General features: G+C 44.5%; 3 protein-coding genes across 5 annotated transcripts; 1 reads left to right on the top strand and 2 right to left on the bottom strand.

Annotated features, from left to right (window-relative positions):
- Positions 1-25,213: 25,213 nt before the first annotated feature.
- On the bottom strand, positions 25,214-34,651 carry LOC146693111 (cyclin-dependent kinase 5 activator 1-like). 2 transcript variants are annotated; one of them, XM_085433477.1, is made up of 4 exons: positions 34,418-34,649; positions 33,909-34,311; positions 33,203-33,340; positions 25,214-28,672 (listed from the first exon to the last, which is right to left on the bottom strand). In XM_085433477.1, the coding sequence occupies exons 2-4, from the start codon at positions 34,281-34,283 to the stop codon at positions 28,175-28,177; spliced, it is 1,011 nt and encodes a 336-aa protein (XP_085289603.1). In that variant the 5' UTR covers positions 34,284-34,311; positions 34,418-34,649; the 3' UTR covers positions 25,214-28,174. The 2 variants fall into 2 exon arrangements, with proteins under 2 accessions (XP_085289603.1, XP_085289602.1); XM_085433476.1 differs by having other exon boundaries at positions 33,909-34,651.
- A 1,482-nt stretch (positions 34,652-36,133) lies between these two features.
- On the top strand, positions 36,134-53,443 carry LOC146693110 (formin-like protein 2). 2 transcript variants are annotated; one of them, XM_085433473.1, is made up of 28 exons: positions 36,134-36,710; positions 37,888-37,971; positions 39,631-39,711; positions 39,846-39,922; positions 40,011-40,094; positions 40,269-40,412; positions 40,484-40,610; positions 40,739-40,815; positions 41,075-41,168; positions 41,752-41,826; positions 42,000-42,110; positions 42,253-42,402; positions 42,527-42,628; positions 42,863-43,083; positions 43,177-43,280; positions 44,207-44,392; positions 46,166-46,186; positions 46,738-46,862; positions 46,949-47,151; positions 47,772-48,006; positions 48,086-48,154; positions 48,261-48,341; positions 49,542-49,671; positions 49,752-49,912; positions 50,742-50,843; positions 50,942-51,040; positions 51,793-51,916; positions 52,001-53,443. In XM_085433473.1, the coding sequence occupies exons 1-28, from the start codon at positions 36,594-36,596 to the stop codon at positions 52,087-52,089; spliced, it is 3,273 nt and encodes a 1,090-aa protein (XP_085289599.1). In that variant the 5' UTR covers positions 36,134-36,593; the 3' UTR covers positions 52,090-53,443. The 2 variants fall into 2 exon arrangements, with proteins under 2 accessions (XP_085289599.1, XP_085289600.1); XM_085433474.1 differs by lacking the exon at positions 46,166-46,186.
- A 40-nt stretch (positions 53,444-53,483) lies between these two features.
- On the bottom strand, positions 53,484-67,232 carry rgn (regucalcin). Its single transcript, XM_085433475.1, has 8 exons — positions 67,163-67,232; positions 59,954-60,143; positions 59,694-59,876; positions 59,524-59,618; positions 58,307-58,421; positions 58,100-58,231; positions 57,830-57,984; positions 53,484-53,719 (listed from the first exon to the last, which is right to left on the bottom strand). The coding sequence occupies exons 2-8, from the start codon at positions 60,114-60,116 to the stop codon at positions 53,669-53,671; spliced, it is 894 nt and encodes a 297-aa protein (XP_085289601.1). The 5' UTR covers positions 60,117-60,143; positions 67,163-67,232; the 3' UTR covers positions 53,484-53,668.
- Positions 67,233-70,975: the final 3,743 nt, after the last annotated feature.

Raw genomic sequence — 70,975 nt, 5'->3', positions numbered from 1 at the left:
TATTCCACTTTTGTCCCATCCTCTCCTGGCTTTTTCCCCATAACCTATCCTATCATTTAAGCCTCATCATACCTGCCGTGGGCCACTGGAGGGAGACAAATCACCATGCACTAAAATTCAAATTTTGCACTGCAAACCTCACAGTGTCTGTGTCTGTGTGTGTGTGTGTGTGTGCGCGCTTTGGTGTGTGTGTGTGTGTGTGTGTGTGTGCGCGCTTTGGTGTGTGTGCTTTGGTGTGTGTGTGTGTGTGTGTGTGTGTGACAGAGAGAGAGAGAGAGAGAGTGACACTTGCTGTGTATTTAAGAAACAAACGCTCAAAGAAACCAAACAGAATGACACAGGCAGAAAGACACTGTTTTATTTTGGTAACCAATGATGCATTTCTTATCCCCTTGTACAGGGCCTTTTATGACAGGAACAGGAACCACAGAGCGTCAGCCGCACACATCGAAGCTGCACAGGGCACACGCGGCACCACGCAGAATAAATGACGTTCCTGGGCCAAGGCCGAAGCCCAGCCACCCGCTGCCTCCTCGCCGCCTCCTCCCGGGACCTTCAAGGACCACCCACCAGCCACTGGTACACATTCCAATCTTACACAATGGCCCCAGCATCACAGGGCATCTCCTGACATTAAAATCTATCCTGATTTCTGTTGTTTTTCCCTCATCTCTGAGCCGCTGAGTGTGAGTGTGTGTGTGTGTGTGTGTGTGTGTGTGTGTGTGTGTGTCTCTCTCTTTTACACAAAAAACACATGTCAGTTGTTAAGGAAAATGTTATAAAACACTTCTTCAGTAAAGACTCAGAGAAGAGAAACACACAGAACTTCTTGCTAGCAAGGGCAGCCTCCACTCTAAGAGACTCCAGTGAGAGAACTGCCCCGGTCTTTATTTTATACTCCATTGAGCGTGTGTGTGTGCGTGTGTGTGTGTGTGTGTGTGTTGACAGAGAGAGAGAGAGAGAGACAGAGAGAGAGAGAGAGAGGGAGAGATACAAAGGAATGTAATTCAAATTTTGCACTTCAGACCTTACAGTGTGTGTGTGTGTGTGTGTGTGTGTGTGTGTGTGTGTGTGTGTGTGTGTGTGTGTTGACAGAGAGAGAGAGAGAGAGAGAGAGAGACAGAGAGAGAGAGAGAGAGAGAGAGAGGGAGAGATACAAAGGAATGTAATTCAAATTTTGCACTTCAGACCTTACAGTGTGTGTGTGTGTGTGTGTGTGTGTGTGTCTGTCTTTTACACAAAAAATGCACTTGCAACAACTTTAATATGGAATGTACTGGACTTCCCAGCTAGGCGCCCTCCTGTGGATGACAGGTGCAATTGATTGTCAAAAGCAGATATCTAACAGCTTCTGACACTTTGTACCGCATTGAGCCAGCAGAGGGAGCCCCCCTGGTTCAATCCCAGTTGCACAGCAGTTGTGACCAGCTTCTGTCTGTGTGCTTTGGTGTGTGTGAGTGTGTGTGTGTGTGTGTGTGTGTTGACAGAGAGAGAGAGAGAGAGACAGAGAGAGAGAGAGAGAGAGAGAGGGAGAGATACAAAGGAATGTAATTCAAATTTTGCACTTCAGACCTTACTGTGTGTGTGTGTGTGTGTGTGTGTGTGTGTGTGTCTGTCTTTTACACAAAAAATGCACTTGCAACAACTTTAATATGGAATGTACTGGACTTCCCAGCTAGGCGCCCTCCTGTGGACGACAGGTGCAATCCCAGTTGCACAGCACTTGACCAGCTTCTGTGTGTGTGTGTGTGTGTGTGACAGACAGACAGACAGACAGACAGAGAGGGAGATTCAAAGCATCAGGACCAGGAGATGACACAGTGCTCCAAAGGCCTGGTTCTGCTGCCTCCTCCTCCACCCACCTGCTGCAGACGCTTCTGTGAAGGGAAACTGCTACATGTTATGTCACCGATCCCTGCCATGCTGCGTGTCTAACGACCCGGCAGGGCCTGCTGAGTACAGTGGTGGTGGAATCGGCCCGATCGGACACTCCTATCTGCCACTTTGACCTTTTTATTCCGTCAAATTTGGACCCATTTACACCAAGTCCAGAACCGTTGGTGCTATCGACATGGGGTCTTCACCAGGGTGTCCGGAGCACCCCGAAACCCCCCCGTAGACACCACTTTCATCCCTCTACGACACTTACTTTCCCAGTTATTCCATTTTATTCCGTCAAGCTCTGGCTATTACCCCCTAACCTAACCAACCCTCATCATACCTGCATTTGTCCACTGGAGGGAGACAAAAACACCAAGCTCTGAGATTCAAATTTTGAACTGCAGACCTCACAGTGTCTGTGTGTGTGTGTGTGACAGAGAGAGAGAGAGAGTGACACTTGCTGTGTATTTAAGAAACAAACGCTCAAAGAAACCAAACAGAATGACACAGGCAGAAAGACACTGTTTTATTTTGGTAACCAATGATGCATTTCTTCTCCCCTTGTACAGTACACCCTGAAGCCGTGTGTGGACCAGGAGATCAGCAGAACAGGAACCACAGAGCGTCAGCGGCAGACATCCAAGCTGCACAGGGCACACGCAGCACCAGGCAGAATTAATGACGTCCCTGATCCACAGCTCAAGCCCAGCCACCCGCTGCCTCCTCGCCGCCTCCTCCCGGGACCTTCAAGGACCACCCACCAGCCACTGGTACACATTCCAATCTTACACAATGGCCCCAGCATCACAGGGCATCTCCTGACATTAAAATCTATCCTGATTTCTGTTGTTTTTCCCTCATCTCTGAGCCTGTGAGTGTGAGTGTGTGTGTGTGTGTGTGTGTGTGTGTGTGTGTGTGTCTCTCTCTCTTTTACACAAAAAACACATGTCAGTTGTTAAGGAAAATGTTATAAAACACTTCTTCAGTAAAGACTCAGAGAAGAGAAACACACAGAACTTCTTGCTAGCAAGGGCAGCCTCCACTCTAAGAGACTCCAGTGAGAGAACTGCCCCGGTCTTTATTTTATACTCCATTGTGTGTGTGTGTGTGTGTGTGTGTGTGTGTGTGTGTGTGTGTGTGTGTGTGTTGACAGAGAGAGAGAGAGAGAGAGAGAGACAGAGAGAGAGAGAGAGAGAGGGAGAGATACAAAGGAATGTAATTCAAATTTTGCACTTCAGACCTTACAGTGTGTGTGTGTGTGTGTGTGTGTGTGTGTGTGTGTGTGTGTGTGTCTGTCTTTTACACAAAAAATGCACTTGCAACAACTTTAATATGGAATGTACTGGACTTCCCAGCTAGGCGCCCTCCTGTGGATGACAGGTGCAATTGATTGTCAAAAGCAGATATCTAACAGCTTCTGACACTTTGTACCGCATTGAGCCAGCAGAGGGAGCCCCCCTGGTTCAATCCCAGTTGCACAGCAGTTGTGACCAGCTTCTGTCTGTGTGCTTTGGTGTGTGTGTGTGTGTGTGTGTGTGTGTGTGTGTTGACAGAGAGAGAGAGAGAGAGACAGAGAGAGAGAGAGAGAGAGAGAGAGAGAGGGAGAGATACAAAGGAATGTAATTCAAATTTTGCACTTCAGACCTTACTGTGTGTGTGTGTGTGTGTGTGTGTGTGTCTGTCTTTTACACAAAAAATGCACTTGCAACAACTTTAATATGGAATGTACTGGACTTCCCAGCTAGGCGCCCTCCTGTGGACGACAGGTGCAATCCCAGTTGCACAGCACTTGACCAGCTTCTGTGTGTGTGTGTGTGTGTGTGTGTGTGTGTGTGTGTGTGTGTGTGTGACAGACAGACAGACAGACAGACAGACAGAGAGGGAGATTCAAAGCATCAGGACCAGGAGATGACACAGTGCTCCAAAGGCCTGGTTCTGCTGCCTCCTCCTCCACCCACCTGCTGCAGACGCTTCTGTGAAGGGAAACTGCTACATGTTATGTCACCGATCCCTGCCATGCTGCGTGTCGAACGACCCGGCAGGGCCTGCTGAGTACAGTGGTGGTGGACCCAGGCCCTCTGCACCTTCCTTTCTCCGACTGGGACCGTTTTGTCCCATCCTTTTTGGTCCGATTCGCCATATCTCCAGAACCGAAGAAGCCATCGGCGTGGCCTCTTCGCCACAGCGTCCGGCACCCACCAAAACCCCCACCTAGACACCAACATCAGCCCTCTACACCTCTTACTTTTTCAGTTATTCCACTTTTGTCCCATCCTCTCCTGGCTTTTTCCCCATAACCTAACCCTAACCCTAACCCTAACCCCCTAACCCTAACCCTAACCCCTAACCCTAACCCTAACCCTAACCCTAACCCCTAACCCTAACCCTAACCCTAACCCTAACCCTAACCCTAACCCTAACCCCCTAACCCTAACCCTAACCCTAACCCTAACCCTAACCCCCCCTAACCCTAACCCTAACCCTAACCCTAACCCTAACCCTAACCCTAACCCTAACCCTAACCCTAACCCCCTAACCCTAACCCTAACCCCTAACCCCCTAACCCCCTAACCCCTAACCCTAACCCCCTAACCCTAACCCTAACCCTAACCCTAGCCCTCATCTTATCTTCCCCTAACCCTAACCCTAACCCTGCCCCTGCCCATTGCCTCTCTCCCTCATTGTGGGGAGCCCCCCACCCACTACCCTGTCCTTACCCTAACCCCATTGCCCCCCTCCCCCCTCCCCTTCTAGCCCTAACCCTAAGGGACACTTAAAAGCCTAAATAAAGAGAACATAAGACAAGAAAGTCAGAAAAAACAGTACACAAGGAAAGGATTTACAGGAAGGGGGTGCCATAACAGAAAAATACAGAACACAGGACGGGATGTCTAAAAGGAAGGGGGTGCCATTTAAAGAAATAAGAATAAAGAAAAGAACATCAGAAAAATAAAGAGAAAGAATAAAGAGCAAGAAAAAGAATAAAGAACAAGAGAAAAACTAAAGAACAACAGAAATACAAAGAGAAAGATAAAGAAAAACAGAAAGAATAAAGAACAAAAGAAAGAATAAAGCACAAACAGAAATACAAAGAGAAAGATAAAGAAAAACAGAAAGAATAAAGAACAAAAGAAAGAATAAAGCACAAACAGAAATACAAAGAGAAAGATAAAGAAAAACAGAAAGAACAAAGAACAGAAAAAGTTTGAAAAAGGGAGAGCTAAAGCAGAAAAAACTGAGAGTAAAGAAAAAACTAAGAAACAGAAAAAGTTAAGAAAAACAGAAAGGAAAAAGAAAAGTATAAAAGGCCAAGAGTGGCGAAACAGAACACAAAAGCGGGTGGGCCAGCCTGAGGAAGGCTCAAGAGAAGCCGAAACGTCGCGAATGGCCCACCACAGTGCACTACACCCGCTTAGGGTAATTTTTTGATCAGGGGGCACCAATACCAGTCCCATGGATGGACCGTGCACCTAGGTTCCGGCATAGCCGGGCCTATTCTTTCCCCACACCCTAACCAGCCTGTGCCTCCTGGGATTGGTGGTGCCCCTGCCCATTGCCTCTCTCCCTCATTGTGGGGAGCCCCCCACCCACTACCCTGTCCTTACCCTAACCCCATTGCCCCCCTCCCCCCTCCCCTTCTAGCCCTAACCCTAAGGGACACTTAAAAGCCTAAATAAAGAGAACATAAGACAAGAAAGTCAGAAAAAACAGTACACAAGGAAAGGATTTACAGGAAGGGGGTGCCATAACAGAAAAATACAGAACACAGGACGGGATGTCTAAAAGGAAGGGGGTGCCATTTAAAGAAATAAGAATAAAGAAAAGAACATCAGAAAAATAAAGAGAAAGAATAAAGAGCAAGAAAAAGAATAAAGAACAAGAGAAAAACTAAAGAACAACAGAAATACAAAGAGAAAGATAAAGAAAAACAGAAAGAATAAAGAACAAAAGAAAGAATAAAGCACAAACAGAAATACAAAGAGAAAGATAAAGAAAAACAGAAAGAATAAAGAACAAAAGAAAGAATAAAGCACAAACAGAAATACAAAGAGAAAGATAAAGAAAAACAGAAAGAACAAAGAACAGAAAAAGTTTGAAAAAGGGAGAGCTAAAGCAGAAAAAACTGAGAGTAAAGAAAAAACTAAGAAACAGAAAAAGTTAAGAAAAACAGAAAGGAAAAAGAAAAGTATAAAAGGCCAAGAGTGGCGAAACAGAACACAAAAGCGGGTGGGCCAGCCTGAGGAAGGCTCAAGAGAAGCCGAAACGTCGCGAATGGCCCACCACAGTGCACTACACCCGCTTAGGGTAATTTTTTGATCAGGGGGCACCAATACCAGTACTGGACCTCACGCAGGGGGAATCCACCCCCACCAGATCCCAGAAGGGCGGAGGAACAGCGCCCGAACCTCCAACGGCTTCACACTCCAGCCAGCCACGCACTATTCCGGACAGGCTGAAATCCAGCGTACAGACCCGCCTACAGACGAGGAGAATCGAAGAATCCTCTTTATCTCCCCCCTCCTCACCATCTTCACCGGGACAACAGGTGCAGGCTCCAACGAGACACCACAACACGCACAGAAAACTGCAAGAGTGGAGTCTGCACATCAGGGAAATGACCCTGATCATGGGAGATTCAAATGTGTCCACATTCCCATCCTTTTCAGCAGATCACGTACAAATTGACAGTTTTCCTGGGGCAAAATGGTACCATGCACAGACTATACTGGAAAAAGCAACCTGTGAGGTAGATGTGGAAACCTTGGTGTTATCCTTTGGCTTAAACAATAGGTCACAAAGGGACAAGAACACGCCAATCATAGAACTGAAAAAAGCATTGAAGACAGCCGAGGAGAAATTTCCTGAGGCGGACATTTACATCCCAGTTGTTAACTTTTCCCCAGCTCTGCCCCAGAATGAACAGGAAACGCTGCTGTGCTTAAACACTTTCATTGCAGGCCTGGACAATCACATCCCTGCTCTTTCTGCCTCAATGTTTGATACAGAAAGGGACAATATCCATTGGACTGATAAAACAGCAATGTGTATGTTGAACCACTGGGGTGACTATGTAAATGTGACGTCCCCATGAGCCCAGCGACAAGGGAGGGGGTGAGTAATGGTGTCGTTAATTTGTCCAAACACTTTCAGCCTTCCACTGCTCAGAGGACCCTGTTAAACAGAGGCCTAAATTTTATTCCCACAAAAGGTTACAATAAAAACTTCTTGTTGCAATGTAAATATGACATACAACAATACCACAGAAGGGTAAAATTGGCCATATATTATGGGGAGAAATCTGATACAGAACCTCAGCCTTTCACTCCCAAATCTGACTGGTCTCCTTCCATGGGCCAGCTTCCACCTGAGGTATCCGCCTTGGTGAAGGCTGACTATGAATACTTTCAAAATCATTTTCATATTGATCGTATAAAACCCAATTTAATGGGGGAAGAAACCAAAGCCCTAAAAGAACTGAGAGAAAACAAACAAATAATTATAAAGCCAGCGGATAAAGGGAGTGCTGTAGTCATCCTGGACAGAGATCAGTATTTACAGGAGGGCTACAGACAACTAAATGACACAACATACTATTCAAAATTAAAAAAACCCATCTATTTGGAAACATTGCCCATTGTGGAGAAGATAATTTATAGTCTATATCAAAAGAAATTTATTAACATGAAACAAAAAAACTATTTATTGGGCTCCTCTGAACCAAGAGGAAGGCTGTTTTATCTGTTGCCCAAAATCCATAAAGACCCAGAAAAGTGGTCCGTACCATTTGAGGTACCGCCCGGTCGTCCCATCGTGTCTGACTGTGAAAGTGAAACCTACCGCACAGCAGAATATTTGGATTTCTTCTTAAACCCCTTATCCACAAAACATGATAGCTACATTAAAGATACTTATGACTTTGTGGAAAAAGTGAAACAGATTGAAGTACCCGCTGAATCATTTCTCTTCTCCCTTGATATTGACAGTCTTTACACCAACATAGATATTAAGGAAGGAATTAACTCAATTAGGAATATTTTCCGTAAATATCCAGATAAGAAAAGACCTGAAAAAGAACTATTACAATTATTGGACATCAATCTCATGAGAAATGATTTTGAATTCAACGGGGACTTCTTTTTGCAGATAAAAGGGACAGCCATGGGCAAGAAATTTGCCCCAGCATATGCCAATATATTTATGGCTGAATGGGAAACTGTAGCCCTGGCAAAATGTGTTAAAAGACCACTTTATTACTATCGGTTTCTTGATGACATCTGGGGAGTATGGCAGCACTCTGAACAGGATTTTGAAACATTTCTAACCACCCTGAACGAGCATAATGACTCAATTAAACTAAAATCCACAATTAGTAAAACCACAATTGATTTCTTGGACACAACCACTTTCAAAGGCCCAAATTTTTCACAGACCCACAAATTGGACATTAAAGTATTTTTCAAACCTACGGACACACATGCTTTGTTGTTTAAGACAAGCTTTCATCCAAAACATACGTTTGCTGGTTTAATTAAATCCCAATTATTAAGATTTCATAGAATCTGCACCCAGCAGACTGACTTCAAAGCAGCAACCAAAATCCTATTCTCAGCTCTAACCACTAGGGGGTATTCTCGCTCTTTCCTCAGAAAATGCTTGAAATCATTCCTAGAAATCAAACCCATTGATCTAACCCCTATTTTGCCGGTGGTTGTGACATATGCCCCGTCAACATGCAAATTGATCAGAGTGGTTAAGAACAATTTTCAAAATCTGGTCCAGAAAACCCAATTACTGGGAGATTACAAGGTGATTGCTGCCTTCCGGAGGAATAGAAACTTAAGAGATTTCCTCATTAGGGCAAAAGTTTCACCTCTCTCTGACCCCAAACTCAGAGACCAAGGACAATTTTTTAAGCACCTAAAATGGTTGCGTGGTTTTTCCAATGGAAATGTATTTCACTCAAAGTGTAAGGGTACTCCACGTTCCAAGAACTGTGTGTATTTGATTACCTGTAGCAAATGTGGAATTCAATATGTTGGTGAAACAGGTAACACACTCCTGACCAGATTCACCCAGCACAGATACAATGTGTTAAGGAAAAAGAACACACACACGTATTTGGTACAACATTTCTTGTCACATGGCTGGGAATCTGTCAGGGCCACAGTGACAGAGGCAAATCCCAGATGGACAACTCAGCAGAGGAGGAAGGCTGAGAGACTCTGGATTGCCAAATTAGACACTGTACACCCTAAAGGGTTAAATGAGAAACATTTTTAATGGACATAAAGCCCATATAATGTACATAGTTGTCTCTTCTCACTATTTCATTGTTACTGTGGAGGTCATTATTGTTATCATCATCATTGTCATCGTGATTATGCCTGTCTGTATATATTTGAAGTAGCATCCTGTCCCTGAGGTTCATCCTTAACCTAACCACTTTTAACCCTGGGCTGGACTTAGCCTCATTCATGAAGCCCAACCCTGAAACAAATCCTAAACCTAACCGCCTGTAACCCTATGCTGGGATGACCCTAGGCCTCAAACTCAACACCCTCTCTTTCTTCCCCTCTCCTGCTCTCTCGCTCTCCCTCTCTCTCGCTCTCCCTCTCTCTCTCTCTCTCTCTCTCTCCCTCTCTCTCGCTCTCCCTCTCTCTCTCCCTCTCTCTCGCTCTCCCTCTCTCTCTCTCTCTCTCTCTCTCTCTCCCTCTCTCTCTCTCTCTCTCCCTCTCTCTCTCTCTCTCTCTCTCTCTCCCTCTCTCTCGCTCTCCCTCTCTCTCTCTCTCTCTCTCCCTCTCTCTCGCTCTCCCTCTCTCTCTCTCTCTCTCTCGCTCTCCCTCTCTCTCGCTCTCCCTCTCTCCCTCTCTCTCGCTCTCCCTCTCTCTCGCTCTCCCTCTCTCTCTCTCTCTCTCTCTCTCTCTTCCTTGCTCTCTCGCTCTCCCTCTCGCTCCCTCTCTCCTTTGCTGGTCCTCCTTCTATCCCCCCTCCTCTCCTCCCCCCTCCCTCTCTTCCCCATCTCCCCCTCCCTCCCTCATCTGGAGACCTCACACTCAGGATGCTATAATATCCCCCCTTTCCGGGGCTTCACGTGAAGGACATGGTTCCTTGAGCCAGGAGCAAGGAAGGCCAGTGCATTGGTGCCCGATTGCCTTCGGCAATCGGTCCCCCATTTTGCTTTTTCCCTACCCTAACCTTAACCAAGCCCCATGACTAATGCCCTATCTTTAGTCCCATCCCCAGCCTAAGCCCTGACCTTAACCCCAACCCCAATACTGACCCCTTTGTGCAGGTACCCCAATTCCATCCCCAGTTGCGGATGATGATACCCCAAGAGAGGGAAAATAGAAACCCAAGAGAGGGAAAATTAGAAAACATCCCCAGTTGCGGATGATGATACCCCAAGAGAGGGAAAATTATAGATGGGCCACAGAGTCACAGAAATAAAGCCAAAGCAAAGACAAATATAGGCCAGAAAACAGGGACTGTCAAGGGAAAGTCAATGGAGGGGAGAAGAGTAAGGAGGGACTTTAAGGCAAAAGGAAGGGATTCAGGGAGTAGGAGACAAAGGGAAGAAGGCAAAGAAAAGGTAGGAAAGGAGAGAAGGAAAGAATTAAGTAAAAGCAAGCAGCAAGAAAAAAGAAAAAGGAAAAATCAGAAAAAGAAAAAGAGAAAAACACAAAAACAGAAAAAAGCAAAGTGACGTACATCCGGTACTTTCAGCGGCTGCTGGAGGGAGGAGCCACAGCACATATAAAAGGAGGGGCAGAGAAGAGTCTCTTCATTTTAATTTGGCCAGCGACGCATGTGCACAGCCTGAAGAAGGCACAATCCAGCCGAAACGTAGCTACAGCCATGCGTCAGCACTAAAAAGTGTTTTTGTTTGTTGTTTTAGTTTGTTATTTTAGTTTGTTATTTTCGGGGGGGATTTCTTTTGATGTTTTTTCATTTAAATATTGATTTACTGGCCTACAAATTGAATCCTAAAAATTGGAACATCCTAAATTTATAACCTAAACATTGGATAATTTATGGATAAAAGAAGTTTAAAAACCTAAAAATTGGAAATAAAAACGACACAGAGACTAAATTCATTGAGCAAAGACAAATTTTATTAAAAAACAGTTAAAAACCTAAAGAACAGGACAAATAAAACACAAATTTGGCAAAATTAAATATAATTTGGTACTTACCTGAACCTAAAAAAGAAAAGGACGGTACTTACCTCAATTCGGACCTGGGGACTGCCGGATACGGTAGATGGGGTGGCGACAACGTAACGGGTCTCGGGAAGGGTCATGGTGCGGAGCGTGCACATACTCCTGCCCTCTTAAACGAGGGAGGAGTTTCAATTTCCCCTAACCTAACCCCTACCCCCTAACCCTAATCCTAGCCCCATCCATGGTGCAGCCCTAACCTTAACCTCAAGGAACAGAACCCCAAGTAAAATTCAAAATGAAGGCCAAGAGACAAAGAAATAAACAAAAATAACGGCCATGTAGGAAATTAGGAAAGGAGGGTATGTAAACCAAAGGAAAGGAAGCAGGAATTAGGAGTAAAAGGAAACAGAAGGCAAAGCAAGGGTAGGAAAGGAGAAAGGAAAGGAAAAGGATAGGGTTAAGCCAAAGAAAGTAGAGTAAGAAAACTAAACAGAAAACCAAAAAAGGAAAAACACAAAGCACCGTAGGGAGGAGTCAAAAAAGCCTATAAAAGGAGGGGCAGAGAGAAGTCTCCTTTATTTGAATTTGGCCACGGATGCATGAGCACAGCCTGAAGAAGGCACAACATTGCCGAAAGCTAGCGCAAGCCATGCATCACAAATAAAAATGTTTTGTTTGTTATTTTAGTTTGTTATTTTAGTTTGTTATTTTTGGGGGAGGTTTATTTAAATTTTATTCATTTTCATGTTTACTTATGGCCTAAAAAACTAATTTGAAACCTAAAAATTGGAATTCATGAAAAACAACACGGAGACTGAAATTCATTGGAAAAACATAAATTTTATTAAAAGCACAATTAAAAACCAGTTGATTGAAAACTAAAAGCAAGGTAAAAACAATTAAAAACCTGTAAGAAAAGCTAAATTAATACAATTGGATTTAAAACAACAATAATATAAATATACGGTACTTACCTGGAAGCCTAAATTAGGAAGGTACTTACCTGAATTTGGACCTGGAGAGTGACGGACACGGAAGACGGGGTGGCGATAACGTGGTGGGCCGCGGGAAGGGTCACGGTATGGCCCGTGCACCACTCCTGCCCTCCTCGTGCAGGGAGGAGTTTCATTCCTCTTACCTAACCGGCCAGTGCCTGCCATGTACCCGCTGGTTTTCCAGATTGACCGAGGCCTACTGCCGAAGCCACCTACGGGCCCTGCTTGGTTGCCCCCCACCCTCTATTACCTCTGACCCCAAATCTGGACCCAAAATTTAACCCCTATGCCAATTCGGCCCTAATTACACTATCCCCACCCCAGGATCCTATCCTAACCCTAACCAGCCACAATCCTGGCCCTAATCCTAGCCCCATCCATGGTGCAGCCCTAACCTTAACCTCAAGGAACAGAACCCCAAGTAAAATTCAAAATGAAGGCCAAGAGACAAAGAAATAAACAAAAATAACGGCCATGTAGGAAATTAGGAAAGGAGGGTATGTAAACCAAAGGAAAGGAAGCAGGAATTAGGAGTAAAAGGAAACAGAAGGCAAAGCAAGGGTAGGAAAGGAGAAAGGAAAGGAAAAGGATAGGGTTAAGCCAAAGAAAGTAGAGTAAGAAAACTAAACAGAAAACCAAAAAAGGAAAAACACAAAGCACCGTAGGGAGGAGTCAAAAAAGCCTATAAAAGGAGGGGCAGAGAGAAGTCTCCTTTATTTGAATTTGGCCACGGATGCATGAGCACAGCCTGAAGAAGGCACAACATTGCCGAAAGCTAGCGCAAGCCATGCATCACAAATAAAAATGTTTTGTTTGTTATTTTAGTTTGTTATTTTAGTTTGTTATTTTTGGGGGAGGTTTATTTAAATTTTATTCATTTTCATGTTTACTTATGGCCTAAAAAACTAATTTGAAACCTAAAAATTGGAATTCATGAAAAACAACACGGAGACTGAAATTCATTGGAAAAACATAAATTTTATTAAAAGCACAATTAAAAACCAGTTGATTGAAAACTAAAAGCAAGGTAAAAACAATTAAAAACCTGTAAGAAAAGCAAAATTAATACAATTGGATTTAAAACAACAATAATATAAATATACGGTACTTACCTGGAAGCCTAAATTAGGAAGGTACTTACCTGAATTTGGACCTGGAGAGTGACGGACACGGAAGACGGGGTGGCGATAACGTGGTGGGCCGCGGGAAGGGTCACGGTATGGCCCGTGCACCACTCCTGCCCTCCTCGTGCAGGGAGGAGTTTCATTCCCCTTACCTAACCCTAAAAAACTAATTTGAAACCTAAAATTTGGAATTCATGAAAAACAACACGGAGACTGAAATTCATTGGAAAAACATAAATTTTATTAAAAGCACAATTAAAAACCAGTTGATTGAAAACTAAAAGCAAGGTAAAAACAATTAAAAACCTGTAAGAAAAGCAAAATTAATACAATTGGATTTAAAACAACAATAATAAAAATACGGTACTTACCTGGAAGCCTAAATTAGGAAGGTACTTACCTGAATTTGGACCTGGAGAGTGACGGACACGGAAGACGGGGTGGCGATAACGTGGTGGGCCGCGGGAAGGGTCACGGTATGGCCCGTGCACCACTCCTGCCCTCCTCGTGCAGGGAGGAGTTTCATTCCCCTTCCCTAAACCTAACCACTTGCCACCCTGTTTGGACACGAGGGTTGGTCATCCCCCACCCCTTGAGTGGACCCTAAACCTAACCTCTACACCCCTCCTCCCCCCACCTCTCGAACCGCATCTATGAAATTCCATTTAGAACTCCACTGGGGGGGTCCTGGATGCCTGAGATGGGAGCAGGTATGGTCTGTGCTCCCAACTTTGATTTCCCCTAACCGGCCCGTGCCGCCTGACCACCCGCTTGGGTTATTCTGGGACCCCTCACTGTGATGCTCTGTTACAAAAAAAGAAAAAAGACACATGTGACTGTATCACCTCAAATATGGACCATTACATCGCCTTGTACCAATTGTACACTGTATATATTACTTGTGACATTTCACTGTACTGGATGGACTGTACTGGATGGACTGTTGGGAGCCCCTTCGGGGCCGTGCTCCCAACTTTTATTTCCCCTCAACCCCAGTGAAAGGAACCCCAAGTTAACGGCCAAAGACACAAAGAAATAAACAAAAATGAAGGCCAGGTGTATAATTAGGAAAGGAGGGTATGTAAGCCAAAGGAAAGGAAGCAGGAATTAGGAGCAAAAGGAAACAGAAGGCAAAGCAAGGGTAGGAAAGGAGAAAGGAAAGGAAAAGGATAGGGTTAAGCCAAAGAAAGTAGAGTAAAAAAAACTAAAAAGAAAACCCAAAAAGGAAAAACACAAAGCACCGTAGGGAGGAGTCAAAAAAGCCTATAAAAGGAGGGGCAGAGAGGACTCTCCTTTATTTGAATTTGGCCACCGATGCATGAGCATAGCCTGAAGAAGGCACAATATCGCCGAAAGCTAGCGCAAGCCATGCATCATTAATAAAAATGTTTTGTTTGTTGTTTTAGTTTGTTATTTTAGTTTGTTATTTTTGGGGGAGGTTTATTTGCTGTTTTTTCATTTTCTTGTTTATGTACGGCCTAAAAAACTAATTTGAAACCTAAAATTTGGAATTCATGAAAAACAACACGGAGACTGAAATTCATTGGAAAAATATAAATTTTATTAAAAGCACAATTAAAAACCAGTTGATTGAAAACTAAAAGCAAGGTAAAAACAATTTAAAAACCTGTAAGAAAAGCATATTAATACAATTGGATTAAAAACAACAATAATAAAAATACGGTACTTACCTGGAAGCCTAAATGAGGAAGGTACTTACCTGATCTGGAACCGGAGAGTAACGGACACGGAAGACGGAGTGGTGTTCACGTAGTGGGTCTTGGGAAGGGTCAGTAAAGTATGGCCCGTGCACCGCTCCTGCCCTCCTCGTGCAGGGAGGAGCTTCATTTTCCCTAACCCCAATCATAGTATTTGTACTAAATGATAGTACTTCTGCCAAATCATAGTATTTCTGCCAAAGCATCGTATTTGTATGGAGTCATAGTATTTCTTCTAAATCCTAGTATTTCAAGCAAATCTCAGTAGTTGTTGTTAAAACGCAGTATTATTGCCAAATCATAGTATTTGTACCCAATCATAGTATTTCTGCTAAATCATAGCATTTGTGCCAAATCATGGTATTTGTGCAAAAACATAGTATGTCTGCAAAACCATAGTATATCTCTTATGTTATAGTATTACTACTAAGGCATAGTATTTCTGCCAAATCATAGTATTTGTACTAAATCATAGTACTTGTGCCAAATCATAGTATTTGTTGCACATTATAGCATTGGAACCAAAACATAGTATTTGTCCCAAAGCATCGTATTTGTATGGAGTAATAGTATTTCTTCTAAATCATAGTATTTCAATCAAATCTCAATAGTTGTGTTAAAATGCAGTATTATTGCCAAATCATAGTATTTGTACCCAATCATAGTATTTTTGCCAAATCGTGGTATTTGTGCCCAATTAATAATTCTGTTATGTTATAGTATTACTACTAAGTCGTAGAATATCTGTTATGTTATAGTGTATCTGCGGAATATAGTATGTGTGCCAAATCGTAGTATTTATACCAAATCACAGTATTTGTGCTAAAACATAGTATTTCTGCCATATTGTGGTATTTGTGCAAGAACATTGAACTGTTATGTTATAGTATTACTACTAAGTCATAGTATTTCTGCGTTGTTATAGTATTTGTGCTAAAACGTAGTATCTCTGCCAAGTCATAGAATTACTGCAATTTCATATTTTTTTTAGGAAATCTGTTATGTTATAGTATTACTACTAAGTCATAGTATTTCTGCCAAATCATAGTCAGTAAGGGGCTGACTGTTTACTAATCGCATCAGTGTAAATAGGTCATCTCTTGTGTTGGAGTGCCCTCTTGTGGCGCCTTCTGGGTAGTGACTTAGTAAACGTGAACCCTGTAAGAAGTGGTATCAGACTGATTTGTAGTGGAGGAATTTGTTGCCAGTTTTCTTAATCTTTAATCTGTATGCATGTTGTAATGCATACCCTGTTCTTAATCATAGAAACCACACCATATCACCTCTCCACATCCTGTACCATCCATCTGACCGCCAATAAACTCCACCTGTGGTAATCTAATCCCTGGATGTCAGCCGAGGATAGTTACTATTGCAGCACCACCCAGCATTAAACTGACGTACACCATTCTGTACAATAGTATTTGTGCTAAAAAGTAGTATTTCTGCCAAATCATAGTATTACTGCTATTTCATACTATTTTTAAGCGAAATTACAGTGTTTCTGCAAAAACATGTTTGAGGGGTGGAAATATGTCCTCTCATTTTTCAAACTCTGAAAATGAAGCCGTTTCTTCTCTCGTCATATCTCCGCGACGGAGGTACAAAGAGCTATGTAAATCGCAGTCAAAGTACACCAAAGTCCACTGATTCACCCAGTGCAAGAATTATGCTTCTATCCCACCTAGTTTTTGAGTTACACGACGCTTTGTAACTCCAAAAAACGGCGTTTTTCACCTCTCACCGCGATCAAATTCTGACTGCTGATCACGCTGCTTTTTAAGGCGCCCCGCCCCCTTTCCGGGTGGCGCGATTGGTAAAGACACGGCTCTTCAGACCAAAGGTCGTGGGTTCGATTCCACCTTGGCCCACATGTTTTTTTTAACTACAAATTTATACACTATCACAGACTGGTAATACATATTGATAATTTATTATAATTCTGCAAAGTTTTATGATTTTAGCAGCTTTTCTAATATGGACCTCAGATTCTTGTTAACAGTCTATGGCAGAAATACATACAAGTACACAGCCTGATGAAGCAGACAGAAGCACTACATCTTATTGGTTCAGCAATTTCACCTCTTATCAGCACAAATCTCAGCCTCTTCTGCTGTTTTCATTAGAATTTTAAGCTTTTCCACCTTTTTTCAGTTACGTGAGAACCAGTTTGGCTCAATGAGTAGCTGAAAAATATCAGCCTCTTCTGCTGTTTTAGCAGGATTTCAGAGTTCAGCTTTTTCACTTGTTTTAAGCACAAATTTCAGTTTCTTTATCTCATTTCACAACAAAGTTCTTCCTCTTCACCTCTATTCTGCTAATTTGAGCTTCTGCTCCACAGTGCACATTTTCCCTCTCATCATATCTTTGCTTGTGACCAGAACTCATTTGGCTCAGAGGGTAGGGCAGCTGCCGTGAGACCTGGTGGCAGAGGTTCGAATCCTACCTGTGACAGTTGCTATACATGTTCCCTGCTTGCATGCGCTCTGCTTTCTTGACACTCTCCAGTGTGTCATTACACATACAGCCATCTTCAGCAAGCACTTCTGCTTATACACTTCTTTTCAGCTCATCTTTTTGCTTCTTTAACTCTTTTCAGCAGAAATTCTTCTGATTCACCTCTTTTCTGCCAAATATTTAGCCTTTTCACCTCTTATCAGCACAATTCTAAGCAGCTTCTGCTAATTTCACCAGAATTGTCAGTCTCTCCACCTCTTCTTTGTGCGAATGAGTTTGGTGCAGTGAAAATTGAGCAAGTAGCAAGAAGTTGTTCAGACATGAAGAGAAGACTGCAAAACCTTCAGTGGCACACTGGAAGCCAAGTGCATAGCAACCATAACAACGCATGTATTTTGTGAAAAATCACAATTTTGCAACTGAAAACTTTAAAAGGCATAAAAGTAAAACGGTAAAAGATTTGAAAAAGCTGATTTATACCTGAATAGCCCAATAATTTGAGAACATTTTAAAGTTTGAATGGTTGTTCTACGTGAAAATATGAGGAAGTAGTTAAGTTTCAAAAACAAGCAAATTTTAGCAGAATTGCAGAAGTTTCCCATTCATTTCAATGGGACAAATTAAGCTTAATATTTTAAAAAGTATAATAGTGAAAAATACCAAAAGACATAGCCATCATGAGCAGAAATAGCAGAATAGTTTACAATTTGAACGGTGAAAATCGGCTGAAAATTGTGGAAGTAGTGTAGTTAAGTGCCAAAAAGTGTACGGAAGTCCCAAGAGGAACTCAATAGTGTGGATGCTTAAAGCATCCACACAATAAAGAGAAACAGGATCTCAATAGTGTGGATGCCCTTGAGGGCATCCACACAATAATAATAATAAATCCGAACAATAGTAATAAGTGTGCCTTTTGGCATAGGCACACTTAACAAGCAGAAAATGAAGAAAAGTAGAAAGACAAGAAAAAAAAAAGACAAAGAGGTCACAAAAGAAAACAAGTCACGAAAGACGAGAAAGTCAAGAAAAACAAACAAAACGAAAAGTAGTAAACAAATAAAGACAAATAGATCACAAGTAAGGGAAAAGAAGTAAAGACAAGAAAGTCATGCAAAGAGAAAAACACAAACAAAAGAACAAAAGTAGGAAAGAATTTTTAAGAAAAACAAGTTGAAAAAACAAGAGTGGGAGGAGCAAAGAAAAAGTGTTAAAGCCAAGAGAGGGACAGAAAAGACAGAAGTCAAACAGACACTGTTTGACACTTCGTAAATTAGGGTGGAAAATAAGTATTTGGTCACCTCAAACAAGGAAAATCTCTGGCTCTCACAGACCTGTAACGTCTTCTGTAAGAAGCTTTTCTGTCCCCCACTCGTTACCTGTATGAATGGCACCTGTTTGAACTCATCATCTGTATAAAAGACACCTTTCCACAGCCTCAAACAGTCAGACTCCAAACTCCGCCATGGCCAAGACCAAAGAGAAGTTTGTCCTTCGAACAAAGGACAAACTTCTGTGTCCTTTGTTCAGAAGTTGTTCTGTGTCCTGTGTCCAGGAAAAGTATTGTAGACCTGCACCAGACTGGGAAGAGTGAATCTACAATAGGCAAGCAGCTTGGTGTGAAAAAAATCAACTGTGGGAGCAATCATCAGAAAATGGAAGACATACAAGACCACTGATAATCTCCCTCGATCTGGGGCTCCACGCAAGATCTCATCACGTGGGATCAAAATGATCATGAGAACGGTGAGCAAAGATCCCAGAACCACACGGGGGGACCTGGTGAATGACCTGCAGAGAGCTGGGACCAAAGTAACAAAGGTCACCATCAGTAACACACTACAACGGCAGGGAATCAAATCCCGCAGTGCCAGACGTGTTCCGCTGCTGAAGCCAGTGCATGTCCAGGCCCGTCTGAAGTTTGCCAGAGAGCACATGAATGATACAGCAGAGGATTGGGAGAATGTCATGTGGTCAGATGAAACCAAAGTAGAACTTTTTGGTATAAACTCAACTCGTCGTGTTTGGAGGAAGAAGAATACTGAGTTGCATCCCAAGAACACCATACCTACTGTGAAGCATGGGGGTGGAAACATCATGCTATGGGGCTGTTTTTCTGCCAAGGGGACAGGACGACTGATCCGTGTTAAGGACAGAATGAATGGGGCCATGTATCGTGGGATTTTGAACCAAAACCTCCTTCCATCAGTGAGCACTTTGAAGATGAAACGAGGCTGGGTCTTCCAACATGACAATGATCCAAAACACACCGCCTGGGCAACAAAGGAGTGGCTCCGTAAGAAGCATTTGAAAGTCCTGGAGTGGCCTAGCCAGTCTCCAGACCTCAACCCCATAGAAAATCTGTGGCGGGAGTTGAAAGTCCGTGTTGCTCGGCGACAGCCCCAAAACATCACTGCTCTCGAGAAGATCTGCATGGAGGAATGGGCCAAAATACCAGCTACTGTGTGTGCAAACCTGGTAAAGACCTATAGTAAACGTTTGACCTCTGTTATTGCCAGCAAAGGTTATGTTACAAAGTATTGAGTTGTATTTTTGTTATTGACCAAATACTTATTTTCCACCCTGATTTACCAATAAATTCTTTACAAATCCTAACATGTGGATTCATGGATTATTTTTTCACATTCTGTCTCTCACAGTTGAAGTGTACCTCTGGTGCAAATTACTGACCTCTGCCATCATTTTAGGTGGGGGAACTTGCACAATCGGTGGCTGACTAAATACTTTTTTGCCCCACTGTATGTGTCAGTGGATCTCCAACTTCCTAACTGGCAGACCACGGGCAGTAAGGATGGGCGGACATGTCTCAGCCTCCACCACTCTCAGCACTGGAGCCCCCCAGGGGTGTGTTCTGAGCCCCCTACTGTACTCTCTGTACACATATGACTGTGTGGCCACTACCAGCTCCACCACCATCATCAAGTTTGCTGACGACACCGTCGTGGTGGGCCTGATCTCTGATAACAATGAGACGGCCAACCTGAAGGAGATTAGGAATCTGGAGAACTGGTGCCAGAGGAACAACCTCGTTCTAAACGTCAGTAAGACAAAGGAGCTGATAGTGGACTTCAGCACTAAGCAGGAGAGGAACTACCAGACCCCTGTCATCAACGAGTGCCCAGTGGAGAGAGTGGACAGCTTCAAATACCTCGGAATTCACATCACGCAGGACCTGTCATGGTCCTGTCACATCAACACCGTGGTGAAAAAGGCCCGTCAGCGTCTCTACCACCTCAGACGCTTGAGAGACTTCCAACTGCCCTCCAAGGTGCTCAGGAACTTTTACTCGTGCACCATAGAGAGCATCCTGACGGGAAACATCTTAACCTGGTTCGGGAACAGCACCATGCAAGACAGATGAGCTCTACAGAGGGTTGTGCGGTCAGCTGAGCGCACCATCCGCTCCGAGCTCCCTGACCTGCACTCAATCTACAGCAGGCGGTGCTGGACCAAGGCCAGGAAGATCGTGAAGGACCTCAGCCATCCCAACAACAGACTGTTCTCTCTGTTGAGGTCAGGAAAGCGATTCCGCTCCCTGAAGACCAACACAGAGAGACTGAGGAGGAGCTTCTTCCCGCAGGCGATACGGTCTCTCAATCACACCACCACACAGTACTGACCCACACATATAGTTCTTACACACACACTGGACATTCTGGACATTGTTTTCACTTCATCACTAAAATCACTTTAAGCATATTTGCACTGCACAAGACATAATGTGGATTGCACAACACTGGACATTATATTCTTCATTTCCAGTTAATACTTGTACAGCTGCTGTTATTGTGTATATATTTATTTATTTATTTATTTATTTATTTATATTTCTTCATACTTCTTATATAGTTCTATACTGTGTATTGTGTATTTTGTTGTACAGTTATTTTATTTTCAACTTTAATTTATATATTTTATCTTATTCTTTCCCAGTTAAATTTACCCTTCATTCTAATTTGTGTTGTACAGTTATTTCATTTTTAACCTTAATTTTTTATATTTTATTCCTTCCTAGTTAAATTTACACTTTTTAATTTTTTTAAATTTATTTCCTATCTTATTCATAGCCTTTTCCTTTTTTGTCTTTAGGTCACAAGCAGTTGTCTAAGCATTTCACTGCATATCGTACTGTGTATGACTGTGTACGTGACAAATAAAAATTTGAATTTTGAATTTGAATTTGATATTGGTCTGATTTAGTCATCATTTATTAATAATGAAGCAGCAGCTGAGGTACAAACACGTAAACCGAAAAGTGCAGCGCTCACCCTGACAGTGCTGCAGGGAGCACTGCAAGTTTGCTGAATGAAACAGACGAAGAAGAGTGACTTTACTTCCTTGTTCACCCCACTCTCATCTCTCTCTTTCTGCAGCAAATCTGGACCAATGGGCAGTGAGCAGAGCTGCATCATATGACCTGTGCCTGGGTTACTCTGAAAAAGCGGAGCAGTGATGCAGCGGCTCTGCAGTGAAACAGAGACAGCTGGAGAAACACATCTGTGGCTGGATTAGGTTAATACCTGTAATGCTGCGTGAGATGAGCCCCAGTTCACGCAGTAAACCTGAGCATAACCATGGACTACCGGGCACACTGGACGGATTACTCACACTGGGACCTCTTTTTTTTAAAAAAAGAGTTTATGCCAGGCTGTGTTCACATGACTGCTGGGATCATGTGACCTGTGTTCACATCTGTAGATGTGCTTACGTTGTGTTATGTAATCCATCCATCAAGTTATCCATCCATCAACCCGCCTGTCTTTCTGTCATGTGTCTTTTCCTTACCAACTTAGTTCTTTTGTAATCGAGTGAACACAGACACTGATTATCCAAGTTTCAGCTTTCCAGGTCTCGACTTAGTGCAGGGGTCGGGAACTCTAGGACTCAAGGGCCGGTGTCCTGCAGGTTTTAGATCTCACCCTGGGTCAGCACACCTGAATCAAGTGATTAGTTCATTACCAGGACTCTGGAGAACTTCAAGACATGTTTGCTGTATCCCAATTCAGGGTCTGCTGCCTCAAAGGCTGCATTTTAAGGCTGATTACGTCACAGTGACGAGACAGAGGCTGTCCCAATTCGAAGGTTGCTCAAAATGCGGCCCTCAAATGAGTCCTTATTTCCCTGAATTTTAAGGATGAGTTGGTGTATCCTTCAAACATATCCCAGACTTTATAGCGCGGCGATGGGTGTGGATAATTTTGCAGAAAAAAAAGCGGACAGCTGAAGCGAGGCAGCCGAAGAGTAAACTTTTAAAAGTAAATACTGAATTGTGTCACTTATTTACGTGCAAACGTTTAATAACGAAGAACATTAAATCATTACTGTTGGCCACAGGTCGGCAAAGTTTCAAACATTAGCGATGTTAGTACCAACTTTGTTTTAAAGCCTTCACTTTAAAATATACGCCGTTCAATAGTCGACCTTAATCTTACAGAGAATCTGATGATTTTATGGATAATTAAAGTCAGTCATATATCCACAAACACAACAAGCTGAAAGTGAGTGATGCTGCTCGGTTTGCAGTCCTGAATATCACGGCACAAGCAGGATTCACTGCACTGTTAATGTTAGCTATGTTATATTGCTGCCCCTGTTCGGTGGTGTCGAGCCAAACGGACTTTAACGTGTGTTTGAACAAGCTGACGGTTCACTCGTTAAGCTGAAAGAAAGATGCTTTAATCACAGCAGTCACACATGTGTCCACTGTACCATCTGGGACTCTTCTTGTTTAGCACTCGTAATAACACAAACACTAAATCCTGCTTCTCTGGTGCTGTTGTGTAGCAGTGTGTACACCTGAGACTGTCACCTGTCTGTCTGTCCTGCACTCTCTCTCTGTTTCTTTCTCTCTCTTTTTTTTTCTCTTTTTTTTTTGCCTGTCCCATTTGGTTCTTTAGCCGTCAGAATTGTTGTCTGAAGACCAACAAGGAGACCCAATGGATTTATTTTGCCAAATGGATCATCATGGCATTGCCGTATTGGTCCATTTAATCGACCTTTGTTTTTATTATTTATTTTATTTTATTTTCACTTGTTACAGACGGGACAGACATGAGTGAGGGATAGGAAAGGGAGAAAGAAAGAGGAAAGAAAAGAAAAACAGAAGGGGAGAGGAACAGCGAGAAAGGGAAAAAAAATCTCCTGGATCACCTGTTGAGAGAGAAAGAATAGAAAACAAGCAAAAAAAACCATCGCATTAATCTAGCTAAGTGTAAACAGCAGTAAATACTAAATATTGAATGTTGTTGTGCAGCACGCAGGACAGACAGCGCACAATGTGCTTTGAAGTAGCAGCCAAGAAAGGTGTAATTTACGTCTATGAACAGTGAACACCCGTGTGCATACCTGTGTGGATCATGCTTGTATTCAAAAGGTTTCCCCATGTAATGGTCTGCTAGAGGATGTAGAGAGCAATAGCCCTGTCCCCCAGGGCATGAAGCAGGCATGGAGGAGATCCAGGCCCCAGACATCCAGAGGCCCCAGAGTGCGAGAGCCCAAGGAGGACCACCGGAGGGGCATCCGTGCCACCCTCATGGGAAGGGCTGAGGATCCCCAGACGAGGGGTCACCCAGTAGCCACCGAGCAGAAGCTAGAGGGGGCTGCACCGGCGTGCCCGCTGGCTCTGCCGGCAGCCAGCTGTGCCAGAGTGAACCGAGTCGCAGACCCAGAGGCCGGAGGCCCGAGGGCCCCCCTTTGCCCGGAAGAGGCCTGACCGAGCAACGGGCACCAGGCCCCGCCAAGTAGCCACCGGGAGTGAGCCGGTACATACCTGAGCGGCCAGCCCCGGACACCAAGAACCACCAATGCACCGGCCCCTGAGGGCATCAGTCACCGGCAGGGAGTGTGGTGAGGGGAGATAGGCCTCCATACTGTTCCCTGTTTGTGAAGGACTGCTAGGAAAGTTTAACATAACTGTCTGTCCTGAATCAGTCTTATTAGGTAATGTTCAAATAATGTGATCATCCCAGTGTTTTCAGTGTGGAAGAAAGTACTCAGGGCCTTCAAGTTACACACTATGAAAGGCAGCAACAAGTTTAATGTTCAGAAAGCTAAAGTATGTATCAGCAGCAGAATGGAGCTAAAAATAAATGTTTGTTTCAGTTCTATGAAGCTTTGAGTATTTTGGATCAGTAGCACTGCTGTGTTTGTTGCATCATATTGCTGTAATTGTTTATATGCTTTATATATTCTGAGCTAAGTTGATCTATAGTGTTACATCATATTCTGTAAGGATGTTATGCGTTTGTAGTAGGGCTGCACGATTAATCGTTAGAAAATCGCGATCTCGATTCATACTTATGTGCGATCTCATTTCCAAATGACAACGATTAAAAAAAAAAAAAAAAAAAAAAAGACAACGACGACGATTGTACCGCATTTTGATCCGGGACGTACTCTGCATGAAAACAAGCGCTCACTCTTCCTGCTCAACAAATGACAAGGGCGGAGCCTTATACCATGTGATACAGAAGCTGTGCTGTGTGATGCTAAAATTAGCAGGGAAAAAACAACGGAGAGCACGTCAGGGATGACGAGAAAGTGACAGGAGAAAATCCGTCCTGGTCAACCACCCAAACATCAATAGCGGGAACCTTATACAGCGCTTCCCTATACCCGTCGAACTCCCGCAGGCACAAAGAAATTACGGAGGCTATCACTTATCACCTGACCAAAGATATGGCTCCCATCAACACTGTGCAAAACGAGGGATTCAGGAAAATGATCAACACCCTAGACAAACGCTACACAGTGCCGTCCCGCAACTATTTTTTCTATTGTTGCACTACCTGCTCTATACACGCAGTGTCGAGCAATGGTGGAGACGGAATTTCAAGCAGTACAACATTTTGCAGCAACAACAAAACGTGAGACATTTGTTGTTTTTATGTTTATTTATTGTTTTTATGTTCAGTCTCAACTGTTACGAAGTTGATGTGCAGTTAATATGTGTAATAAATATTTATACTGGAAAAGAAAATTGTGAGAGAATCGTGATCTCAATTCTAAGCCAAAAAATCATGATTCTCATTTTATGCAAAATCGTGCAGCCCTAGTTTGTAGACTTTCTGCCCAGTTTGACCCATTTAGCAGAAGTCAGCCTGTTTAAGGCTCTGATGTCTATTCTGTATGACTTAAAGCAGTTATGACATGGTCTGATTTTCTCACCCAATAAAGGAATATTTCATATATCCGTCTACTCTTCATTCTATCAGAAACAGTTATCACAGCTCGCACATTTTCTTTTTACACATATATATATACACATGTAAGCATTGAGACAAATTTAGTAATGCCAACAAATTAAACGAACAATATTTGTCTCTTATATATGATACATCTATATATACACTGTCAAAGATACTTGAGTGTCTTTGAATGAAGATTTAAGGTGATAGGACATATAAATAACTGCAACTTGAATCTTTACTGAAGCTCAGTATTTGACACAGAGTTCACTCGCATGAATTTCACTCACATGTGCTGTCCCAGTGTACCTGCACATGTGATGTGACAATAGAAGTGATTTGATTTGAGAGTTCAAACTCACTGCTGTAATAACTAATAATGATTAATATAATAACTATTATATTGGCCATATCATATTTACACTGACTTTAGTCTCATGAACAACATTAGCTAACTGTTATTTACTAACTAATCTTATATGACTGTTCAGTACAGATATGAAGCCCAACAATCATGTTTTAGTCCTGTGGTCTCAGCCTCAGATACTTATTAAATCACACAAAGCTCGTGTGGAAAAAAAACAAACAAGCAAAATATGTTCTCCTTCATTTCTGTCAACCACATGTTTCCAGCTATCATGGTTGCTAGGCAAGCTGGGCAGCGCGACGGAGGCTAGACCGTCCCATTTCACAAGCCTCACACTTCCAGCCTTAGCGGTCTTTGAGTACACGGCCCTTGAGGAGCGTTGAGGCTGCGTACTTTAAGGCTGCAGACCCTGAATTGGGATACAGCCATGCTGAGGAGGTCATTTAGTCATTTAAATCAGCTGTGTTGGATCAAGTGCACATCTAACACTCCACACCAGTTGGTGGCGGTAATGCACCATCTTGCTGTTTGCCAACCGCCAATAAACCCTACACAGATTCAGATTCAGAAGAAGAAGGACACATCTAAAACCTGCAGGACACCAGCTCTCGAGTTCCCCACCCCTGACTTAGGGTCTTGTCTCTCAGTCTCGGCATCAGTCAGGGGGCTGAAATAACCACGACTGCAGTTGTCATCACATCACAAACTTCTGGCCACTTCAGATTTAGCAGTGTGCACGTAGTGGCACATTTAAGATCTAGTTTAAAGGGCTAACAGGATGAACTGGGACTCAGGTCTGAACTCTCGTCCCGTCTGAAGACCGAGGGTTACCCAAACAACACAAGCAGACAGGTTCAAACCTTCATCTTTCATTCCATGGATACAGGCAGGTAGAACAGAGTGTGGCCTGCAGATGAAACCACAGGTGAAAAGGGAAATAAGAGGTCACACACACACAGCTGACTTTTGTTGTTTATGATGATGGTTCAGCAGGGTCAGTCGATCTGACTGCTTTTACATTCAACTTTCAGACCAGAGACAGAAAACATCAAAATCACGTCAGCTGACTGCCAGGTCACACGACCTGTCTGAGAAAATCTGCATTACACAGCTCTGTTAATGGGACTATGTTTACAGGAAGTTAAAATGTCAGATTTTCATCCCTAACCTCCTGGAGGAGGAGATCTTCCACTCAACATTCAATAATATTGATTCTGATCAATAAATACACTTTGGGCTCTGATGAGCTGAATAAATACAATAACAAGTTATTTTCAAAGACGATTTCATCTGCACAACCACATGAAGTGAAACACCTGGAACCTTTCCTGCATCCCTGTCTCTCAGTGAGTAACTTCAGTCCAGCTAAAGTAAAGGAAGGAAACGAGTTGAAGCAGCTTGCTGATCAGCACAGGACAGTTTCAGAGCTGAGATGATCACCAATTGTCCTGCTGATCAACGTCCAATGATTAAAAAAAAAACAAAAAAACCTGCAGTTCATGAACCACAAACATCTCCCTGTGCACTCCATCTACGATGAGTCAGACGTAATAAAAAATGAGTCGTTTTAAAGCTCTATGTCTGCCCCCTCCAGCTTTTCTGACTCTATCAAAAGAAAATAGATGGTTTTCTTTCTGGTTGGAACTCACTCGTGCACACACCTGTGCAGGTACAGGGCGTACAGCATCACTGCCTCTGTCCTTATAAAACTAAGTGATACTATTTCATTAACACATTAAAACTCCAGATTTAATCATTATGCATCACCACATGCTAACCTGCATGTTTGTAGGGGTTGTCACCTGTTACCCCAACTCTAACCAGCGGACCGCCTCAGACGGGCAGCATTCAGGTCAGTCCCATTAAAAAAAAACAATACATGGTTTGTTTTTTAAAGAATGGCAGAACCCAGAAACACACACCCACCCCCCAAAAAAACCCCACCAACTCAGAAAAGAAACCTCAGAACAGAACCAAAACCAGCGTTGACCTGAACATGCTGCTGTCACGTGTGATGCTTTCTGTCCCTACCCCCAAATTGTGCAACTAAACAAAATAAGGCTTGAGATGGTAGGGTTGCCATGGTAACTTGTCTACAAGCTTGATTGACATCATGCAGTTAAAGTGAGCTAGTGTCTGTAAAACTTTTGGCATCGCGCCTGCCGCTTGTCAGTCGCCGCGCTAACAGCGGTTTACATTCAGACCCTGGCGGGTCAATGGTTGCTGGGCAAGTCTCTGTAACAAACACTGCCGATCTCCTCTCTCTGTTAGCGGTCCAGATCATCCAGCTTGCCTTCTTCATCGTCTTCATTCGGCCCCTCCTTCTCTTGCTGCTGCTGCTCCTCAGGTTTCTCTTTGCTGACGTCCTCCTTCTTCTCCATCTTTTCCTCCTGCCCCTCTTTCAACTCCTCCTTCTCCTGCTGTTTCCCATCTTTCTCCGCTTCCCTCGCTCTTGATGTGCCCTGCTTCTTCAGGTCCTGAAACACCTCGGTGAAGAAGTGTGGATCAGCGTTGATTCGCAGCATGTTGCCGCTAAGGCGCTCGATCAGCTCTAGCGCTCGATCCCAGAATGCATCACGACTGGACTCCACTAGGAAAGGCTTCAGGGGGTAGGAGATCTCGTTGCCCAAGTAGGAGTAGGCCAGATAGAGACAGGTGAGGAATGTGGCGTGGAGCTCGTGCTCTGAAGCAGTATCCTCATCCACCACGTCCCTGCACAGCAGGTACACAAACACCAGGCTGGCCGGACTGATGAAGCACTGGTCCTGCAGGGGGACAACCGAGAGTGGACTTTACAACCAGTCTTAGAGTCATCCACCCATCCATCCTCCCATCTGTCCACCCATACGTCCACACATGCATCCACACGTCCATCCACCCACTCATCCACACATCCATGCACACATCTGTCCACTCATCCAACCACACATCTATCCACTCATTCATCCACACATCTGTCCACACATTTGTCCACTCATCCATCCACACGTCCATCCACACTCATACAGAGCTGTTTTACACTCACTATAGTGGTCTTTCTTTTTTTTTTTTTCTTTTTTTTTTTTTTTTGCCTGTCCCGTTTGGCTCTTTTGCCATCAGAATTTTTGTCTAAAGGCAAAGAAAGAGACCCAACGGATTTACTTTACCAAATTGACCATCCCAGCCTTGCCGTAATGGTCCATTTGATTCACCTTTTATTGTTCATTTTATTTTCACTTATTGAATACGGGACAGACTTGACTGGGGGAAAGAAGGGGAGAAAGAAAGAGGGAAAGAGAAACAGCTGAGAAGAGGGACAGGGGAGAAGGGCAAAAGACAAAAACCAACAGAATGAGCAGAAAAAAAAAAGAAGAAAAAAAAATGCATATATCGATCACCTGGGTCACCTGCTGAGAAAGAAAAAAGAACACAAGCAGAAGAGAACAAGAGTAATAGAATAAACAACCTCACAATGATATATGGGAATATGACAGTAAATACTAAATATTAAACATTATTGTGCAGCACATAAGATCAACAGAACACAGTGTGCTTTGAGGTAGGAGCCAAAAAGGGTGTCGTTTGTGGGTGTGATCACCCGTGTGTACACCTGTGAGCATGGACGCGCTTGTTTTTGTTTTGTTTTTTTTAAAGGTTCCTTCATGTAATGATCTGCTAGAGGGTGTGGGGGGGCCACAGCCCCGTCCTCCAGGGCATGAAGCAGGTATGGAGGAGATCAAAACTCCAGACATCCAGAGGCCCCCAGAACACAAGAGACCAAGGAAGACCAACAGAGGGGCAGCCGCGCCACTGTCCCAGAAAGAGCTGAGGAGAGTCCCAGATGAGGGCTCACTCAGCAGCCGCGGAGCAGAAGCCAGGGGGAGTTGCAGTGACGCGCCCGTGAGCTCCGCCGGCAGCCAGCCGTGCCTGAGTGACCGAGCCCCAGGCTGAGAGGCCGGGGGCACCCCACCTCCGAAGTGGCCCGAGCGAGCCCCAGGCCCCAGGCCCCAATAAGCGGCCGCCAAGGAGTGAGCCGGTGTGTACCTGGACGCCCATCCCCGGACACAAAGAACCACCAACGCACCGATGTCTGAGGGAGTCCGCCACTGGCAGGGAAGTGGTGGTAGGGGGAGATAGGCCTCCAAACCTTGGAGGGCCTAAGATGTCCCCAGAGAGGTGGCGCCTGACACCCAACCTGACATATAGACACAGAAATACAGGCACACACAGATACAAACATCCATTCCCACCCTCATGCTCTCATATGCACTTACTCCACACTCAAACAACGTGGAGACAGACATAAAGAGACGCTGTACACACAATCACACTCCCCAAGCGTACTCTACAAACCAGGTCTAGGTACCCTTGGCCCTGGAGGGGGGAACTGCACCCAGACCCAGGTGGTGTTACCCTTTTCCCTGCGGTGGGGGGAGGCAGACCGCCCCGACTCCGCAGCAGCAGGAAGGCCCCACACTCCAGACCGCAGTCGGACAGCCAACTCCTCCTCCTAGCAGCAGAGAATGGGGGTGAGAGAAGACTCCAAACCTCCCTCCACCCGCTCATTGTAGTGTTGATGCATGTGTGTTCTAAGGTGCATTTAAAACCCAGGAGGGCATGGAGCTACCTGCCAGAGAGCAGCAGGTAAGCGCATGGTCCCTCCTGCTAGCCCTCAGTGTCTACGTGTATTTAAAATTGAGAGGTGGGCAACGACGCCAGGGGTGGGGTGTACACCCTGATGGTACTTTGGATTCCGTGTATTGTGCCCACCCCCAAGATCCTATATGTATGTGTAATGAGAGTGTGAGTAATGTGAATGTCTAAGTTGTGGGATAAAATTGAGGCAGAGGCAGCCAGAAGGGGACGGGGGGGGGGGGGGGGGGGTGGTCTCCTCTGCACCCTGGTGACATACCCCTACTCCAAGGTCCTGCATGTGTGGGTGGTTGTGGTGGAGCGGGAAGAGGGAGGCAGCTGGAGATGGGGAGGGAAGGAAGGGAGGGGCAAGTGACCCCTCCCTGGGGCCAGCTCCCTCGCTGACCCCAGTAGGCACCCCCATACTCCGCGATCCGCCAGGGAAAGGGGGCCCAGGCCCATCCAGACCGGGGCCCAGAGCAGCAGCGCCTCCCGGCCCCACAGAGCCCGGGACAGTCCACCCAACCCCACCACAGAGAAAACTGCACCCACCCCACCATCCACTCTTCTTCCAGACTACATAAGACAATAAACACCCAGGCTGAGATCTTCTTCCACCTCTCCTGTATCTCCCCCTCCTGCAGAGAGAGCCCCTGAGGAGAGGAAAGCTCCTGCAAGATGTGACAATCTTCCCCACCAGTTGAAGAGCCCCCCAGGTGGCTCGATGCACCGGCGGCACCCTGCTCCAGGGCTGGGCCCCCATGCACCCACCCGCCCACAACCCCAGCAACACACCAACCAGGACCCAAGCCCCCGAGGCCCGGCCCGGGCCCCAGCCCAGAGACGGAGCGCCCCCAGAACCTCACGCCCATCCCGGACCCACTATAGTGGTCTTTCTGAGGACGGTACAATGCCCAAGGACACGTTTCAAAATGTGGACTGATCTCAATCAAACAATCAGCCTTCCATTTAGCAGACAACATGCTCTATCACCTGGCCAACGCCAGCCAATGACAGGGCAATGAAGGGACAACAGTACTAGTACTACAGAAAGAGCAGCTGAACTAATAGGTGAATTATTCTGGATTAATATCATTGTTATCTATTAGTTCACGTTTACGTGCTACTGTGAGGTGACCTTGAGGGTCTGAAAGGCGCCTATAAATAAAATGTATTATTATTATTATTATTATTATTATTATTATTATAGTTCATAGTGTCACAACACTTCCACCGATGATGACTGACCAATAGCAGAAGACATCCAAGTGACATCATTATGAAGCTTATGCCTAAGTTCAATAAGCATACACCTGCTTTCCTGGGTGTTAGGCTCTTTTTCTTTTCTATGCATCATTATCAGTTCCCATGCTGTCAATCTCAGTACTGACATGGTTAGTCCAATCATTTTATCGCCCGCCATCTTTGAGCCAATCAGCCCCCAATTTGCATAGATTCAATCTATGCTCTCAGTCATTCTCCCTTTCAGACTCTCATTTGTACATCCCACCTCCATCCCATCTCCACCTCATAGACACCTCAATTGGAGCCCCATCCAAACCAGTGTCTAGACTCCCAGGAGTCCTGTTCTAAATCCTATCACCACTGGTAGTCCACTTTGCCATGACGGGTCATCAGAGTCTAATGGCAGAATACATTTAAAATAATATAATTTCTCTATCTCAGTGAATTACATTCAATTCATCCAAGTGATCTCTCCTTATTAAAATTACATCATTAACCCCTTAAAAGCAGACGGCTGCAAACTGAAGATTAAACAACCCAGTTCAGACTTGATGCTGGAAAGTCGAATTTCCCAGAGGAACCCACCCGAGGGATTAATAAAGTTCTATCTTATCTTATCTTGGAAGTAAGAGGAGGACTGATTTGTTCATGTAGTTATTCGTCCACCCGTCTTCCTTCATTCTGACTGCCACTGCAAATTTCTGGAGAAGGGATTTGAAAGAGATCAAGGCTTCAGAGGCTCATGTCTCAGAACTGCCACCAACCATCGATCTCCCTGAAGTCTGATGTTCTCTTGAGACAATAATCGAGCCCACAGAAACTGAGGAGGCCAATCAAACCAAGCCTAACCCAACCAAACCAACCTAAACCAAACAAAGCCAAACTGAACCAAACCAAACCAAGCAGAACCAAACCAAGCCAAACAAAACCAAGCATGCTCCTCCAGTTTTCAGCTGTGCTAACATGACCTGAATGTAACGTTTTATCATTTTTAACATGCAACGCCCAAACATCGATGCTGAGGTTAATTTTCAGCAGCAGTTTGTAAACACAGCAACAACCTACAGTAACATGACATGTTTATTAAATACCACAGTAGATATGAAATAAAAACATACAACATGAAGTTAAAGTGCACACACACACAAACACAGACACACACATACGTTTCCACCGACAGTGCTCTGTGTGGAGCAGTCTGTTACTTTCAGTCTGTAGCATGTCTGAAACCTTCATATCTCTCTAATATACAGTTTGTCTTCCTTTGGAAATAAGCCACTCAGCTGTCACCACTGTAAACACCGTGACTGGCCAGAGGAGTTACAAGCCCTGCCCCTTTCATGTAAGCACACATGTTAAACCCTGAGGTTAAGGTAAATGAATGCAGATAACAGCTCTGGACAGGTGAGACTAGCACAGACACACAGATGGGCTCTCACCTGCCAACCCTGAACGAGCAACGCTCGGTCCACGTTTCTGAACCACAGAACGATCTGATTGGATGAGAGCTCCTTCAGTTTGACACAGCGGCGACACATGAAGTCGGAGAGACAGCGTAGGAGCTCACCTGTGGACGCCTGCAGAGAAGACAAGGAAACAAGGAGCGAGGAGAGGAAGCTTTTTGTTGTAACACAGGAAGTAGAACAAAGTGTTTGGGTTTCTGTAGAACCTGAGGTTCTGTTGAAGGTTCTGTAGGTGGAACCTGTCCTCTGGGTGGATGTGTGTGGTGCCCTCTGATGTTTTAAACTTTATAATCAGATGGGAGTTTTTTTCCTCCGGGTTTTTTAGACTGAAAACTGTCTTTGAACCACCTCAGACCCTTAACAATAAAACTGTATTCACCACAGAGTTTCTAGTTATTATTAATTTCAGAATAATTCTTCTTACACCCCCATTTTATAAAAATCTTATTTTATGAATGAATTTATATTAATTATTTTACATCTATTATTCCTGATTCCTTTGTTAGGTTTCACGGCTTCTCCATTTTTATTATTTAGCATCACGTTTTTCTGCCTTCACTGTTCCTAATGTTCTGACCTTCAAGCGCATGCACTTACTGTCTGTCTGTCTACGTGTCTCTGATTAAAAACCAGCTGATGACCTCTGCCAACACACATGAGCACCCCTCACTGACTCACCCACCTGAACCACCACCCTCCGTGGGGACACGAGCGGCTCGGGCCAGGCCTGTCTCTGGTTCTGGTCTGGGACCGTGGGCACGGGCACCGGGATGGGTCCGTGTTTGTGTCCGGGCTTCGCTACTCTGGGCTCGCGGCGCTCCTGCTGCACGTGCCTGGGCTCGGACACTGCGGGCTTCACTTTCTTCCCTCCCTTCCTCTTCGCTCGCGCGGCCACGAGCCGTTTCTTCCAGCTGAGCGCGTGCAGGAGCACCGGGTGCCTCTTCTTCTTCCTTGTTCCGTCCTTCTCCTCCTCCTCCAGCGGCTTCTTTACCGCGAGCTCCTCCGGGCCCCGAGCGGCTTTCCGTGAGCCCGGAGACAGAGACAGCACCGTTCCCATGACGACAACCAGATGGAGGCGAGAGGCACTGCAGCAACAGAGGAGGAGGAGGAGGAGGAGGGAGGAAAAGGAACAAGGAGGGGATGAGAAAGAGAGAAGAGGAGAGAGAAAGCCCATCCGTCTGTCTGTCTCACCTGTCCGCGTGTGATGCAGGCTGGCGTGCAGGGCTTACGTTTTAGTCTCTGATCCGTTGTTTTTACAACAAAGAAACAGATGCAGTCACCCACAATGCACTTGGAGAGACAAGCAGCTGCGAGGCATCTATTGCAACACCTGGATACACCTGGAGAGGTGGAGAAAGTAAACTGACATACTGTGTACAAATACACACTGAGGTACACAAACAGAAGTACTGATCCACATGTTTTTGGCTCATCTGTGATCTGCAGTTCAAACCCCACTTCCTGTGGATGTTTCACAATAAAAGCCTCTCAGAAGAGACAAGCTGCAAGGCTTTTATTGTGCAGGAAACCAAAGCCGGAACCTTACACTATAAAATGTCGGAGATCATGAGCTTGTCAGATTAAAGGCAGATGCATCCTGTGTGACGGTTCAGCTGTTTGATTGCTCGGTGGAGCTTTTATTAGTACAGATTCAGAATCAGCTTTATTGATCTCTATTACCACAAACACACTAATCAGACCTCTCAGTTTGACCTGCAGTTTTCTCAGTGTCCTCCAGAGGGAGCTGTCCTGTTGCTGAGGAGGAGTAGGAAGAGATGCAGTGACTGAAAAGAACTGGTTGTTGCTGATGAGCTTTTGTTTAACTCTAAAACATTTGAATACATTTTTAAGTCACACTTACTAAATCACTGAGTTATTAAGTAAAAATTAATGAAGGCATTTAGATATTTTCAGGCTGGATATTCGAGGAGCTTTCAGAGGAAAGTGAGAAAGCAGTCCTACATATTTCAATATGTGCATTGAACGACATATCCTGGTCAAAAATGAGGTTCCTCACAGTGTTACTGGAGGCCAAGGTATTGCCATCCAGAGTAAGAATCTGGTTAGATACCATATTTCTAAGATTTTCAGGGCCGAGTACAATAACCTCAGTTTGATCTGAATTAAGAAGCAGAAAGTTAGCGGTCATCCAGGTCTTTATGTCTTTAAGACATTCCTGCAGTTTAACTCATTGGTGTGTGTTATTGGGTATCTGTAAACAGAATTGGTCCTAGCACTGAACCCTGTGGAACTCCATAATTGGCCTTAGTGTGTGAAGAGGACTCTCCATTTACATGCACAAATTGGAGTCTATTAGATAGATATGATACAAACCACTGCAGCGCAGTACCTGTAATACCTACAGTGTGCTCTAATCGCTCTAATAGGATATTATATAAAGAGTCTAAATGAGTATCAATGGTACTGAAAGTAGCTGTACATAAAGTTACGTCTGTGAGATGGTGATCAGTCATTTTTGAATTAATGGTAAAAATGTTATTTGTGAAGAAGTTGTGTGACAAATGAAGGAGGAGTGTTCGTTAGTCTGCAGTTTTCTTTGGTACATGTGTAATTTAATATTGTTGTTTTAGAGTTAAAATCATAAAACTACAATACAAGCACGTTTAATGTTTGAAAGCTGGAAACATGGTTTATTGCTGTAAATAATCTGTGTCCATGGTAACACATGTGTGGGATCAAACCCAAGATTTACATGTTTAACAACAAATCTTGTTTATTATAGACTAATGAAAACACACACAGCTGATCCAGAGTCAGATTACTCACAGCGCTGCATGTGTGTGTGTGTGTGTGTTGGTGGGCGGGGCCTGTGGCAGCAGAAGGTTCATTGTCTGAGGAGGCAGAGAGAGGGTGGAGGGAGGGTGGAGCAAGCTGCACAGAGACTGCAGCTGGGAGAGAGAGAGACAAAGAGGGGGGAGGCCGACTCTCTCTTTCTTTCTTCGTGTGGGGGAGGAGAGGGGGAGGATTAACCGACTGATCTGCCACGCGCGCTCACACACACACACATTTCAGACAAACAAACACACAATAACACAGCAGCCAAGCAGGCTTCATCTGGATCAGCAGCAGAAGCATCAGCAGCGGCAGTGGCAGCGGTGAGGGAGAGAGACAAAGAGACAGAGAGAGAGAGAGAGAGACAGGCAAAGAGGAGGAGGAGGCAGACGCTCTTCATCGTCTGAGGAGTCAGACAGGAGAGAGAGAGAGACAGGCCTTCAGCAGCTCGACCACCCATCTACGTTCATAGTGATGGTCGACCACATGTTCCTGTGTGTGTGCTGAGTGTGTGTGCTGCTGTGGGTGGGTGTGTTCCCGTGTTCCTGCTCGGTGTGTGTTCACGGCGCATGTGATGGGTAACGCCGAGAGCATGGAGAGCCAGCTGGCCGTCATCCGGTCCAGAGCTGCTCCGGTTCGACTCCCGATGCCAGACCCGGCCGAGCTAGAGGAGAGGTTCTCCATCGCACTGGTAGGATACTCGCACAGACACACACAGGCATGCTGAAAATATGCAGTCACACTCTGCAGGTCTGGCGTGGGTTAGTGGTCTCTGCAGAACCTGATCACCAGGCCATGAGATCCTGGTCTCCAGATCTACTGGTTTTAAATGCCTGTGGTTCTGCAGGGCTCTGGATCTGTAAGTTTCCCCTCTTTGGGTTTCTGGTTCTCCAGGTCACTTCTCCTGTGGTCTTTGGTCCTAGAGGTCTATAGTTCTGCAGGTTCATTCTGTAAACTGTGATGTAGTCTGGCTCAGGAGACACAGATCCTGGTCTGAATCTGGATCTAAAGGGAGGAACATTCAGAACCACATCAGAACCAGCTGGGTCTGTTCAAGAGTCTGTTCACACGCTTGTCTTCAGATTCACGCTCAAAGCCCCTCTACAGTTTGTTCAGGTCTTCAAAAACACAAGAGAATTAGATTAGCCAAGTCAGACAGGGGAAACACGTTGATACTGGAAACCATGATCAGCAGCTCTGGGACTGGACCAATAGGAGGGCTCGAAGTTTCACCCTGACATGAGCTTCAGTATGAGGGCTATAAGCCACTTTAGCTATCCACTGAAAATATGAAACAGCTGACCTTTGAAAGTATACGACCTGACTCAGTATCTCTAAAAGTCACAAGTCAAGCTAACTAAAGAATCACTTAATAGTGGTCACATGGTCCACTAGTAACAGCAGGATCCTCCTGCAGGAGTAGCATATCATGGTTGGTTGACAGCCATCATTTAATTGTGTTTACACTGAATAAAACTGGTACAAAGTAAGTTTCATGTCATGGAAAAATTCATGGATGAACCAGCAGATCCAGGATCAGTTGATCGTCATCACTTTAATCTTCAAAGGCTCAAATCTTGTTGTTTTTGGAGCAACCTTTGGTATGACTGACTCTTTTATTTAATCTGTGGATTTAAGTACAGACATGTGAATTGGAACATCCAGATTTTGTCTTGGGCTGTTTAGTGAATAAAAAAAAAGAGTTGGGAGTTTAGAGTTCATTCTGTATTTAGGGTTTGGGGGTTGAGATTTACATATTACTTTGATTTTCTTTAAGGGTTTGTGTCTGTATTCATGGACTAAGGGTTCAAAATGTTGTCTTTTTTGTTTCTAGACGTGTTTGAGCAATAAAACTGTCTGATTTTCAGAATTCAATGAACCTGCCACCTGACAAGGTGCGTCTGCTGCGTTCCTACGACAATGAAAAGAAGTGGGAGCTTATCTGTGATCAGGTAGGTGGATGTTTATGGGACTGCAGGAACAAATTGTTAAGAAGCTTCAACTCATTGATCTGAATATTGAAAGAGACACGAATCATAAACGGTGCAGATATGATTTGTTGTGTGACTTTGGGGTCATTTGTTATCCCATTTTGGTCATTTTACAAAACAGATTGTTTTATGTGTTTCTAATGTGGCATTTTATGTAATTTTAGACTTTTTCCAGCTGTTTGTTGCTGTTTTTGTTCTTCATGGTCATTTTACATCTCTCCTGTATGTCATTTTAGTTATTTCTGGGTTATATGTCATATCTCTTGGTTTAGACTAGCAGGGCTCTAGACTAACTTTTTGCCTGGGCGTACAGGTACGCCTAACTTTAAAAAGTTAGGCGTACCGGCACAAAAGTTAGGCACACACAAATTTTATAATAATTTCTATAATATAATGTGTTTTTCTGGATACACTGTGCTTTTTCAGCATTCAAAGATTGATGACACCGTGTCAGAGCACTGGCTATGAATTTCAGAAGGATCAGGCCTTAACTTAACAGAAAAGTTAGCAATAGTTCTTTTCCTATTACAGCTACATCCACTTCTGTCATGCCCAGGCTGCTCACTAGGGCTGGGTATCATCACTGATTTCTAAAATCCATTCGATTCAGGTTTTCAAAGTCCCGATTCGATTCAACTTAGCCTCAGACAGAAATATTATAATTCTGATCATTTATCAGTACTGACTTCTTCAGAATTGTGAACATCACAGCAGATGCCTTTGTGTGAAAGTAACTGAGAATAAAACAGAAAAACATGAAGGAGATTTTCCTGGTCTGGCTTTTTATAGCAGATAACCTTAAAAATATTCTACAATGTTCGGCATTTAAAGTTTAAATTTCTTCAGTACTGAACAAGCTCCGACAGCGTGTCCGTCTACGGGCCGTCGGGTGAGAAAGCCGAGAAAGACAAAGTTGATTCTGATGCGTCGGGTCTGTGTTTACGTCTTTGTGTGGAATCCATGTACCTGCTCTCATTTGCTGTTTGGTTGTTGTTGAAATGGTTTTCTGAGCTTTAATCTGAGAATCTGGCGTTTCTGGCAAAACACAGTTATATTTAAAAGTCGATTCAGGATTTAATGAATTGATATCGCTTTATTCAAGCTACTCACCTCCCACTTCCACCTGGACTTTCAACGGGACCACGGCCAATCAGAGAGGTCCCGCCCCTTACTATCTCTGATTGGTTTAGTCCACGATAGGGGCATAATGTGTGTCTCTTTTTGACCACAGGGAAGGTTGCAGATTTTTTTTTTTTTTTTTTTTTTTTTGCTACCCGAACAGTTGGTCGCACAGGTGCAACCAAATATTTTTTTTTAGTCGCACCACTGAAAAATTTGGTCGCAAATTGGTCGCACTCTAGAGCCCTGACTAGGGTTCTTGGACTTTCTGGGTCCCCGTACCTTTGGTTCCAGTCTGTAATTTGCCCCACTTCTGTTGATTTGAGATTTGACAAAATCCTGCAGCTGATAAAGTTGAGAGCAAATTTAATAACATTTTAAAGTTTCTTTAAAAAATGACATTTAGAATTATTTTCCCCAGTAAAAGTCAGACAGGCGTTGTGGTGGGTGGGGCTTCATATCTGATCCCATCTAGTCCCACTGTTTTTATGTTTGATGTAGGAAAGGTTTCAGGTCAAGAATCCTCCTCACACCTACATCCAGAAACTGAGAGGCTTCCTCGACCCGGCCGTCACACGGAAGGTAAGATGGCAAAGTTTAAAGTTTATTGCGCTGACAGAGAAAACTTTCTTTTAGAGTCCTGCTGGTAGTCCTTCAGTTACGGCCTGTGTTTATATTTTTTTTAAATATTGACCAGTTTGTGTGTTTGTCTGCAGAAGTTCAGGAGAAGAGTTCAGGAATCAACTCAGACGCTCAGAGAACTCGAGATTTCTCTTCGTACAAACCACATTGGGTACCTGTCTGTCAGAACACTTGTCTGTCTCTCTAACCTGTCTAACAGTCTCATGGCTGTCTAACATCTGTCTCCCGTCTGTCTGCAGGTGGGTGAGAGAGTTTCTGAATGAGGAGAATAGGGGTCTTGATGTTCTGGTTGAATATTTGTCGTTTGCTCAGTACGCTGTCACGTGAGTAAAGACAGGGCTTCCTCTTTGCTTTCTGAGCTTCGGTCTGAATTTTGAACTTCACATGTCGGATCTTTTTATGGTGCGATCACACCGACAGATGAAATGTAGTGTTCAGGTGATTAGTTTGGAGCAGGTTTGGGACTTACAAACATTTTACAAACTTTTTGTGCTCAGGTTTGATGGAGAACAGTCAGAGGCTGGAGGCGAGGTGTCGTCCATCGACTCTCCCTGGAGTCGTTCGATAGAAGATCTCCATGGTGACTGCAGCCTCCCCTCACCATCCTCCTCTGTACCCCGAGCAGCTCGACACTCCATCAGGTAGCAGAACATAATGTATGAATAAAACCAGAAGTCATCTAGGTGTGCTAACGTGAATTTTCTGTTTGTAGTTCGACTCTGGTGACTCGATCCAACACGCTGCCGAGTCGTCGAACTCTCAAGAACTCACGACTTGTGTGCAAGAAAGATGATGTTCACGTTTGTATCATGTGTCTGAGAGCCATCATGAACTACCAGGTAACTTAATCTGCCCGGTGACAGAACGTTTGTGTCAATTTGAAGTCAAACCTGTCCTAAATCTGTAAAGTTTAGATTTTAGAGCCGGAAACATTACTGACCTTCATCTGTGTCCTCATCTTCATCAGTACGGTTTCAACATGGTGATGTCTCATCCTCACGCTGTCAATGAAATTGCTCTCAGCCTCAACAACAGGAACCCAAGGTACATCTGCAGATACAACTAATATAAATATTACCACTGCTGTATCTGTCTCGCTGGCAGAGAACAAAATACACCTGCGTGTTAGAAAATACAAACTTTGAGTGAATTCAAACAGCTCCTGAGAAGAAAGCCACAAAGTCAGTTAAACCACAGATGTAGACATTGTTTCTGTTCACTGTTTGTTAATTAGTGTGTGAAGCTTGTTTTTCTCTCTATAAATAGCTTTTTAAAAATTTATTTGATGCATTTTCTTCATCAGGACAAAGGCTCTGGTCTTGGAGTTGTTGGCCGCAGTGTGTTTGGTCAGAGGAGGGCACGAGATCATCCTGTCGGCCTTCGACAACTTTAAAACTGTAAACAAAATAACAACACACTCTAAACATAAAACAACAAGTAATCCTTTTGTCATTTCTCCACTTTGTGCCTCCTGTTGTCTTGGGGTCTCTGTCAGGATACATGAGAAGGAGAAAGTAACGTATGAAACAGGTGTGCCACAGAGCTGGAATCACCAAACCATGAAGGGAGGAGGACATTTCTAGTTTTAGAGATATTGCAGTCCTAAAGATGTTTGTTTATATGTGCATTGAAGGACATATCCTGGTCAAGAACAACTAAAGGTTTTCTTCATGGTGTTACTGGAGGCCAAGGTAATGGCATCCAGAGTGATCATCTGTATGCGTTATTATAAAATGAGGCTCTGGACTAAAGAGCTCTCCTGTTGTTAAAAACCTGTTGATTCGACTTCTTGCATTTCCTCCCATCACATCTCAGATGGGAGGAAATTATATTAAAGGAAAGGAGGTACAAACTGGGAAAATGAGAAGAGAGTAAACAGCATACGTTTGTTTGTTTGTTTGTTTGTTTGATTGATTGATTGATTGATTGATTGATTGATTGATTGATTGATTGATTGATTGATTGATTGATGTGTTGCAGGTGTGCTCTGAGTCAATGCGTTTTGAAAAGTTGATGGAACATTTTAAGAATGAAGATGACAACATCGACTTCTTGGTAACTTTGTCTCAAATGGGACCTAATATTTCAAGATTTTTCTTTTAAATTAATTGCATGAAATTTAAGATCCATTCAGCTCACAAAGTTTACATCTGTGTGACTTTGGTAACGTCAGACTTGCCTGGTGTGACATCATCAGGTTAATAATGGGCAGTGAAACATGTTTCCAGGTGGCCTGCATGCAGTTCATCAACATTGTGGTTCACTCTGTAGAGGACATGAACTTCAGAGTCCACTTGCAATATGACTTCACCAAACTCAACCTGGAAGAACACCTGGAGGTAAGACAGAAACCCACAATCAGAGCATCACAGTCACTCTCAGGCAGAATGTGGTTTTAATTTACATCTAGTGCTGTTCAGAAAATGATGTGTTTCACCAAAACCTGTCTCCTCACCTGTGCCCTCACCTGTTTCACCTCAGCGGCTAAAGCACACAGAGAGTGACAGGTTGCAGGTTCAGATTCAGGCGTACCTGGACAACGTATTTGATGTCGGGACACTGCTGGAGGATGCAGAGACCAAAACTGCTGCTCTGGAGAGAGTCGAGGAACTGGAGGAGAACCTGGCCACGGTAAGACCTCCAGGTGGAGGGAGACAGGTGGAAACAAAGGGGTCAAGTCTTAAAAGACATTATGATAAATCTCTGGTTTTGTGCTGACCTTCACCAGCCTCTTTCTTTCTCTATATGCCTTCAGATGTCAGAACGTCTGCTGGATGTGGAGAACGAAGCAATGTTGAAGATTGTGGAACTGGAGAAACAGCTGATGCAGACCAACAAAGAGCTGGACCAACTCCGGGTCAGTCTTGTTACTGTGGAAACCACATGTACATTGTCACCATGGAGCAAATAAATGAGGCAAATAAATGTATAAGAGTAGGTCAGATGGTGATAATGATGAAGAGACATCTACAGGGAATAATGTGGAGTTTACAGGGCTGAAATACTTTTTAAACATGGGTTTTATAAAATGTTGGACTGTTCTTTGGCACCACTCTTGCCCCTGACTCACCATCACCGCTTACCTCTGCAGGATGTGTATGCCAGTGCTAACTCACAGGTGCATACCTTGCGGCGTATGGTACGGGAAAAGGACCAGACGATCCGACGTCAGAGTCGTCTGGAGCGTCAGGCTCAGGAAGCGCAGCAGGCCGGAGGACCCGGAGCTCCTCAACCACAGAGAGGAGAGGGCGATGGAGGGGTGGCTGATTCTGCCTCTCCGTCACCTCCACCCTGTCCTAACCTGTCCCCTAGGTGAATCACAGGACCTAGAAGCTGTAGTATCTCACAGTTAAAAACTTCTGGCTAAGGATTTTGTTTTTGATTGATTTTGATTGATTCCTGCAGCCCTGAGACTGTAGCTTATCACAGTACGGGACCGGGGCTGGGCGGAGCCCCAGGCATGCTGGCCCCACCTCCTCCACCTCCTCCTCCACCAATGCCAGGCACAAGTGAGTTGAACCTTGCAGGTACCGATGCTTCTAAGCTTCAAATCTTGCGGTCCTTAGATCCCATTAGAGATTGGATGGCTGATAATTATCTTCAACTAAATGCTGATAAAAGTGAAGTCATTGTCTTTGCTCCTGAGAATTTTGTTCCCCTCGTGGTTAAAAATCTAGGCCCTCCTGCTTCTTATATTAAACCCTCCATTAGGAACCCTGGTGTTACATTTGACCCAGCTCTGACGCTGGACACACACATTAAATCTTTGGTTCGTTCTTGTTTTTACCGTTTAAGAAATATTGCTAAGCTCATTGTGTCACGCTCTGAATTGGAAATGATTCTTCATGCTTTTGTTTCATCTCACTTAGATTATTGTAATTCCTTGTTTACTTGCTTAAGTAATGCCTCCCTGGAACGACTGCAGGGTGTTCAAAATGCTGCTGCCAGGCTTCTGACAAAGCATCCCAAATACTCCCATGCCACTCCCCTGCTGATTCAACTGCATTGGCTCCCTGTCAAGTTCAGGGTCCGTTTTAAGATTATAATCATGACCTATAGGGCCCTGCACGGTGTAGCTCCCATTTACATCAGCGATCATCTTCTTCCTTATCGCCCCAGCAGGTCCCTGAGGTCTTGCAACCAGGGCTTGCTGGTTGTCCAGCATACAAGGCTAAAAACAAAAGGTGACAGAGCGTTTGTATCAGTGGCCCCCAGACTCTGGAACTCACTCCCTTTGAGTTTGAGATCTGTGGACTCAGTCATTTCTTTTAAAAGCAGTTAAAAACATATCTGTTTAAACTTGCTTTTGGTTGATTTTGTTTGTTTGAGGTTGTATGTCCGTTTCTGTGAAGCACTTCGTGATTTTTACTTTACTTTACTGCTGAGTATCACCTGTATAATGAGTAATAACATTGTCTTTTTTTTTCCTCTTTAGTGTCCAACGGACCGTACCCAGCACCTCCTCCACCTGGTCCTCCTCCTCCTCCCCCTCCCCCTCCTCCACCTTGTCGGACCAGTGAGCTCTCCTCCGTCCCCATGCCCCCGCCTCCTCCACCTGTGGCCCCACCACTCCCAGGAACAGGGGGGTCACCTACAGTCATCTTTAACTCTGGACTTGCAGGTGAGACTGCAAACAGTGGGTTCACAGGCTGTTTAGAACTGAACCAAACCTGACCATCAAACTGTCCTTTCCCCTGTAACCACACCAACACTACACCTGTACATTACTGCAGCCAGGTGAGGAGTAAACTCAGTTACAGTTAATCAGGACATGAACTATAGACATCAGTTTCAAATCATTATTACGAAAAAAAAAATAATAGAAACTATAAACATGCTGACTCCAGCTGACACCAGCTGTTCTTGTTTTTTAGCCAGTTGTTAGTTCTCTTTACTTTTCTCAGTTGAGAAGTTGGTTTTTGGTAACATTTGGGTGAAAAACTAAGGTCTGCAAAGGTTGAACAGAAGGAGGTGGTTGTAGTTTGGGTCAGCAAATCTCAGTGAATCTGTGTTAGTTTGAGGCCGGGGTTTTCAACCTTTGGTTGTTCTTCCTTGGTTGTAGATTTGTCTTCTTCATAGTCAGAGTTTGTTTCTGAAATGTTGGAGAGGTAATACATCAGATCGGGGAAAAGCCATAAATAGAAGATCTGTTGAGGCCAGATGGTACTCATGCAGAGCAGGTAGTCAGTGAATCTGAGCCTTTGTTTGATGATGGTGGTGATAACTGGTGACATTGAACTCAGTTGAATTTGTTGAGAATTTGGATTGATTTCGAATTTGTGTTGCTCTGGTTTGGAGTTAAGGTTGTTTAAGTTTGGAGTTTAGCTTGGTTAAGAGCAAGGTTTTGCTCGGGTTGTTTTTGTCTGGTTTGAAGTTTGGATTTGACCGAACCATTGGTTGAGAGTTTGGCTTTTGGCTTGGATTCTTTTGGTTTAGGTTGGGTTGGTATTGATTATTTGGTTGGGTCCAGATTTGATTTAGGTGAGAGTTTGGTTTGGTGCGGACTGTTTTGGTTTGATTCAGTTCAATTCAATTCAATTTTCAATTCAGTTTTACTTATACATCACCAAATCACAACAACAGACATGGTTAAGATTGATCTGGTCTTTGGCTGGTTTGGCTTGGATTAGTTTGGTTTGGACTCTAGTTTGATTGAGAGTTTGGTTTTGCTCGGTTTGTTTTGGTTTGGAGTTTGGCTTTCATTGATTGTTTGGTTTGGAGTTTAGGTTGGTTAAGGTTTGGTTTGCATCATTTTTCCTTGGATGAATGCTTTGCTTTGGATTGCAGGTGGCTGATGGTCAGACTTAAATAAACACGTGTCCTTGAAGTCCAAGAGGTCATAGAGTCCTTGTCTGCAAATTTCAGTCATGACGGTCTTCTCTGGTGGTTAATATTTACTTCTGGGAAGTTAATTTCTTATTAAATATTAAATATTTCCAACAGTCTCCATTGGTGAATGGATGCTGATATATACAGAGTATTACTTTTTTGGATTTTTCTCAGTTTAATGTTCTGTTCATACAGAAAAAGTTGCATATTGTTTGTACTATTGATGAAGAACCACTGAAGTGAAATGGAGCTCAAATCTCAGACTGTTATCCTACTTATACCATCGTCACTAATAAAAGACATTAGAGATATTTGTTCCATCACATTTTATCAAAATAAAATTTACAGAACTGATTCAACTTCAGCAGCTTCACCAGAACTCAGCTCTCAGTTTACACAAATAACCACAGTTCAGATCTCTTTATATACGCTGTCTATTCCTTACAATTAAATATGTCACACCTTCAGCCGATGAGAGTCCAGAAATATTAGTCAGTGTGATAAATGTGTATGTTAACTGCCATTTTACTAACATGTTGTTTCTTTTCTTCTGTTTTGCTCACAGAGGGTGCTCTCAAATTGTTCTGTACGTTTACTTTCTCTAACATCTTCACAAAACACCCTTACTTCCCCACCCTCCATCTTCTTCCATTCCTCCATCACCTGGAAACCAGCCGCAGCCAGTCAGTGGCTGGTTTCTCAATTAATCAACTGCCACAATTGTCAGTCAGAGTCATATGTTTGATCCCACTTCTATGATGTGTGTTCAGACTGAAGGATCATACCTACTCTTACCTGAGAAGAGAAAAGATATAAATAAATAAAATAGAGTCCGAGGGATAGATTGGCTCTGATGAGACCCAAAGTAATGCTCATCCATGAATTAAGTTGAAGACCTATATTGGTTATGCTAGAAAAACAGACTTCTGTTGGTCTGTCCCATACAGACCTGCTCACCTGTCGCACCTGTACCTGACAATAGTAACAGGTGCAGTGATGCCTGTTAACCTTCAGCAGTTTGGCACAAACTGATTGATCGGTCTGAACACACAGCTGGACTTTAGTCACTCGCAGTACCAATCTGAGGCCAGTCTCGTCCTCTCCTCACATGTCTCCCTGCTCACATGTCTCGCACAGCGGTGAAGATAAAGAAGCCAATCCAGACCAAGTTCAGGATGCCGGTGCTGAACTGGGTAGCTCTGAAGCCAAGTCAGATAAACGGAACCATCTTCAATGACATTGATGACGAGTCCATCCTGCAGGTAACATCCACAGCAAGAGGCATCACTCAGGGCTGACAAAAGCTTTTCACCTGTTTAAAATCTGCGATGACCTGTGTGTGTCTCAGGACCTGAACGTGGAGGAGTTCGAGGAGATGTTTAAGACCAAGGCTCAGGGTCCAGCTGTGGACCTGACGCTGTCCAGACAGAAGCTTCCTCAGAAAGCTCCGTCCAAAGTTTCTCTGCTGGAGGCCAACAGAGCCAAAAACCTGGCCATCACGCTGAGGAAGGCCGGCCAGGGGTCAGAGGTCATCTGCCGTGCCATCCAAACGTAGGTGGAACGGCACCAGGTTACAGGTGCCAGCGATGCCAGCTTGGTGCCAGAGTCAGAAATAGGCAAAATTGAATGTAGCTATGTTTATATAACAGCAGTGCACAACAGCAGTGTGTTTACAGGTGAGTTCAGGTGGGCATATGATTCTGTCCACCAGAGCTGCTGCTTTATGATCCATCGATCTCTTCCTAGCTTTGATCCTTGACCTTCTTCTCTCTGCCTCCGATATCAGAGCTTTTAACATTTGGAGTTTGTTACCTCTGTTAGCTGAGAATTTACTCATGGTGGCTTCCATTCATCAGACAAACTGCCTTCACACCCAGCCTGAGATGACATCATAGAAGTTCCTCTGTCTCAGAGTACTTTAGAGTTTAAACAGCATCATAGTGAGCATCCCATGACCCCAATAAAAGCAGTCGGTTCTGGCCTGGCCTGGGTTCCATCAGTGATAATCAGACTTCAGATTCAGGCCTCAGAACTGAATCTGAGTCAGCCATACTGCAATGTGCCTGAAATCAATCAGGTGACCCTCTACAGGTGTGTTTAAGTGGCTTATTAGGTACCTGTGTACACTCCGAGTCACTCTATCAAATCAACCCAGTCCATCATCTCTCCAGGTTTGACCTCCGGACCGTTCGGGTGGACTTTGTAGAGTGTCTGACACGTTTCCTGCCGACGGAGGCTGAGTTGAAGTTGCTACGGCAATATGAGAGGGACCGAAAACCTCTGGAGGCACTAAGTGACGAAGATCGCTTCATGATGCAGTTCAGTCGCCTTGAGAGACTCAGTCAGCGCATGACCATCATGACTTTCATGGGCAACTTCAACGACAACGTCCAGATGTTAACACCGGTGAGACAGATATACAGATAGGAAGGTATGCAAGTATATCGACAGGTGTGACCCATCTGACCGTCTTGTTTCCTTTCAGCAACTCCACGCCATGATCGCGGCCTCAGTTTCTATAAAGTCCTCTCAGAAGCTGAAGAAGATCCTCGAGGTCAGTCTGAGGTTACCTGTGGATATTCTGCCTGATTCTCTGTTTCTGTATCAATAATCAGTCAGTGTCATCAATACTCATGCTCAGCTGCTGTGTGTTGTCGTAGATCATCTTGGCTTTGGGAAACTACATGAACAGCAGTAAGAGAGGAGCGGTGTATGGATTCAAGCTGCAGAGCTTAGACCTGGTAACACACACACACACACACACACACACACACACACACACACACACACACTGAATCACTGATCCGACCAATCAGCACAACATGATTTTAATTAATTTTATTTTGAATTTAGTATCTTTATCACTTAAACAGCTTTAATTTCTAATAATTGACGTTTAACTGCCTGACATGTTTGGAGTTTATGTACCAAAATAAGCAATGACATCACATCTTGTGTCACATGAGTCAGTCATAGATCTCTTGACTTTTATAACTTGGTACCTGAAGCATGTACAAGCTGATATTTATCTTTAATAGGGCTGTCAAAATTGATAGCAAACAAAACAACTGCTATCTTTGTTTAATTGGTCACATGACTGCACCACATGACTAAAATGTATCATCGATTCGAAAGTCTCCATTTTCACTGTCCACACTACGACGCAAATGCACTGTCTTCATATTTATTCGTTTTCGAGAGCGTTTTCAAAAACGCTGCGTTTTTCCTTGGGGAAAACGCCATCTCAGTGTGGACGGGAGGCCAAAACGGAGAGAAAACAATGCGTTTTCAAACAAAAACGCATTAGTGTGGACATATCCCCAGAGCGAGCTTTAATAGGCCCCAACACGCAGCTGTGACCGTTTGTGTGTTTCAGGGCTCTAGACTAACTTTTTTTCTTAGGTGCACCAGCACAAAAGTTAGGTGCACCCAAATTTTCCAACCGCATCGCTTAACGCCACAGCTTTACATGTTCACCTTGTTTTTAATTGCTGTCCATACAGACAGTATTGATTTGTAAATGATTAACGAACAATCTTCTCATCACAAAGTTCTTTATTTGGAGCACACTCTAGAGCATAGGTGTCAAACTCTGGCCCGCGGGCCAAATTTGGCCCGCAGCCTAATTACATTTGGCCCGCGAAGCCATACCAAATTACTATTAGAGCTGGCCTACTGGTATTATACAGCTAATATATATATTGTTTAGTATTAAGCTTTGCTTGTTCCATATTCAGTTTTTCAGCAAAACGTGTTTGAGTCCATAAGAAAAGATTCATTCTTATATCTGGAGGAATAAATATATTTCAATAAATATTAACGTTAGCCCGCGACTTTGTTCCTGTTTTGAATTTTAGCCCACAGTGTATTTGAGTTTGACACCCCTGCTCTAGAGCCTTGTTGTTTGTTGCGGTTACCATGGTTGTGCATTTTCTGCATAGTTACTGGAGACCAAGTCAACCGACAGGACACAAACGCTGCTTCATTACATCAGCAACGTGGTGAGAGAGAAGTATCCTGCTGTGTCTCTGTTTTACAACGAGCTTCACTACGTGGACAAGGCTGCCGCAGGTGAGTCTGACAGCCAATCAGGACGCTGCGCTCCCTGCGAGAAGCCCGTTTACCTGAGCTCGTTTACCTGTACTGTGCAGTGAGTCTGGAGAACGTGCTGAGTGATGTGAAGGAGCTCCAGCGCGGCATGGAGCTCACCTGGAGAGAGTTCAGCGTGTCGCACAATGCTACGCTCAAAGACTTCATCAGCAGGAACGAATCACGGCTCAGCAAACTGCAGGAGGACGCACGCATTGCTCAGGTGAGAAACACACATACACCATGTGTTACCACACAGCCATGATTCAGGTGCAATTCCTCCTGCAGAATCAGCTCAAACTGTGAACACCAAACAGCCGAGCACATAGGAGGAGTAGGAGAAGGAGAAGATGGAGGAGAAGAAGAGGAAGAAGAAGAAGGGCGATCGTGGCTCAAGTTGGGTGTTCGTCTTGTAATCGGAAGGTTGCCGGTTCGAGGCCCAGCTCAGACAGTCTCGGTCGTTGTGTCCTTGGGCAAGACACTTCACCTACCGCCTACTGGTGATGGCCAGAGGGGCCGATGGTGCGATATGGCAGCCTCGCCTCTGTCAGTCTGCCCCAGGGCAGCTGTGGCTACAACTGTAGCTGCCTTCACCAGTGTGTGAATGTGAGAGTGAAAGAATAGTGGTATTGTAAAGCGCTTTGAGGTGTCCCGAAAAGCGCTATATAAATGCAATCCATTATTATTATTATTAGAAGAAGGAGAGGTAGAAGGAGAAGAAGAGGTAGAAGGAGAAGAAGAGGTAGAAGGAGAAGGAGGAGAAGAAGACGAAGAAGGAGGAGAAGAGGTAGGAGAAGACGAAGAAGGAGAAGAAGAAGAGGTAGAAGGAGAAGAAGAGGGGTAAACCCACAACACTACCAACACTAAACCTACAAGCTTTACACATGTTCCTAACTTGTTTCTTAATCAGTTTTATGTATTGTTTGTCTTTTTAAGGTACGAGAACAGGTAGACTGATGATAACCAGCTCTGTCTGTCTGTCTGTGTGTGTGTGTGTGTGTGTGTGTGTGTGTGTGTGTGTGTGTGTGTGTGTGTGTGTATATAAACTTTAGGATGCCTTTGAAGATGCCGTGAAGTTTTTCGGAGAGAGTTCAAAGACGATGCCGCCGTCTGTCTTCTTCCCAATCTTTGTTCGTTTCATCAAAGCCTACAGGGTGGGTAACCTTTGTCTATAGACCATGCTCCCTCTCTGATAGTAGGCCTATATCAGTTGAGTTTAGTTTTGCATTAATATGTTTCTGTGTGTCTCCAGCTGGCTGAGGAGGAGAACGAGCAGAGGAGGCGTCAGGAGCAGATGTTGTTGGAGAAACTGGAACAGGAGGAGCAGCAGGAGGAGGAAGAGGAGACCAGGGTGAAACTTCATGACATAATCCATTACTTAGCTCCCATTACGTCAGCTGGATGTGACCTCCTGATGGAGGAGGAGCTTATGCTTGCACCTCCATGTTGAATTCCTACATTAAACCAAAATGTTTAGTTTTCAGGTATTTTTAAAATACCTCGGTTCTCTGAAAGTTTCTTTACATCTTTGTTTTTAAAAATAAAGCTGTCACAACTGAGAGTAAGGACTCAAGAGCAGAGCAGGTTGACGTTTCCAAACACAGTTTATTTACAACACCGGTGCACAATATATACAGTGAGGGGAAAATCCAGGCTCCAAGGGACCAAGGGGAAGCTCTCTCACACTCGCTCTCGTCTTCATGCCCAGCCTCACACACACGCACTGCAGGGAGGTCACAGGTACGGGAAGGAAAAGTCTGTAGTACAATCATCCAGCGACGAGAAGATCTGTGTCCCAGCCTCAAATAGTGGACAGGTGTGTGGGCCAAGGGCGGGAGCCCGCAGTGAGCTCCGCCCAGAAAGAGAGAGAGAGAGAGAAAGCAAAACAAACACATGTAGCCTTGCGGGGCCAGCTGGGCAGGCACGGAGACCATGACAGAAGCTCAGTAATTCTTTGTCCTCGCTGACATCATGATTTCAACAGTCTCTGATTGGTCAGGAGGCTCCAGGGGGTCAGATTTAGGTTTATTCAGATCACTAATCGATCGATCAGGTGACGTGACGTGTCACAGCGTCTAATACTGAAGCCCCTCCCCCTCTCAGTCTCCGTCCCACAGAGGGAAGCGGCAGCAGCAGGAGCTGATCACGGAGCTCAGAAGGCGCCAAGGAAAAGACAGCCGCCATGTTTATGAGGGGAAGGACGGCGCTATCGAGGATATCATAACAGGTAAACATGTTGCCAAGGCACGTGAGTGACCACAGCAGGCGTGTCAGCTGTCCTCTGATTGACTGTTTATTCGCTTATCTACAGCTCTGAAGACCGTCCCCTTCACGGCTCGGACTGCCAAACGCAGCTCTCGCTTCTTCTGTGACCCCGCCCACACCGAGGAGCACTACTGAGAAGTCACGAAGAGTGACAACGCCCACTTTTCATTGATGGGACCAATTAGCACTTTGAACTTTTCTGATCGCTCTAACTGATGACATCATGTTTTCTATGTTATTTTATTGGTTTCTTTGTGCATAGACTGGGCGCCCACACACCTGACCTCAGCTAAACCGGATCGATCGGAAGGATGCCCTGTCCTGCTGTGATTGGCTTTTTGGCTGTCAGCTGAACACTTCAGCAGGTGTTTTAAACACCTTTTGACTGAAGTCCAGCAGCGTGGCAGAACAATCAGGGGGCAGCGTCCCTCCAGCTGAACTGATATAGTCCTAATCATTGCCTTTCCTCCTCGCCACAGACATAAAATAACACTTGATTAGATCACATGACCTTCCCAGCAGATGTTACTCAGAGCACTTTACAGACTGAATCTGACCTTTGACCTCTCCTGACAAAGATCATGTGGTCTGTGGTCAGGTAGAATTCCACTTCCTGTAATCAGATCATGCGGCTCTGAACGCCGTTGGCGTGACAACCGAGAACCCGCGGTGCTAAAAACAAAGTTGTGCCTCGCCACAGACGATGCTGTAGAGCAGCATTTGGGTTTGGACTGGAGCAAAGGTGCATACATGCCTTTTCACACCACGAGGGCTAACAAACATCCGAAGGGTCAAAGGTCGGGGGGGGGGGGGTCAGAGTGCATGGGCTTCTCCGGTCTGTTTCTTTAACTGTACAGGGTTCTACCTTCACTATATTCTACTGTGTTCTACTGTATCTACTGGCCTTACTGCAGGTACCAGAGCCTCACTGAAGTATCACTCTATCTGTGGCTCCGCCCCTTCTCCACCCTCCTGAGCCCACATCTGTCAGTTAGCCTGTTAACTTGCAGAGCCTCACCAGCCACAATATGCTGTTTTCCAGCTGTTCATGCACACACACCTGCAAAGCTGGTCACCCAAAGGTCACGACTCAGCGCTGCAATCTGGAGTGTGGCACCGAGGGGCCGCTGTAGCTGAAACACAAGGAGCTCCCACCTGTGGACCGGAATCCACCTGAGCAGGTTCACGACGACAGTGAAGTTGGCAGGTGGGGCTCTGTGCTCGACACACCTCGACTCCCACTGATGTTTCTGTGGTGTTTCTGCAGTCCCCGTTTCGTTTTAGAGGTCCAGTCTCAGACTGAAGCCCCTCCCCTTCTCTCCTCTTCATCATTTAGATTCAAAGAAGACAAAAAAATGGCAGCACAACATTTTCTACATGTACAGACATTTTCTAGATCACCGTGTAGCAATGCTTGTACGTGTCTGTGTTTGTGTTTGGTGGTGATTCTGCACTTGGTGTGTTAATAAAGCGCACCTTGTCAACATGATGCAGTGTGTTCTGTTTGACACTACATTACCCACAATCCCTCTGTCACTCAGGTTTTATTTCCAACACAAAGCATCATTAATCTGTTATTGATGATTGTTAATCATGTATCAGTACACTGATTGATTGACAAGTAATCAGTAAACATGTTGATTAGTTCATCATGTTGATCTGTGCTGTGATTGGCTGTTAGAGGTCACTGATGGATCAGGTCTTCTCCTGAAGTTCATCCGGAGAAAGCGTATGAAGGTCGACCTTTGACCCCGAGTCCTGTGACCTGTGCATGCGCGCGCACACACACACACACACACACACACACACACACACACACACACACACACGAGTCAGGGCAGTAGTGATGGGAATTCCGGCTCTTTTTGGAGAACCGGCTCTTTCGGCTCGGCTCACTAAAAACAGCCGGCTCTCTCGGCTCCCAACCAGCTCTTCAGGTTGTTTTGTTGCTTTAATTAGTGTGTGAATGTGTGTGTGAATGGGTGAATGACTGAATGTAGTGTGAAGCGCTTTGGGGTCCTTAGGGACTAGAAAAGCGCTATACAAATGCAGGCCATTTACCATTTTAATTAATTTATTATCAACAACAATATAAAATTATGCACAAAAGAAATTACTAATGTAAAAAAAAAAGTGGATTTATTTATATGTTTACATATAAATATATGCGGTGGCCCCTAGAGACATAACCCCTAACCCTAACCACTAACCCTCTGCAAAGCCAGAACATCTTACTATTCGTCACTGATTGAAGAAAATAAGAACCCCAGGTTTCTCTTCAGCTCTGTAGCCAGGCTGACAAACAGTCAGAGCACTGTTGAGCCAACTATTAGTATACGTAGCATGCATTTTCACTGCTATGCAGATGACACCCAGCTCTATCTGTCCATGAAGCCAGATAACACACACCAATGAGTTAAACCGCAGGAATGGCTCTTGGCTCTTTCAAAGGAAGAGTACCCAGCCACTGGTACAGATATGTGGACGACACCTGGGTCAAAATCAAGACACAAGAAGTGGAATCCTTCACTGCGCACATTAACGCTGTGGATAAGAACATCAAGTTCACCAGGGAAGACACAAAGGACGACTGTTTGCCTTTCCTGGACTGCGCTGTGCACATTGAAGAGAACGGCAAACTCAACATCGAAGTTTACCGGAAGCCCACACACACGGACCAGTACCTCCTCTTTGACTCCCATCACCCTTTGGAACACAAACTTGGAGTAATCAGGACCCTACACCACCGGGCAGAATATGTTCCCTCTAAGCCTGAAGGGAAAAAGAAGGAACACACACATGTAAAGGAAGCACTCAAAACGTGCGGCTATCCTAAATGGGCGTTCTTAAAGTCAGCAAAGAGGCACAGAAAAGAAGATCAGACACCAGCGAGGGAGGACAGACGCAACAACATTGTCATCCCCTATGTAGCCGGCGTATCAGAGAAACTCAGGAGAGTTTTCTCCAAGCATGACATCCCAGTGTATTTCAGACCCAGCAACACGCTCAGACAGAAACTGGTTCACCCGAAAGACAAAACGCCAAAACACAAACTTAACAATGTGGTGTATGCTGTACAGTGCAGCGAGGAATGCTCAGACCTCTACATTGGAGAGACCAAACAGCCACTTCACAAGCGCATGGCACAACACAGAAGAGCCACCTCCACAGGACAAGACTCAGCAGTCCATCTGCATCTTAAGGATAAAGGTCACTCTTTGAGGATGCCAATGTTCACACTTTGGACAGAGAGGACAGATGGTTTGAAAGAGGAGTGAAAGAAGCATCTATGTCCACTGTGAGCGACCATCTTTGAACAGAGGCGGGGGTTTACGACACCAACTCTCTGCCATCTATAATCCAGTTTTGAGATCCCTTCCCAGACGCCTTAACGCCCACTCACATCCTGGGCCATCTGACCTCAGGAATTCGCATGATAAGGTGGGGCCAGGTTTCACAATGAACACACCCGAAACTCTGGCTGATTGGGACCCACGCCCAGTTTCCCACCTTGGCTCAGGCGATTAGAGGATCATCAGGGGGTCCTTTTGTCCCTCTGTGGGGGGTCACTCCCACTAGGTTTATATCTGGGACTCTCCACCATTTGACCTTAGAACTGAAGAAGCTTCTCGGATGAGAGGTGAAACGTCTTCAAGCAACTTAAAGAAGTCCAGACGCTTTTCTTTGCAAGCTCCTTTGACTACGATGACCTGGATGACTGAGAACCTTCACAGACATTTCTCCCCTGCTCTTCTCCCTGTATACTAACTGCTGCACCTCCACCCACCAGTCTGTCAAGATAATCAAGTTTGCAGATGACACCACCGTTATTGGACTCATCTCGGACGGGGATGAGTCTGCCTACAGGAGGGAGGTTGAGCGTCTGGTGTCCTGGTGCAGCCACAACAACCTGGTGCTGAATGCCCAGAAGACAGTGGAGATTATTGTGGACTTCAGGAAGCACACAGCTCCACTCCCCCCCATCATCCTGACTGACACCCCCATCACCTCTGTGGACTCATTCCGCTTCCTGGGTACCACCATCACCCAGGACCTGAAGTGGGAGCCCACCATCACCTCCGTCATTAAGAAAGCCCAGCAGAGGATGTACTTCCTGAGGCAGCTGAAGAAATTCAACCTGCCAACACGGACGATGATGCAATTCTACACTGCAATCATCGAGTCCATCCTCACCTCCTCCATCACCGTGTGGTACGCTGGAGCCACTATCAGGGACAAACAGAGACTGCAGCGTGTTGTGCGCTCTGCTGAGAAGGTGATTGGCTGCAGACTCCTATCTCTGCAGGACCTGTACACCTCCAGGACACTGGGGCGTGCAGCTCGGATCTCAGCTGACCCTTCTCACCCTGGACACAGTCTGTTTGACCTGCTCCCCTCAGGCAGGAGGCTCCGGTCCATTCGCACCAGAACCTCTCGCCATAAGAACAGTTTCTTCCCCTCTGCTGTTGAACACATGAACAATAACCGTATAACTGTTCCCACCACTAACACATGACCCTACGCTGTGTTCACTGCATCATTCCATGTTTGGCACTGATCACCACCTGCACTCATGTATATATCATGTATATATCTATCCACTTAGCACTTTTAATTCTTATTCTCATTTTTATTTTCATGTCTATTTAAGCTTAATTTATAACAGTATGTTTGCACTGAAGCACCGCAGCAATTTCCTAATGTTGTAAACCCGCTCAACATTTGGCAATAAAACCCTTTCTGATTCTGATTTTTGACCAGGACAAGTCCTTCAATGCACATATTAAACAAATATGTAAGACTGAGTTCTTCCATTTGTGCAACATCTCTAAAGTTAGAAATATCCTGTCTCAGAGTGACGCTGAAAAACTAGTTCATGCATTTATTACTTCCAGGCTGGACGACTGTAATTCATTATTATCAGGAAGTCCTAAAAACTCCCTGAAAAGCCTTCAGCTGATCCAAAATGCTGTAGCAAGAGTCCTGACAGGGACTAGAAAGAGAGAGCAGATTTCTCCTGTTTTGGCTTCCCTTCATTGGCTTCCTGTTAAATCCAGAATTGAATTCAAAAATCCTGCTCCTCACATACAAGGTCTTAAATAATCAGGCCCCATCTTATCTTAATGACCTTGTAGTACCATATCACCCTATTAGAGCACTTCGCTCTCGCTCTGCAGGCCTACTTGTTGTTCCTAGAGTATTTAAAAGTAGAATGGGAGGCAGAGCCTTCAGTTTTCAGGCCCCTCTTCTGTGGAACCAGCTTCCAGTTTGGATTCAGGAGACAGACACTATCTCTACTTTCAAGATTAGGCTTCAAACTTTCCTTTTTGCTAAAGCATATAGTTAGGGCTGGACCAGGTGACCCTGAATCCTCCCTTAGTTATGCTGCAATAGACGTAGGCTGCCGGGGGATTCCCATGATGCATTGAGTTTTTCCTTTCCCTATGTATTAACAGACCTCTCTGCATTGAATCGTACTTGTTATTAATCTCTGTCTCTCTTCCACAGCATGTCTTTATCCTGTCTTCCTTCTCTCACCCCAACCAGTCGCAGCAGATGGCCCCGCCCCTCCCTGAGCCTGGTTCTGCTGGAGGTTTCTTCCTGTTAAAAGGGAGTTTTTCCTTCCCACTGTCGCCAAAGTGTTTGCTTGTAGGGGGTTGTCTGATTGTTGGGATATCTCTGTATTATTGCAGGGTCTTTACCTTACAATATTACACATGACCCAAGAAGTCTGAGCTCCAGTTTGGGTCAGTGACATAAAAGTTGAGTACGTCCATCTACTGTAAACAGTCTGAGAGCTCTTTGTGTTTCATCATCTTCTCACAGTCAAGTGTCAAAAGTTTATTAAAAGGGAACACATGAGCTGCCAACTCACCCTGAAGGTGCTTCCAGCCAGGGGCTGCTGTTTGCTCTCAGACTGGTTGAGGCCAAGACTGGCCGAGGTCACGTAGAGCTCAGAGTAGTCTGGACCTCCGAAACAACACGAGGTGGTCTTCGTCACCGGCAGAGAGATCATCTTCAGCCGCACACCTGTGAGTGTATGACAGGTACATCATCATCATCACCACCACTTTAAAATGACCGCACTTACAGAAACACCCAGAATCGGCAGAAACCAGAACTAATCATCAGAACCAGAACTAACCAGTAGCAGGGTCGATGTTGATGACCCGCCCTCCGTCGTAACAGGCCACCCACAGACGACCTTCAGCATCAAGAGTCATCCCATCGGGAATCCCTTCCCCCTCCTGAATGTGGCATACCACACGGCGATTACCTAGGAAACACGGCTATAAATACAGATGTACTACACCATAAGCACACACAATGTGCAGCATAAGTACACAGGTACCAATGTGTCCAGTGCTGGGGTCGTGGTCAAAGGCGTCGACAGTCAGAGCCAAACTGTCGATGTAGAAAAACGTCTTCTGATCCTCAGACCAGTCCATCCCATTAGAGATGTCCACCTGAGAGGCAGACAGGTGAGCCAGACAGGTACGGGTGAGGCAGACAGGTGAGACAGACGGGTGAGACAGACAGGTACAGTGAGACTGTACATTTATTTTACATGGTCAGGTATCAACGGCTCATTGACTGTCTTGTTTAATGAGCTGCCAACCTGGCTGATGTCATTAATACAGCCTAGGGCTGTGCGATATGACCAAAATCTCATATCCCGATATAAGACATTTATCGTCCTGACAACGATATAAATCACAAAAATGTAATATTTTCTGTAAATTCTGTGAATCTCGGGCAGCTCGACTTGTGTGAAGTTTTTCCAGCTGGGCGTCCTTTACCTGGATTCGAGTGCTTTTACTGATGCATGAAACTATACATTTTTAGACATTAGTTGTAACGGCGGTGTGAATGCGAGTGTGAATGGTTGTCTGTCCCTGTGTGTTGGCCCTGCGACAGACTGGCGACCTGTCCAGGGTGTACCCCGCCTTTCGCCCTATGACAGCTGGGATAGGCACCAGCGCACCCCGCGACCCTGAAAAGGATAAGCGGAAGCGAATGGATGGATGGATGGATGGATAGTTGTAACGGCCACCATTTTCTTTCAAAGTTTGAGTCTAAGGTTTATTTTTTAGCACCTGACGGCTCTTTTTTTTTCTTCTCATCCGTAAACTCTCTGCATCTTTCACGTGATTCAGTTTATTTTGAAAAGTCTCAACAGGATCTTGAGCTTTATTGTGAAAGGTTTACGTGGAAAACAAACAAGCTGGCAGCGGAGCCACGCGATGGTTTTACCGTCGTTGTTGCTAACGACAACACGTAAAAACAGGCGCTTGTCCGTCCGTAGTGTGGTTATATTAAATATAAGAGAAAGAGAGAACTTTAAGAAATTAATAATAACTACAGTGACCATCAAAACCATGAATAAATATTGCCGTAAACAGTTTATTTTATGACACCACGAAACAAACAATAGCGTAATATGAAATGATAGATGTCTTTATATCGTCATCCGATATATATCGTTATATCGAACAGCCCTAATACAGCCACTTGATTAAGAACACCAACAGGATTATCTTAGTCAGTATCACAGGCAGGTTAAGTTACCTGGCTCAGGTGTTTGGTCACAGTGAGGTCAGGGGCTACAGAGAACAGAGCTCCTTGTTTCCTTTCCCCGGACGGGTAATCTTTTAACATCGTACCTAAAACACATCCCACTGTTACCATAGCAACAGAGAGACAGGCAGGTAAGACCGTAACCAGGTGTGCAGACTGACCCGTTAGCAGTCGTCCACTCGGATCAGCCTTCCCATCATTCAGGCGGTTGTTCGGTTTGTCTTCATCGACCTCCACCAGTGATGTCACCTTGTGCGTCTGCCAATCAACAGCCACAATGTTGCGACCTACACCTGCAACGTACCCGCCCGACCTACGAGGAACCGCGAAGCCCACTGTGTCAGCTGAGGGGAGAAGGACAGGTGAGACATGGTCAACATTCAGGTAAGCGTCAGACAGGTGAAAATGCTGATTGGCCCACCTGTCTCCACAGACTGGATGCGATTGGTCGCAGGACTCCATCGGTGGATTTTCTGCCCTATGATGTCAACAAACAGCAGGGTCTGCTCTGACTCCTCCCACACCGGCCCTTCACCAATCAGAGCGCTTGATTTCACTATGGGGTGCACCTTCACTGACGACATCTTTGGGACCAATCACAGAGCAGGACACTGTAGCCATGGAAACAGCAGGTCAGTTGTTTTAAATCAAATTATGTACTGAACTCACCTGTACTACATGTACCTGTACTGTGTTAGTGAATCACCAATCAGCTGCTAGGAGAATCAACTAATCGCCTTATGAATGAGCAGCTGAGCAGGTGTCTTGTTGATTGGTGAAACAGGTCTGATGGGACATTCCCTGTACTGCTCAGAGGAACGTGGGCGAAGTATAACGGTCACCTGGACAACAGCGTGACGCTGACACGACCTTCGTGACCTCCACTCATAACAACAGGAAGTTCTCCTGACGGCGAGTCGGGCTAGACCCTGATCCCAGAATAAAAACTTTCTGATGTCATTAACACACCTGGTGATGTCATAAACATGAGGGCAACAGGCGAAACACAAACATTGACCTTATGAGTTGTACAGTCCAGATTGACACTGTGGAAATGGAAATGTGCCCACAGGACAGCCGTTACCCCGACAATGACCCCGACCATGAGCTCTGTGCTGGGAGGTACTGCGGTCTTACATAAAGTAGTACTACTCATGTTCAGAAAGGAGTACTGCATCACGCAGTCTTATGTAACATGCAGCCTACATGACATGCAGTTTTTTTTATATTGATCTGTTGATTGATTATTAACTAACTGGTGAGTTAAACATTAAACTGAGTGAGTCAGCTTTCTTTCATCTCTCAGACACTTTAAAGAGCTGCTGGTTCCCTGGTCACTCCACTTTATTGGTATTTATATTAAGAGAAAAAAAAGTGCAATACTGTATTAAATGCAAAAATTTATTGTACTGTTCAGTCTGTACTGCTGCTCATTCCTGCCACTGTGCAATATCCCATTTGCCCCCCCCCCCCCTCACATTCCTATATAAGATTTTCTTTATTCAATCACTAGTGTACATATATTTATATATACATATATATATTTAGTCTGTTAACTGTTAATCTTTTTTCTTTTACTATATTTTATTAACATTTTGCTCTTTACTATTTTTTCCACTGTACCATTCTGCTGAGTGACTGTCTTCTGCTCATCAAATACATTTCATTGCAATGTTGACCCTGTGCTAACTTGCATATGACAAATAAAACTGAAAACTGCTGTCTTTATTACCCCACAACAAATCAGCAGGAGTCTGATGAGCCTGATAGCATTCTGGTCGTCACTTTGATGTCCCATAAAACCTCACAGGTTCAGGCATAACAACAGACGCTCACAGAGACAGGTGAAGGTGCAGGAGGACAGCAGGGACATGCCCCAAACTAGGACAGCCCACTGTGACCTCAACACTTTTCATCTGTTCTGTGGTGTCCCAGCAGGAGTGTGCCGTGACGGCTGCGCCTCCACACATGAGGGGAACCTCCTCAAGTTTCATGGCTCCGTGTCCTCCTCATCATGCTCCAGGTGCACAGACTGCTCTGGATCCGATCATTAAACATCTGCCACGGCAGTGACACGTGCGTGAGGATCGCACAGTTCAGCGGAGGGAGGACACAGTCTTTAACTTCGACCATCCAGCAACCACGCGCAGAATAAAAAAAGTTTAAAGACTGCAGAGTCCTGCAGGACCAACACGCTGCTTCCGCCTTGTGTGTCTTTGTACGTGTCGGCCTCACCTGTCTCATCAACTACAGGTGAACTACGTGAATTTGACGTCGCTCGTCCCCGCACCAGGGGTGGATCTAGAAGGGTGGCATGGGGTGGCAAGTGCCACCCTAAAATGATCCCCTGCCACCCCAGTTTTGGATATGACAGTGTTGTTTACTAAAATAAGATAGCATTAACAGTTTGAGCGTAGTTACAGTCAACAGTGACTATAAATGCTAAAACTGAATATAAACCCCCCTCACCAGTAACAAATGGTTCAGCCCATAGCAGGACCGGCTTTTTTCTTGTTTTCAGTAGCAAGCGATGCTTATGATTGTGCCAGAGCACATTCTGAACAACACCATGGGAATTTCGCTTTTTACACAGGTGGGTGGATGTTACACTGTGGAAATGGAAGGTGAGTGTTGTTAACCCTCTGTGGTCCACGGACACGCTGCACCTCCAAATCACATGACTGATGTAAGCTGACACAGCAACAAGCTACAGCCGCTGAGTCTCTGTTTCAGCCACATTGAAAATTCGGACTTCAAAGTTTTTAAATTTTAATTACAGGCCAGTAAATCCAGAGTTATGATAATATATATAAGCCACGCTTTTTTCTAAATACTGTCGTCACGTTTTTGTGTGTGTGTGTTTTAAGCGTTTTGTAAGGACAGCACGAAAACAGTAAAGAAAGGAAGAAAAGCCACCTCTCTCCTATCGGTGGAAAAAGTACCATGTCGGCCAATTTAAAAAAAGTCAACATGTGTGATTTGGTGTTTTAGGAAGAGGGAAAAGTTTTAGGAGTGACGGTAACGGCAGCGAGACAGAGCGAGAGAGAGAGTTTTTAGATGTGGCAGATCTGTGACGTTTAGTGTGGAGTGTTTAGTTATTGTGTTGTGTAGTCGTTGTTTTGTTTTGTGTGTCAGTGAGGGCACTAATGAATGTCACAAAGGCACATTTGCAATGTAAACACTGTCACGATCCAAGATGGCGCCGCGTATGGATGCCCTGGTGCTTCAGTGCGTTACTTCTGTCTTGTTTTTGTGCATAACTTCTGTGTCTGGGCACTCCTCTGGATATTCTTACACCAGAGAAGAGCTTCTTAACCACAGGACTACAACACCTGTGGATTTACTTCCAATATTTGTCGCATCCGCGGCAGATTTACTGCAGACTCTGATCAGGAAAGTGAGACGCCGAAAGAGAGGTAAGCGAGCCGGCGCACTCGTGCGTCTGAGGAGACGTGGACTGCGAACTGCTCTTCCTGGGATCTTCCTTTCCAATGTACGATCACTTAGGAATAAGACAGACGAACTGGCCCTGATGAGAAGCATGAACAGAGACTTTGCCTCCTCCTGTGTGTTATGTTTTACGGAGACGTGGCTCTGTGAGGACATCCCGGACAGCGCGCTCAAGCTGGAGGGCTTTCATCTGCTGCGCGCTGACCGGCAGGCCTCTCTCTCTGGTAAGACCAAAGGTGGAGGTGTCTGCTTCTACATTAATAGTGGCTGGTGCACAGATGAAACAGTGATTGCTCAGCACTGCTCTTCCTCTCTGGAATACCTTTTCATTCACTGCAAACCGTTTTATTCTCCGCGGGAGTTTGCTTCATTCATCCTGGCTGCTGTTTACATCCCGCCAGATGCGGATGCGCAGGCAGCTCAGTGCGCACTCGCGGAGCAGATACTGCACATGGAGCGGACATTCCCGGACTCTCTCATCATTGCTCTTGGGGACTTTAACAAAGCCAATCTGAGCCATGAGCTTCCCAAATACAAGCAGTATATTAAATGCCCGACCAGAGAGGAGAGGACATTAGACCACTGTAACAGCACGATCAGCGGGGCCTATCGTGCGGTGCCCCGCGCTTCACTCGGACTTTCTGACCACGTCATGATCCACCTAATCCCCGCGTACAGACAGAGGCTGAAGCTCTCCAAACCTGTCGTGAGGACCAAAAAACTGTGGAGCAACGAGGCTGTGGAGGAGCTTCACACATGTTTGGAGTCTACAGACTGGGACACAATGAAGGCTGCTTCTAACAGCTTGGACGAGTTTACGGACACTGTCACCTCCTATATCCACTTCTGTGAGGACAGCATTGTGCCATCACGCACCAGGGTGAGTTATAACAATGACAAACCCTGGTTTACTCCTAAACTCAAAAAGCTGTGGCTGGAAAAGAGAAAGGCGTTCAGAAGCGGAGACAGGGACTGCTACAGAGAGGCCAAGTACAGGTTCACTAAAGAAGTGGACATTGCTAAACATCAGCACTCTGAGAAGATGCAGCAGCAGATCTCAGAGAATGACTCGGCCTCTGTGTGGAAAGGTTTTAGGAATATCACCAACTACAAGCCTAAAACCCCCCACTCCACTGACGACTTGCTCTTGGCCAACACCCTTAACGACTTTTACTGCCGTTTTGACGAGCCATCAGGCAGCCTTCACACCTCCAACGGCCCCAACAATAGAGACACTTTGGACACTCATTCCCCCACCTCTCCCCCCTCCATAGAGCCATCACCACCTTCAAACTGTTCACCTACAACACCCCCCTCCTCACCCCACACAAAAGAGGATTTCACACCACCTCCTCCCACCACAACTCTTCATATTCATGAAGCAGATGTGAGGAAGCAGTTTAAGAGTCTGAATGCTCGAAAAGCTCCCGGCCCAGACGGTGTGTCTCCTGCCACCCTCAGACACTGTGCAAACGAGCTGGCCCCAGTGTTTTCTGGCATTTTCAACTCCTCACTGCAGGCACGCCATGTGCCTGCCTGCTTCAAGTCCTCCACCATAATCCCTGTCCCCAAGAAACCTAGGATCACTGGACTAAATGACTACAGACCCGTGGCTCTGACATCTGTGGTCATGAAGTCATTTGAGCGCCTAGCTCTCTCCCATCTCAAGACCCTCACGGCCCCCCTCCTGGACCCCCTGCAGTTTGCATACAGAGCCAACAGGTCTGTAGATGACGCCATCAACATGGCCCTACACTTCATCCTGCAGCATCTGGACTCCCCAGGAACCTACGCCAGGATCCTGTTTGTGGACTTCAGCTCTGCCTTCAACACCATCCTTCCAGACCATCTCCGAGGCAAGCTTTCCCAGATGAATGTGCCTGATCCCATCTGCCGGTGGATCACTGACTTCCTGACGGACAGGAAGCAGCACGTGAGGCTGGGGAAGAATGTCTCGGACTCCCGGACCATCAGCACCGGCTCCCCTCAGGGCTGTGTTCTTTCTCCTCTGCTCTTCTCCCTGTACACCAACTGCTGCACCTCCACCCACCAGTCTGTCAAGCTAATCAAGTTTGCAGATGACACCACCGTTATCGGACTCATCTCGGACGGGGATGAGTCTGCCTACAGGAGGGAGGTTGAACGTCTGGTGTCCTGGTGCAGCCACAACAACCTGGTGCTGAATGCCCAGAAGACAGTGGAGATTATTGTGGACTTCAGGAAGCACACAGCTCCACTCCCCCCCATCATCCTGACTGACACCCCCATCACCTCTGTGGACTCGTTCCGCTTCCTGGGTACCACCATCACCCAGGACCTGAAGTGGGAGCCCACCATCACCTCCGTCATCAAGAAAGCCCAGCAGAGGATGTACTTCCTGAGGCAGCTGAAGAAATTCAACCTGCCAACACGGACGATGATGCAATTCTACACTGCAATCATCGAGTCCATCCTCACCTCCTCCATCACCGTGTGGTACGCTGGAGCCACTATCAGGGACAAACAGAGACTGCAGCGTGTTGTGCGCTCTGCTGAGAAGGTGATTGGCTGCAGACTCCCATCTCTGCAGGACCTGTACACCTCCAGGACACTGGGGCGTGCAGCTCGGATCTCAGCTGACCCTTCTCACCCTGGTCACAGTCTGTTTGACCTGCTCCCCTCAGGCAGGAGGCTCCGGTCCATTCGCACCAGAACCTCTCGCCATAAGAACAGTTTCTTCCCCTCTGCTGTCAGACACATGAACAATAACCGTATGACTGTACCCGCCACTAACACATGACCCTACGCTGTGTCACTGCATCATTCCATGTTTGGCACTGATCACCACCTGCACTCATGTATATATCATGTATATATCTATCCACTTAGCACTTTTAATTCTTATTCTTATTTTTATATTTTTATGACAGTATGTTTGCACTGAAGCACCGCAGCAATTTCCTAATGTTGTAAACCTGCTCAACATTTGGCAATAAAACCCTTTCTGATTCTGATTCTGACTAAGTAGAAAACCAGCGGAGTGATACACCTGCTGTTGTCAGGCCTGCAGGTTTCTCCCTGTGCTGTTCTCCTGTTTTTACTGACACACATCATTTGTGGGGCATCTTATTGCAACACCTGATTGTTCTCTCATTTTAGTTTTAGTAAGATTTTTAAATGGTTATACAAAATGAAAAAAACGGCAGGTGTATTGGCTGCATTTTTAGATAAATAGTTGTTTATGTTTACAAAATGTACAATTTATATTTGCATTTCAAGTTATAAAAATTTACTCAACATGTCTGTGGGTTTTTTTACAGTAAAAAAAAATACTACTAGGATCTTAAGTTCTTTGTGTGATTTCAGATCAGTAATACTAATGCAGTATGTCAGTGAAAAAAACAACTAAATTCAGTTGAGCTGAAAAGATACCAAACAAGGCAAGGGGAAAAAAATACAAACATAAACTCAAAAGGAGTCAAAATCACCGGTTGTATTTCAGACCTCAGTGAGTTAATCCAACAAATCATGAAAAATTAGGTTTACATGTTTGTTCATGACGGTGCAGATTTCTGACATTTTGTGTAATTTAAGCTGTAACAATGTGACTGTTTTCTAACAAAAAACAGTGAAACTCAAGTTAGACCTGTGTTTGTAAATAGACCGCCTCATGTTGTGTAGCTTTCAGGATTTTATACTTATTGGGCTACATACTTATTTATTATACAGGCTATACAGTACATATAATCAAAACTAACCATATGTAACCACCTGCATATGTGTTTGAAAAAAAAAAAAAGGCTTTGATTTTGCCACCCCATTTGATTTCTTTGCCACCCTCATGCCACCCTAAGAAAATTTCTCTAGATCCGCCCCTGCCCCGCACGGCTCGTGCACGTCTTCATTGAGGTGAACGACCGTGTTACAGTGAGGAGCTGAGCCCTGGCAAGCCAAAATTCAGATTCTCACGGAGTCCCGTGAAGTTTGGAGCAAACACTAATGCCGAATTAAAAACAGATTCGCTTTCATCCGGAAACACCAAACTTTTACCTCGCGAGCCTCCGGAAAAGCATGCGACACTAAAAATCAGCACATTTTTAGACGGAGTTTGGTTCGGTGTAAAGAAGTTAAGTTTGTAGCTTTCTGGAGCGCTACCATGTACTCAGTACACATAAACACAACTGAACCGGCACCCACTTACCTGCTGCAGTACCAGACGCAGTACTCTGAAGTGCTCTCTGTGTGTGCACACTGACCCAGTCTCGCAGCTCCGCCCCTCCCAGCGGAGCACCCCTGTCGCTACCCGATCTTTTTTTTAAAAACTTTATTGAGAAACAGTATACAGAACATGTATACAACCAGAACAAAATTAACATATGCCAGGGGGTGTAATACAAAGAATTACAAACATTCAAATAATTTGTAATTACTACAAATAGTAATAGTTTTCATAGCCTTTTTGTTAAGTGATCCATGAATCAATTTTATGTAACATAAAACATCATTATAGTAATGTTTAAAACTAGCCTTTTGGTTACTGTATTTGCATTTGTGAAAATAAAATTTAGCTAAGATAACTAACAAGTTTATTATAAAGTAAACATCATCTTTTTTTTTTGCCTTCAAAAGAAACAATATACAACATTTTCCCGTTTCACAGTAAAGTCTTTATAGAGATGTCCAGCAATGAATCTACTGAAGTCTTTCCAAAATGTTCTAGTGCATGAACAGATCCAGAAGAGGTGCTGCACAGTCTCAGGATGGCTTCCACAAAATCCACAGCTCACATTTATGTCCCTTTTGAAGTTTGTCATATAATGATTAGCAGGATAAAACTTATGCAGTATTTTAAAGGAAACTTCTTTTACTTTATTCGTTACCAGATACTTGTTAGGAATTGTCCATAGTCTTTTCCAGTTAATGTCACTGACAAAGGAGAACAGTTAGAGATTCTGTCTGGAACAAAGCACGGATATTCTTATTGGCGCCGCCATTGCGTGCAATAGGTCGGCAGCCTTAACATGAAATTTCCCACTCGTGGGACTAATCTTATTTTATTACCTTTACTATGGTTTTTTTAAACAGATTCTTCCTATGGGTGTATCCACAGGGTTGGGGAGAGAAACAGATGATATACAAGGTTGAATACCTTTAAAAAGCATTATAATACCCGTAGGTATTGCATCAAATAATATGGCATATTCTTTGGGTGTGGCTGAAAATTTATAAGTGTTTAAGAATTCTGAATAAGACATAAGCTGCCCATTAGGATTAAACAGCTGATTTACTAAAACAATCTGTTTCTCAACCCACCTAGAAAAAAATTAATGATTTATTTTTATGCACTATGTTCCTATTATTCCAAATTAAATACGTATGGGGTGTAAAGTTGTGTTTATATATAAGGGACCAAGCTAATAGAACTTGTTTGTGAAACATCGAAAGGTTTTCTGGAAGCTTATCTATATTATAAAACTTAGACCACCAAACTTAGAGAAAATGTAGTGAGGAATAAAATTCCAAATGGATACCGGATTTTTAAGAAAATGTTTAACCCAATTAATCTTAAATGTATTGTTTAGAGTAGTAAAATCCAAAATATTGAGACCACCGTGTTCATAGTCATTCATCAATACACTTTTTCTGATGTAATGTGTCCCATTTTTCCAGAGGAAGTTGAAGAGCATTCGGTCCTTACAAGTTTTGCCGTCCACATGCAGAGAAATTGCTGCACAAGTCAGTCGAGACAGACCTTCTGCTTTTCAGATACCCTTCCTCTTAAACTTAAATGTCTCTGCAACCACTGATTTAATTTGGTTTGAGATTTTTTAATAATTGGGGGAAAATTTTGTGAAATTCTGTCTTTTTGATCTTTGCAGATAATCAGACCTAAATATGTTGCTTCATTTTTAACTGTTATATTACAAAGACTCTGAACATTAGACTCTTTGACAGGTAATAATTGACATTTAAGTTTAACATCAATCCAGACCCTTTTGAGAAATCCTCTATTACATGTAAAGCAATTGGCACTTGGCTGGCATATTTAAGAAAAATTGTGGTATCATCTGCCAATTGACTGATGACAATCTCTCTGTCTGCTATATTTATACCTTTCACAGTGCTATTCGAAATATGAGAGGCAAGAATTTGGGTGCAAAGAAAAAAAATATAAGGGCTAATCGGGCATCCCTGGCGTACCCCTTGATTAAGACTAAAACGAGAAGTGGTGCCCTTTTTCATTCTAATAGAACTATTTGCATTGGAATACAGAGTTTTGATAGCTTTGCAGAAGATATCACCAAAACCAAATTTCTGAAGTGTAAGAAATACAAATTCATGCTCAGTTGAGTCAAAGGCTTTATAGAAGTCTAGGATTAGGATAAATGAGTCATCAGATATTAATGCTGAGTAGTCCAGAATATCCAAGACGAGTCTATTGGAGATGTGCCTGTTTGTCATAAATCCAGACTGTGTCTCATCTACAATATCATCCAAAATATATTTAATTCTTCTAGCCAGCAATAGAGCTAATATTTTATAATCATTATTTAGTAGCGTTTTACGATAGTTACAGGTCAGAGTATCTGTTAAGATGTTAATAATAATAAGTATCTCTTAAAATGTTTGCAATAATCAAGCATTTCAATATAATGTAGACAAAAACGAAAAATAAAAAGATAGTTACGGATCAGGACTCCCCGATCCTTACTGCGCATGTGGAGATTTTTTCTTCTTCTGTTTCATTTAACAGCAGTTTACTCCTCAGTGCACGAGGATACCGCCACCTGCTGACCGAGCGAATGAACCGTATTGTAAACTGAAGTAAACCGAATGACAAATGCATGTTTAATTTGATTTAGTGATAGTCAAGTGTGTTTATGCTTGTCTGTGCGAAGATGTCCACTATCACTGCCAATTGTCAGTAAACACTTAATCTGGCTGATGAATCTTCATGTGACATATTGCTATATACTAATTTAAGTTAGTATTATTAAGTCTGTAATTAGGCGCTATTCTTCTTATTTTACGGCGCTGTTGTTAAATCGGGGGAGGCTCTCTGCTGAGGAGAAAAACATGAATATGTTTGTAAACGGATTATCCATTGTTTAAATGTCCCGGGCAGGCAGAGCTGTTGAGAAATGCTAGGAGCTAACTGGGTGCTAACCGTGTCACTCAAATACATTAACTGTCGCAATGTTGGCAAATAGAGGAAGGGACGTAAGATTTGCGCATGTGTGGTACCGATCGGGTTTCCGGTACGGATTGGGTAGTGACACCCACACCCGGAGAAAGTTTAATCCGGTCTTTAAGTGATGACGTGACAAATCCTACTTCCGGGCCAAAGTAGTCTGCGTTTAATATGGCTTTTGTGTTGTTAACATGTTTAATGTTTTGTATCTTCTTCTATTTAATTTCAAAAAGCCCCTAAAAATAATAATAATAATAATGGATTTATTATAGCGCTTTACAATGCCACTATTCATTCACTCTCGCATTCATACACTGGTGGAGGCAAGCTACGGTTGTAGCCACAGCTGCCCTGGGGCAGACTGACAGAAGCGAGGCTGCCATATTGCGCCATCGGCCCCTCTGGCCAACACCAGTAGGCGGTAGGGTAAAGCTAGCCAAACTTCAGTAACCCTACAAACGTCACTGCTGTTTAGTTTTCTGTCTTCATTTACGCTGGAAGTGATAACAGAGCTGTACGTTTTAATTTGTTTCCAAAACCCCGCAGTCAGGACATACTATATTGTATTTAGATAGAAGCTAGCGAGCTAACTTCCTGCTAACTTCTAACTCTGTTAAATGTCATAAATTCCGTTTTCATGGATGCCTGGATGTTAAACTCAATTGTTACACCTGGTAGAGCAGAACGCTGATCATTTTATTAAAGATGAAAGACTTTAGACAGTTTTTCAACTCTCAGTAATGCCATAGTGATCGTTTGATATATGGACCTGCAGCGGAGTTTAGGCCCAGATACGGCTAGTGACGTCAGACTGAATGACCG

The sequence above is a fragment of the Copadichromis virginalis genome, linkage group LG15 (assembly GCF_057382275.1).
Source record: "Copadichromis virginalis isolate Kocher_CV1m ecotype Utaka linkage group LG15, C_Virginalis_male_GT1.1, whole genome shotgun sequence".
Classification (NCBI taxonomy): domain Eukaryota; kingdom Metazoa; phylum Chordata; class Actinopteri; order Cichliformes; family Cichlidae; genus Copadichromis; species Copadichromis virginalis.
The sequence above is the reverse complement of the archived record's forward strand: the minus strand, read 5'-3'. Positions and strand labels throughout refer to the sequence as shown.

Bases quoted from the DNA above. Each gene is read 5' to 3' on its own strand.
- rgn (XM_085433475.1), bottom strand. From the start codon at position 60,116: ATGTCGTCAGTGAAGGTGCACCCCATAGTGAAATCAAGCGCTCTGATT. The intron at 58,232-58,306 runs GTACCTGTGTAC...CGTGTTTCCTAG, and splicing joins CCCCAGCACTGGACACATTG to GTAATCGCCGTGTGGTATGC. The intron at 53,720-57,829 runs GTGAGTTGGCAG...GCGCATGCACAG, and splicing joins TGGCTGGAAGCACCTTCAGG to GTCACAGGACTCGGGGTCAA.
- LOC146693110 (XM_085433473.1), top strand. From the start codon at position 36,594: ATGGGTAACGCCGAGAGCATGGAGAGCCAGCTGGCCGTCATCCGGTCC. The intron at 48,155-48,260 runs GTCAGTCTGAGG...GTGTTGTCGTAG, and splicing joins AGCTGAAGAAGATCCTCGAG to ATCATCTTGGCTTTGGGAAA. The intron at 48,342-49,541 runs GTAACACACACA...TTTTCTGCATAG, and splicing joins AGCTGCAGAGCTTAGACCTG to TTACTGGAGACCAAGTCAAC.
- LOC146693111 (XM_085433476.1), bottom strand. From the start codon at position 34,400: ATGGGCTTTCTCTCTCCTCTTCTCTCTTTCTCATCCCCTCCTTGTTCC. The intron at 33,341-33,908 runs GTGGGTGAGTCA...TCTTCTCTGCAG, and splicing joins CACGGAGGGTGGTGGTTCAG to GCGTCCACAGGTGAGCTCCT. The intron at 28,673-33,202 runs GTGAGAGCCCAT...GTCCCCCTGCAG, and splicing joins TGCTCGTTCAGGGTTGGCAG to GACCAGTGCTTCATCAGTCC.